Raw genomic sequence first — 51750 nt, 5'->3', positions numbered from 1 at the left:
GACTGAATCTCATTCTTGTCACCCAGCCTAGAGTGCCATGGTGTCATCATAGCTCACATTGATCTCTTGGGCTCAGGTGATCCTCTTGCCTCAGCCTCCCAAGTAGCTGGGACTATAGGCACCTGCCACAATGCCTGGCTAGTTTTTCAGTTTTAGATGGGGTCTTGCTCTTTCTTGCTCAGGCTTGTCTAGACCTCCTGAGCTCAAGAAATCCAGAGTGCTGGAATTATAGGTGTGAGCCACCACAACTGACTAAATAGCAGATTTAAATGCCCCTCCTACCTAGCAGCAGCAATTTGGAAATGATAGAGTAATATTTTTCTTAAAATATTTGAGTTGTTAGCATACACCTCAAAATATGATTAGACCCTCTCCTTGCAATGTTGATGTTATCTGAATTCATGGACTACCACTCCATTAGGTATTTTAAAAACGTTTTCTGTGTTTATTATGTCTGTTATATCCAGTGGCATAATTGTTTAAATATGAAGTAAAGAAATTTCTCCTGACATGCACTGTCATAGTTCAAACAGTTACAGACAACTAGGGATTATGTTAGAATCTAAGATTGTTATTTGGTATTTACCACAATGGTGGAATCAACTTGCCAAGGAAAGACAATTAGACTTGCCCAGACATCTTGATGTTTCCATGAGTACATGTTCGTTGGCCATGTAAATTGTGGAGTATAACATACAAGTTATTGCCTTAAGTGTCATGATAACTAGCCCCAAAGATAAAAAGAGTTGCAGAACATAGCTAAATGTATGTTTTTGTCATGTAGCTGGCATCTGGCAACCATTTCTTTTCTCGACATACAATGAAATAAAACATCTAAAAGCCCCAGCTTTGGATTTGGAGTTGACAGTCTGTGAGATCCTCTGCCCCAAGCCATGAAATTCTTCTCATGCCAGTATGCATGGGTGGGTGTGTGTGTCCCTGCCAGGCCCGCAGAGCCTAAGCTTTGGGGTACAGGGTGACTGTGTCATAGCCCTCGGGGGGCCTCGTGCGGGCTCTTGCGTGGGTCTCACAGTACAGCTCCCCCTCCACAAAGAAGTAGCCTTTCTGCTTGAGGTTGAGGCCACAGTCAGCACACACGAAGCACTCAGGATGGCGGTACTTGTCCCGTGCCTTCACCACTGCACCACTGTTGGGAAAAAGGAGCTCTATTGAAAAGGCCACAGAGAAAGGGTCAGTGAATACAAAGGGAGAGAACAATCCAGATGGAGCAGCGGTTGCCTGCTGCACAGTCAGGAAGTGGGTGGCTGTGTCAGCACGCACTCATCACAGAGTGCCATCACAGCCGTAACAAACCATCACTTTGCTCTCTGATTTTGATGTGTGACTATGTTTCAGATTTTCAAGCCTGTAGTTTATGACAAACTTGGGGGAGCCTACTTTGTGATCTTCCCCCATCCTTTCTTGCAAAAAGGGAGAGGTGACACAGATTAAGACAAACACCTCTGCAAAGGAGGCCGGTTCTGCTGAAGGCTGCTGTCTACCCAGCCATGGGTCCCTCTGATTGCTTTCTCTGCTCTCTGGGCCACAGTGAAAACAGACCAAACAGCAGAGTTAGAATTCCCATGGTGTGGGCGGGCTTGCTTCTATTGTCAAGAGCATGCACTCTATTCTAGGCACAGTAATTGCTTTTGGTGACATCACATATTCTGTATCTTATTGAGGTCTTTGTGCTCAAGAGCTCCCTGCCGTGCTATGTCCTTTCGGTCCTATATTCCTCCTTTTGCCCCAAGAAGTGCCCCCCACCCCCCTGCACTCATGGGATGTCTGCTGGGTAATAGGAGAGAAGGGGCCCCAGTGTGGGAGCTGATGGTAGGGATGGAAGAAGCGGCCACATGGGACACATGCAGTAAAGACATTAGAATAATCTCAGTTGACTTGAAGATTTGAACTAGCAAGTGTAGCAATTTAAAGTTTCAGGCTGGGTGCAGTGCCTCACACTTGGAATACCAGCACTCTGGGAGACTGAGGCAGGTGGATTGCTTGAGCTCAGGAGTTCAAGACCAGCCTGATTAAAGGTGAGACCCCATCTCTACTAAAAATAGAAAAATGAGCCTGGCACGGTTGTGGTCGCCTATAGTCCCAGCTACTTGGGAGGCTGAGGCTGGAGGATGGCTTGAGCCCAAGAGTTTGAGGGTGCTGTGAGCTATAAAGATGCCAGAGCACTCTAGCCTGGGGCAACAGAGTAAGACTGTTTAAAAAAATAGAAAATAAAAAATAAACAAATACAACGTCTCTTGCAATGAAAGCTGACTGCATTTTTTGAAATTATATCTCAACATTTGTGCAACCAAGTAATTGGGTAAAGATCATGTGTTTTAATTAACGAGCTTATGACCCCTGTATTTGTTTCACTGGATTTATCCAGAAAGAGAAGTGTTCAACGATCGTACATTAACAGGCAGGTTTTGGGGAGACTTTTTGGAGACAGAGTCTAATTTTGTTGCCCTAGGTAGAGTGCCATAGCATTATAACTCACAGCAACCTCAAACTCCTGGGCTTAAGTGATCCTCCTTCCTCAGCCTCACGAGTAGCTGGGACTACAGGTGCCCACCACAATGCTTGGCTCATTTTTCTATTTTTGATAGAGATGGGTCTCCCTCTTGTTCAGCCTGGTCTCAAAGTCCTGAGCTCAAGCAATCCACCTGCCTCAGCCTCCCAAAGTGTTTGGATTACAGGTGTCAGCCACCACCCCTGTCCAGAAGCAGGGCTTTTTAAAAGTGAGATCGTTCTTGGAAATGATTTTTAAATATACTTTTGGGGCAATTTTTTTCCCATAAGAGTATATCTGAAATTATAAGTCAAGATTGCTGATTAACATTAAATGGCAATTTGGAGCTATGTTGAAGGAATGCTTATCACAATAGGCTAAATGTTGGGGGCCTTATATTTCATGCAGATGAATAAAAACTTAAGTTTTTCATAATTTCATTTTCTATATAAACTCTTTTTTTTTTTTTTTTGAGACAGAGTCTCACTATGTCGCCCTTGGTAGAGTGCCATGGCGTCACATCTCACAGCAACCTCAAACTCTTGGACTTAAGTGATTCTTTTGCTTCAGCCTCCCAAGTAGCTTGGGACTACAGGCACCTGCCACAACGCCTGGCTATTTTTTTTCTTTGTTGTTGTTGGTTGCAGTTGTTTAGCTGGCCTGGGCTGGTTCGAACCCACCACCCTCGGTATATGTGGCTGGCGCCGTAACCACTGTGCTATGGGCACCGAGCCTCAAAGTCTTAAAGTACAAAAAACGAAGAGCTGTCACCAAGATTTGTGATAATTCCAGCGTTAAACATGAAACTTACACGATGCCACTCCCGCATCTGTCGCAGAAAGGCATCTTCTGAGCTCCCCCCGCGCCTCCATGGGCTTTTGTAACAGGAGCTCTCACGCTCCGGGTCCCAGCAGGGCGGTCATCTGAAAAACAAAAGTGTTTTCCAGTCAGGGCTAGGGAACAGCTGGCTATAGCCTGTGGCTTTGATTCTATTTTAAAGTGTACACTTTAACCTAAGGACTTTTTTTTTTTAATTTATTTTTATTTTTAATTTCAGTTTGCTTGTTCATTCTTCTTTGTTTGAAGTACTCTTTTTTTGCTCATTTTCTTCTTCCTCTGGCGGTGCTGGCTGTTTTTGATGTTGTTAGTAGAGACAGGGTCTTACTCTGGCTCACTGCTGCTCATACTGGTCTTGAACCTCTGTGTTCAGACAATCCACCTGCCTCGGCCCCCCCCACAGCGCTGGGACTACAGGCGTGAGCCACCACGCCGGGCCACTTTTTTTTTTTTATTTTTTATTTTGTAGAGACAGAGTCTCACTTTATGGCCCTCGGTAGAGTGCCGTGGCCTCACACAGCTCACAGCAACCACCAACTCCTGGGCTTAAGCGATTCTCTTGCCTCAGCCTCCCGAGTAGCTGGGACTACAGGCGCCCGCCACAACGCCCGGCTATTTTTTGGTTGCAGTTTGGCCGGGGCGGGGTGTGAACCCGCCACCCTCGGCATATGGGGCCGGCGCCTTACCGACTGAGCCACAGGCACCGCCCCCCCCCCTTTTTTTTTTTAACAAATACACACACTCACATTTATTTATAGAAAGGGTGACCGACTATATCTCTCTTTTCATGTGATCATCACAGTTCAGCAAACACAGACCATCTTACTCTCTTCTCCTTAAATCTTCCATGTCCTCTACTTGTACTTTACCATATTTACTGAACCTATTCTCTTTATTCCATGTGTCAGTAGACATACAAGTTATTTCCAGTCTTTTACCATTACCAAAAGAAACGCACCCATGCTTTATGTATGCTTTCTTTGCACACATGATGGTATTAACCTGAAGGAAAAAAATTCTACAATTGTTTTACTGAGGCCTATTTCTTGTTTTTTTGTGTTTGAAAGATGGTACCAAATCATCCTTCAAAAAAAGTTGTATCAATTTGTATTGCCTGCTGGAGACTGTTGGCTTCCCTATGTCTGGAGACCACTAAATTTTTTTTAAAACAGTCTCACTGTCACCCAAGCTAGAGTGTGATGGCATCATAGCTCACAGCAACCTCAGATTCCTGGGTTCAAGCAAACCTTTTGCCTCAGCCTTCCTCTGGCCTCGAACTCCCAGAGTACTGGGATTATAGGCATGAACCACCTGGCCTAGCCTCACTCAAATCCTTCTGAGCTAAAGGTTCATCTGGTTACTGATGAAAATCAGGATGTCATTCATTCCCATTATTTTTTCCACCCTCCCTCTCTTTCCCTTCCTAGGGCCTATCAATAATGTCTCACCTGGGCCATCATTCACCAATTCCTGGAGCACCCTGAAGGAACCAGACTGGCGAGGCTGAGAAGGTTCATCCCGACTGTCATGAAGCATCCGGTACACATCTGACTGGGGGGGCACCGAGGCTGTGGATTCACTGAAACACACGCGCAGCCGGCAAATCGTGGTCAGGGCACCCGATACCTCAGGTACCAGCAAGCAGCAGTCACTCTAGGTACAGCAACTCTCTAACAGAGAGCTAGCTAGCACTTTCAACCAAGTCTGTATTATAATTACAAAGGCCATGTAAATTCACATGGGCTAACTTGTAAAGGTCACCAGTAAACCTGGGAGTGACATCAGCACTTCTCCATTTGGCAAAACTTTTGGAGGAAAACTAAAAGATGATTGCTAGAAAACAGGAATTTTGAAAAATAAGACTTGTGCCTAATGGGTACAGAATGATAGGCGTGAACAAAATTAACTTTTATAAGAAAAAAGACAAAATACACATGATAAGAGGTGCAGGAGTGAGCCCTGTTTGATTATTCTCAGGCATAGAGTTGTTAATAAAATTCACATTCAGTTGTTTTCTCTCTTTTTTTTTTTTTTTTTGAGACAGTCTCACTCTATCACTCTAGGTAGAGTGCCATGTCCTCAGCCGTGCTCACAGCAACCTCAAATTCCTGGGCTCAAGAGCTGGGACTACAGGTGCCCACCATCATGTCCGGCTAGTTTTTCTATTTTTAATACAGACTTGTTCTTGCTCAGCCTGGGTCTCAAGCTCAAGGGATCCACCCACTTTGGCCTCCCGTAGTGCTGGGATTACAGGTGTGAGACACTGCTCCCAGCCTCAGATTCACTTTTGATATTAAACTACAAGTACATGGTTTAATTTTGTTTTTAGGTTAATTTATTTTGTTAACCTCTGGAAATAACAAAAGTACCATTTTACTTGTAAATTGAAGAAATTCAACTTCTCAGTGTTTGAAAACCTGTAATTGTGGACATTTTCATGTCTGTGCTGTATTTCTAAAATGGTCACATTAAAATTCATTCACAGTAATGTGCTTTCTACAAATATAGTCATGATGAACGATAAAGAAGTTCCATTATAATACTATTCAGAGACAAAATACTTGATTATCTTATGTCACTTTACTGTATTTTGCCATGGATAATGCATACTTTTTGGCCTAAATTTTTGAGGGAAAAGTATGGATGCTCATTATTCATGGGTAGTACAGCTCAGGAGCTAGGGAGCCCAGCTAGACCACCTGGGACCTCCATACCCTCCCACCTGGGCCTGCAGGTACTTGGGGTTCTAGTCTGGGAGGATTCGGAATCAAGAGGGACCAGGCCAGAGGGGCCTCCGCTGAGTGCCATGATAGGGGAAGGGGTGGTGGCAGGGCTGGCGAGGTGGACCAGCCATCAGAGGACACCAGTAGCCCCGTGTAGGCCCCAGGGGCCCGCCTGGCTGCCCAGAGGCTAAGTGGTCTCAGAAGTTCCTGCCCTGCTAGCCACATGTGTGACCACCTCAGTCTGGCCCCGGGTGTGGCAGGGAGGGAAGGGTTCCCCAGAGAGAGGGAAGAATGGGCAGCCTTCACAGAACAGGCAGCTATGGGAGGACAGTGCAATCTGCACATCCACCAAGAGAGCGCCAGCCTTCCCTGCATGCGTCTCTCCCGGCCAAAAGCCAGCCTCTTCCTCAAGGGGTGTTTTCCTGAACGTTTGGGTCAAAATATAGGTGTGATTATCCACAGGATAGCATTTCACACACAAAATGCGGTAATTACATTACCTAGAAACGACAGTCACTATCTATACCTATCTTTATTATCATATTTGAAAATGATCATCTCATCTAAAATTCTCTGCAAAATGGCTTTGAGATATGTTATGCTATTATTAGCTCGGGTTTTTTCATTCCCAAGAGACATCTTTGGGATGTTATTACATAGTACTCTTAAGCATAATGATACCATAATTTAGAAAACATGATTCCGTGATAGTGACAGAAGTAGTAAGATTCTATCTTAGAGTAAATCCTTTTAAACAAAAAAGCTTGATGGCAAAAGTACTTTGAACAAATAGTCCTAACAAAGAGGAAATTAGTGAAAAGAGATAATAAAAGTTAAATGTCTACATTTATAGCCTGAGAGAATTCACTTACAAACATTTATACATGATGAAAATCTTATAATTTTTTCTTTTTTTTGAGACAGAGTCTCACTTTGTCACCCTGGGTAGAGTGCTATAGTATCACAGCTCACAGCAATCTCAAACTCTTGGGCTCAAGTGATTCTCTTGCCTCAGTCTTCTGAGTGGCTGGGACTTTCGACGCCTGCCACCATGCCCCCTTCTCGGCCTCTCAGAGTACTAGGATTATAGGTATGAGCCACCGCGCCCGGCCATGATAAACATTTTACATGGAGAAATAATTACCTCTCCACAAGCTGCTATCAGAATAGAGAATAAGTATCTCTTCTAAAATTCCTCTAAACCTCTCACCCCTTTCCAATTTTTTTTTTTTGAGACAGAGTCTCACTGTGTTGCCCTCAGTAGAGTGCTGTAGCATCACAGCTCACAGCAACCTCCAACTCTTGGACTTAAGTGATTCTCTTGCCTCAGCTTCCCAAGTAGCTGGGACTACAGGCGCCCGCCACAATGCCCAGCTACCCTTTCCAATTTTTTTACCCCCACTGGAAAAACTATACTATAAGACAGAATGTACTATGTTATATTAATATATCACTTTGAAGTATTAAAGCAGACATTTATAAAACGCATCGTAGCTTTCAAGAGACAGACATATATATTTCATCCTTACGATATCATTTTATTACACTCTGGCACATAAAGCTCTACTTAGATAATTCCTCAAATCACTTGTATCTTCAGGCCTAGATAATTGCAACAAATCTTTTGTATCTTTAAAAAGCATTCCACACAGGCTTCTTTTGATTAAGACAACATTAAAAGACACCAGTAAAGCTGACACTGCCCACGTGTTTAGTTAATACACCCATGGTTCAAAAACACTCATATTACCTCATTGGGGGAGTTTCCCCTAGTGCTGTTGACACCTGACCCTGAAGTGTTTCCATAATATTGTCATCTGAATACAACTGCATTGGTGTATTAAACTGGGCATGAACAATCTTCACACCAGGAAGTTCCATTTCCAAAGGAATGTTAGGGGCCATCTTAGCAGCAACTTTCAAGTCACCTGGGCAAATGGTACTAACAGTACTGAGAGAAGAAGGAGTGCTACGTCCACTGCCACAGTCAATACCGGAGGGAGTGTTGCATCCACTGTGTTAATGACCACGTCACACAGAGGTGGCACGAGAACCAGAGAATCCAGACAGAAGAACAGAGAACAAGTGCAGAGAGGTTAAAAGGGGTAGAACATAAACCGTGAGAAGTGAATTCTATCAAACTAAAATGCAATGTTGATTTCTGGCTAGAGTTCATTCTTAAAAAGACAAGACGTGGAAAAAGTCATCACTGAAAAGAAGTTTAATAAAATTAAAGGGTCCAGGTGATACTGCATTTTTTGGCTCTGTTCTTCCAGGCCATACCCATGTTGAGGTCCACGTGTAGCAAACCTTGTTATTATATCCAACAGGAGCAGAAAAGCTGCAGCTGCCCTCCCTTTTAAAAAATAGGCCATATAATGTAAAACTCGAAACCTGACAATATCATAGGCAAATGATGGAGGGAAATTATTACATGGGCTGGACATACTTTTACAATTCTGAAGTGCAGTTTGTGAAATTAAAGTATTAATGATTCTTCACAAATGGTACCAGAATATGGAGCACAAAGATCCAACCAAATATTTTGGCAGTGCATTTCAAAATCAGAAGTGTGTTTCAGTAATGAAACTCAACTCTAATTAAATAGTCAATGGCAATGTGTAGGTTACATGGTAAAGATGACATCTTAAGGCTATTTTATATATAATTTATTGTTACTATTTCAATATTTTCTAATTTTTTCCTCTTTCATTTTGTGAAAAACACTTTTTTTTTTTTTTTTGTAGAGACAGAGTCTCACTTTATTGCCCTCGGTAGAGTGCCGTGGCATCACAGTTCACAGCAACCTCCAGCTCTTAGGCCTAGGCAATTCTCCTGCCTCAGCCTCCCAAGCAGCTGGGACTACAGGCACCTGTCACAACGCCCGGCTATTTTTTTGTTGCAGTTTGGCCGGGGCTGGGTTTGAACCCGCCACCTTTGGTATATGGGGCTGGTGCCCTACTCACTGAGCCACAGGTGCCACCCGTGAAAAACACATTTAAAAAAATTGTTCAGTGGTTTAAAACAGGCCCTCAAAATAGCCAATAAATGCTGTCACCTTGAAATGAATGATTAGAAGGCAAATCAGTGGCCTTGGACACTTTGGGTGCCATCTAGGAGTAGGACATCTTTAATTTATACGTAGACATTTCATGTAAAATTTAAGAACATTTCCATGCATATTTCTCATTTCCTTTTAAAGACAAGTTGCAGAGACTTATTATTATTAAAACATTAGAAAAACCAGTCATGCAAATTTTAGGACCTAGGGAAATGTTACATTCTCATGAACCGTGGTGGAAGGTCAGTGAAAATAGACATGCAGGTGACTAAAACATCATTTTTCTTGTGCATGAAAGATGCATTTGATGAGAACATAGACTACCCAAGAGATTTTTTTAAAAAGCATAATCATTTAAAACCAAACAAAATGAAATGTTAGTGTTAACCTGCACACATATCATGCCCGGTAGTGTCGCTGTGAACTCAAAAACAGAGAATGCATTCATATGGTGTGTTTCGCTCAGGTCTGAGCATGGCCCAGTATTTGCATTTAATCTCTAGAGTTATTAATGCTAAGTTCAGCCTCCAAACAAAGGATATTGGGCAGCGATTTTTTTTTTTTTTTTTACTTCATCAAGGTTGCAGCCTCATTAGTCTGAACAACACATGTCACTAAATGGATTTAAATTTTTGTTTGTTGGTTTGTTTCATGTTACTTGGTGTAACTACCTACACAGCCTGAACCAGGCAGGTAAAAATGAGCTTGCTCCTTCACTTCCTAGCTGTTGAGAACCTGTTTAGAACTCTGTATGCTAGTCAGATGGAATACCAAAACGTCAGGAGGACTCGTCACCGTTTTTGCAGGCTCAGCGCTATCCTGGCACTTAAATTGACCTCAGCAGGTAAGAGGATAGAAGCAAATTTTCAGTGGCAGTGCAGTTTAGTTGGGCCTGTAGTGATTTGGCTCAAGTGTTATGAAGCTTATGAAATCGTAGTTTAGGGATATATCACACTGAGTTAAATCTTAGGAGTCTTTGGGCTTAAGACAGCGAACCTACCCAACAAGTACCCATAACTGCTCTGACCCCTCTCATCCATTTGGAACTTAATGGATATACCCTATGGCATACAATATTTGCAATTAGTATTCTTGTGTATATAATTCTTGTGTATATAATTTTAGTTAAGCTTGCAAAGATTGTTGTCTTCTATTTCCTAGTTCCTTTATCATTCCATTTAGGGGTCATGAAACGGAATAAACCATCAGAAAACAGGAATGACCTTTTATGAATTTCTGGGACAATTTGAAACAATCTCTTGAACTGATACTTTAAGTAAAATGGTTTCCATGGACTCCAGTCCCTGTGGATACTATGACAGGTCACCGAGATCTGTTCCTGATGACCTCCTGCTAATGAGATTCGCTGAGGTTGGCTTACATGGTGAGACCATCTGACAAGTTGAGAATATGCCCAGACAGGTCATTTGACAGAGAATTAATTTCCCCACTTTGTGTACAGACTTTTTGGGACTCACTTCTGGAAGAGACATGTTGAAAATCCACTCACAGGATTGTATTTTATTATTTGAATCTAAAATACTATGGATATATTTTTATTTGTTTACTTCTCCTTTTTTTTTTTTTTTTGCAGTTTTTGGCTGGGGCTGGGCCTGCCACCTCCAGCATATGGGGCCAGCACCCTACTCCTTTGAGCCATAGGCACTGCCCCCCTTTTTTTTTTTAAGACAGAGTCTAAAGCTGTCACCCTGGATAAAGTGTCATGGTGTCATCATACTTCATAGCAACCTCCAACTATTGGGCTCAAGTGCTCCTCTTGGCTCAGTTTCTCTATTTTTAGTCAGACATAGGGTCTTACTCTTGCTCAGGCTGGACTCAAACTCCTGACCTCAAGCAATCCTCTGCCTCCCAGAATGCTAGGATTACAGGCATGAGCCACCATGCCCAGCCTTGTATATATTTTCAATTATAACTTTAGCCTTCAAAATTTTACATTTGCATATAAAACATCAGGCTTTTAAAATCTTTCAATTATGATGAAATAAATTTCTTCTCAGCCTTTTGGCTAAGATCAGGTGCAATTATGATGAATAATGAAAAAAACATAACTAGTCATAAAACCCCAGGAATATTAACAGTTTAAAATTTGGCCTGTAGTCTTACCACTCTGAGAGGCCAAGGCTGGTGGATCTCCTGAGGTCAGGAGTTCAAGACCAGCCAGAGTAAGAGTGAGGCCCCATCTCTACTAAAAATAGAAAAATTGGCCAGTCATGGTGGCAGGTGCCTGTAGTCCCAGGTACTCGGGAGGCTGAAGCAGGAGGCTCTCTTGAGCCCAGGAGTTTGAGGTTGCTGTAAGCTAGGATGCCACAGCACTCTATCCAGGGTGACAGAATGGGACTCTGTCTCAAAAAAAAGTCCATGAATTGAATCCATCTACGGGCCACCAATTTGGGACATCTGATGCAAATCATTATTCAGTGCTCCAGAAGGATCAATCTAGCCTCTGGGTTTAACTGACTTAGCTGAGCTCAAGGGGATGGATTTAAGTTTTCCTGAGGCAGAATATGGCAATAGAGGGCATTCAGGCTGGAGCTCAATTTCTAGAGGAGATGATCAAAAAGGAACTTTTGAAGATGATCAATTTCTCTCACTGATAGATGAGAATGTTCATTACTATTTCAATTTTTTCAGTCCTGTCCAATACACTCTCCTCCCTCCAAGCTCTTACTGTATAGCTATCTCCACTGAAGTGCAAAAGTACCTTTCTATATGTCCTTTATTCCTTTGCAAGGATCCATAAGAATGCAACTTCATATTTATTTATGAGCTAGCATCAGTGGAATTTGAAGGTGCATGAGAAACAGGTTCTGAGGTGGGCTGCCTGGAGTCCTTCAGACACAGGAAGGCAACACCAGCTTCCACATGTGTGCCATTTCTGTTCCTACTGGCAGGGCTTTCCTGCCATTGCCTGACTCAAAGGTCACTGTGCTCTCAGTGGAATCCTCAGTGCAACAGGTGTATTAGCTATAAATATACGTGGTGATGGTATAAAATTTCACAGCTGTGGAATCTCATCAATATTTACTCTTGGAAATGGAGGTTATTTGGCTGCTGTTCTCTGCTAGGTGAGTTTGTTGTGTTTTGCTTTTGAAATAAGCTTCATAATGAAGAGCCTCTCCACACATCTCAAAAGTTACTTTTCTGGGTGGATTAGTAAGTCTTGATTAACAAAGCATGCAGCTGGGTGATGGGAGGTTACATGGTGGGTACAAAATACACAGCTCTAGTGATGGAGGCACATTGGAAATGACTTCACCACAATGCAAGAATCAATGTAGCAAAATTGCACTTGTACCCCCAAGAATATATACAAATTAAAAAATGAAGAAAAAAAATAAAGAAGCCATGCGCTCCAAACTTCACAATCTCAGCGCTTATAACCTGCTTCGGCCTGGGATTACGAAAGGTTTGGGCCGAATATTATGCTTGTGTTCAAAGTAGTTCACATCCTGCAAAAAACAAAGGGTTAAAAGGTCCCTCAGTGGAAGACACATTTTTAAAACAATAAAATTAAAGTAATGCTAATTGCACAGAGAGGATTATTTACCACCAAAATATCCTCATAACTGAGAAGGGCAGTGAAGCAACCAGGACAATCTCTTCTTTTCAACAATCTATTCATTAAACATTCAGGAACTGGCTGATTGGACCCCAGAATAATTAGCTGGCCTTTTAGAATAAAGATTTGAGAATGCCTTCAAGAATGTAAAATGAAACAGCAAGAGCTGGACTTTTGAAAGGAAAAGAAACCAGATGATCATGGTGGCCAGGACAGAGAGTCCAATACTTACTTTTGAGGCGAACTAGGGAGGAGACCCCGGAGCTGTCCGTGCAGGGCGTCTTGGATATTGCTAGTAGAATAGAGCCCAATGGGTGAGTTATAAGAAGCGCTCACTACCTGTCTTTTGTCATCAATGTTTGCTGCTGCAACAAAAGGCTGGGCCCTTCTGTTGTGCGCGGTACCAATGGGTTTGAATTCCTGTACAACGGCAGACAAAACACACACAGCCACAGAACGCACAACAGGGCGTTAGTGAGCACAACTAACAGCATCGCTACTGTTAATAAAGGCTGCTTTACCCACTCGGAGATTAACGGGCAGGTGAGAGGAAGAGCTAGGTATAAATGGTTATGATTTTTCTCTGAAATTTACATGTGCTATATTCACCTACCAAATATTAAGGAGTGGACCATAAATAAGATCCTTAAATAAGAACCTTATTTAAAATATTGTAAAATAACTGAAACTTTGCATCTCTTGTTGGCCCCCTACTGACTTCTTATCTTCATCTGTAGCCTTAGAAAATTCTGCTTTTTTTTTTGAGACAGAATCTCACTCTGTCACTCTAGAGTGTTGTAAAGTCTTAGCTCACAGCAACCTCAAACTCCTGGGCTCAAGTGATCCTCCTGCCTCAGCCTCCCAAGGGTGAGACTATAGGTGCCACCACCACACCCAGCTAGTTTTTCTATTTTTAGTGAGATGAGGTTTCACTCTTGCTCCGGCTGGTCTCAAACTCCTGAGTTCAAGGGATACACCTGCCTCAGCTTCCCAGAGTGCTGGGATTAAAGGTGTGAGCCACCATTTGAATATGGAACTTTTGTGTGCAAAATGAGACTTATAGCTTAGAAAAAAATTATTACACTTAAAATTTTGCCAAGTAGAACCTCCATATGCTTTCTCTTCTGTTAATATCTTAATATATTTCCCCTTATTTTAAGAAGTGGAGAGTAAAACGGAAAGGGAATGAGCATTTATGAATAACTTACCAAATCATTTTAACCCATCCAGGTAAAAATTCTGCTTTTTAAAAAATACCTTCAACAAGAAACCAAATTGGTAAAAGAGACAATCTAGCGGGGCGGGGGGTGGCTCACGCCTATAATCCCAACATTTTGGGAGGATTGCTTTAGGCCAGGTGTTGAAGACCAGCTTGGGCAACATAGAGAGATCCTATCTCTACAAAAATAAAAAAAATTACCCAGGTGTGGTGGTGAGCACCTATAGTTCCAGCTACTTAGGAGGCTAAGATGGGAGAATCACTTGAGCCCAGGAGTTTGAGGTTGCAGTGAGCTATGATGATGCTACTGCACTCTAGCCCAGGCAACAAAATGATACCCTGTCCCAAAAAAACAAACCCAAAAGAAAAAAAGGAAGGAAGAAGGAGGAGGGGGGAGGAGAAGGGGAAGAGAAGGAGGAAAAGGGAAGGAAGAAGGAGGAAGAAAGGGGGGAGGGACGAAAGAGGGAGGGAGGGGAGGAAAGGGGGAGGAGGGGAGGGAGGAGGAGGAGGAGGAGGGTGGGGAGGGAGGGGGAGGAAAGAGAGGGAGGAGGGGAGGGAGGGGGAGGAGGAGGGTGGGGAGGGAGGGGGAGGAAAGAGAGGGAGGATGGGAGGGAGGGGAGGCATGCTATTAGGTGGCAGAATGACTGAAACAACCAAACGCAGCTTTAGAAAAATGAATCCTAGAATCTGTGACAACGTGTGTGGCGTGGCCAGAAATTTGCAAAGTGGTACAATCTGATTGTTTAGCTGATTGAGTAATAAATTTGTATTGACTGCATTTTATAATTAACAGTTATGATTAGTCATTGTGGCGTGAAAAAATGAACCAGAAATAATTGTAAGAAATGACAATGGCGGGCGGCGCCTATGGCTCAAGGAGTAGGGCGCCGGTCCTATATGCGAGGTGGCGGGTTCAAACCCAGCCCCGGCCAAAAAACCAAAAAAAAAAAAGAAATGACAATGGCCATGATTCAGGTCTTTCTGATAGGAAAGAAGACAGAAGGCTAATTGCCTAATTGAGTTTTGGTGGATTATAAATCTCTCAGGCCAATTAAAGAGTGAATTAGGCAGAAATTTATTTAGAAAAAATATTTAGAAAAATATTTCTAAAAATATTTAGAAACAAGTATGGGCTGCCTTAAGATTTTTGTAAATAGAATTGAATTTACAAAAACTACTTAACATATGATAATGGCTTTGCATCTGCGTAGAGGAAGAACTTCTGCTCTTCATTTCTTTTTCACCTTAACATGACAAATAAACATGGAGGGCGACTGTCATGTAAATAAGGCAACTTTTCTAAAAGTATTTGTGTGTTAACAACCTCCAGTTGTACCTCGAACTAGCAGCACATAAGTTAATCAGCTCCAAGCCTTTTCTTTGCCATTTTCAGTTTTGGTTATGTATATTACAAGGTCACAAATACATATTTTGTTAATTTTTTTTTCTGTTTTCTACTCTGATCATCATAAAAGGAGATGTCTCTAAGACAGGCTACAAATATTTGTATTTCAGCTTTGCAAAGCATTAGTTCATGGGCTTCTAGAGTTATTTCAAAAAGCACAATGAAGTGTATACAGCAAAGGTAAACAAGAAATTTAAGTAGGACCCCAAGAGGCAATATTCTATCCAAGTCTTACATCATACTGATGGTCAAACCAAATCAAAAGACAAAACCAAGTAGAAGTTTGCCGTTCCACTTTAATTCCTATTTTCTTTTTCCTAGAAAGATTATGAGTAATTGAAAATAACAGTATAAAATGTATATAGTCCAGCTCTTGTGTTTATTCTACCCGGACAAAACTAGAAATAATTCTTACCTCCTAAGAATTCAATTAAGTAATCATCCCCCATAATTAATATATTTATAAATATTGTTTTTAAATGTTAGGAACTTATATTGAGAAATGATATTTTGAATTAATGAAAAGCTAGAGCTGCCCCAAGTAAATCTAAGTAACTCGTCAGAATTCTGCTGATGTTGGGAGAATGCTAGCTCTTGACAGAAGTCTCCCAAGGGCTTGGAAAGACCTCAGCAATGACGGTAGCTAAAGACAAGACCTTGCAACTTCTTACTCAGAGACACTGTTCACAGGTGAAGATTCGGACAATCTTTACAATTCAGGGCCATCTCCAATAGAAACAGCATGTTTGAGTTCCATATATAGATGGAACTATATGGAACTATATCAAATCATGTACATATATAATATATGAAATACATGCAGTGATTATATATTAGATCAAGCCACAATGAGGAAATGATTATATTTATGAACAATCATCCCCTCATCATACTCACCCCTCGAATGAAAAATAAAGTCACCTTTATAATCATTTTCTCTGCAGTGATCTCTTTCAAATGTTTCCCGTCTTTGGGGAAGATTTTGGGCAAATGCTGACAATTGAAAGCTTGTTTTGTAGAGGCTTCCATCCAGTTATCAAAACATTGTAATTTAAAGTTAACATTATGAAAATATAGATGCCTTCCACCCACATGCTTCTTGACTGTACATGTAAGTTGATCTTTATTATCAAATCTTTTATGGCAATGATGCAATCTTTTATATGGAAATGCAGACAACGTCTTCCTTTTTTAGAAAATAACTATTTTTGCTTCTGAAAAGCATCTTTCCTCTATTGTGATAGGCACATAACACCTCTGAGCTGTTTAGCTAACGTTGAACAAATGGTTTATTTAAGGACATAAGATTTGAAGAAGGATCAAGAGTTCTAACGGCTTATGTTTAGTCTGGAGAAATGCCTTATACAGAAAAGTACATATGCCTGGTCACTTTCAGAGACCATGCTTAGGGTTATATGGAAGAAGTTAACTCAATTGCTGGGGTGGTCAATCTAAACAACGTGTAAGGTCCCCTTTAAGTCTAAGATACAAGTCTAGCTTCATAAAAACAGAATTTAACTATTGATTGATTGAAAAAAATAAAAAAATTGAGATATTAAAAGTTTATATCCACTATTACTGTAACTGTGTAAAGAAAAAGTTCCCTAGCTGGGTGCAGTAGCTCAGACCTGTAATCTCAGCACTCTGGAAGGCTGAGGCAGGAGGATCACTTGAGCTCCGGAGTTTGAAACCAGCCTGAGCAAGAGCAAGACCTCGTTGCTACTAAAAATAGAAAAGTTAGCCAGGTGTAGTAGCGGGTGCCTGTAATCCCAGCTGCTAGGGAAGCTCAGGCAGGAGAATCACTTGAACCCAGGAGTTTGAAGTTGCTGTGAGCTAGGCTGATGCCATGGCACTGTAGCCTGGGTGACAAGAGTGAGACTCTGTCTCAAAAGAAAAAAAAGAAGAAGAAGAAAAAGTTCTTCAAGCCTAACACTATGCATAGGGAAAAAAACCAACTAGCATTTTATTATTTGTGGCTGGGCTGGGATGGGAGGATATAGTATTTTAAAATTTTTTTAAGTGAATAGATATTATTTTAAAGTGTAAAAGAGTATTTTATCCCCGTAGCAAAGATCACATAACTTAAAATAAAATATGACTTGGATTGAGAAACAACGACTCAAATTTTGCTTTGCTTAATTTGTCAGCAAGGATATTGCTGTCCATCTACACCGACATCTTACAGCACAGTATGCTAATGGCATGTGTTTTCGCTGCCTGACATTGTCGTTCCCCAGAAGATGGCTCTAGAGTTGTCATTTTGGGGTGGGAGGAAGACATCTTTTTGCATAGCTCTGTATTTTTTTTTTTTTTTGTGGTTTTTGGCCGGGGCTGGGTTTGAACCCGCCACCTCCAGCATATGGGACTGGCGCCCTACTCTTTGAGCCACAGGCGCTGCCCTGTATTTTTTTTTTTTTTTTTGAAGAACATAACCATAGCTAACCTTTTCTTCAATCTTAGTCCATAACTTAAATTCACCATCTGATTATTGTCACCTCATGTAGTTCTAGTATGCACTGTAGGATCTTCAGATAGTGGGGGATGAGCTGCAATGCACCTATTTTGTGTAGAGAATGTCTGTCCTGAAGTACCAATTCTGTGACCTGATCATCCAGAAATCTGGCCCAACAATCTCATGAGCAGGAGGGGGAGAAGTCACAGGCTTTGGCCCATTAGGAAAAGAACTGAAATGGGTCTTAGCTCTGAGCCCTTCAAACGCTGGCCTCTCGGAGAGGATGCCAGGCAGAATGAGGCCTGACTCAAACCAATGGAACGTTTAAAGCTCCATCTCCATCTCACTGGCTGCTGGAGCCCTTAACCTAACCTCTACACCCTTTTCTTTAAAAACCAATCTTATTTTATTCTTCCCATTTGTAGTATCATAAATGCCACCATTTCTAGTGGCATGTGTCCAAAATGTGGGCCACATGGGCTAATAAATGATTGACAAAAGCCAGAGCATTTAAAATTAAGATTATATTTTAAAATACAACTTTTAGAATAACCATTGTCATAAATTAACACTTCATAGCCTCGCAAAAGAGGCCTATCCTGAGCTTCAATTCAGAATTACCCTTAAATTCCTTTTTCCCCCCTCTTTTTGAGGCAGAGTCTCACTCTGTCACCCTAAATAGAGTGCCATGTCGGCATAGCTCACAGCAACCTCAAATTCCACCTGGCTAGTTTTTCTATTTTTGGTAAAGACAGGGTCTCGTTCTTGCTCAGGCTGCCCTTGAACTCCTGAGCTTAAGGGATCCTCCTGCCTCGGCCTCCCAGAGAGCTGGGATTATAGGTGTGAGCCACTGTGAGCTGGCCAACATACTCTTAAATTCTAATTCTGTAGAGACGTCAGCAAAACACCTCCCCAAATGTGACTCCTTGACCAAATCCAAACCCCTCTATTAAAAGGATTTGTTCTGGGGCGGTGCCTGTGGCTCAAGGAGTAGAGCGCCCGTCCCATATGCCGGAGGTGGCGGGTTCAAACCTAGCCCTGGCCAAAAACCAAAAAAAAAAAAAAAAAAAAAGGATTTGTTCTAGGAATCTGCTCAGTAAAATTTGAATTCAGCCAAAAGGGTGCACTGAAGGATCCAGAAGGCCACATGTGGCCTCAAGGCCAGTGAGCTCCTCCTGCCTGAGTGGCTTCATATCATACATCCCACATGGATGTAATTTGGTTTAAAAAATTAGGTGAAATTCTGAGTGGAAAAATAATTTGCTTTATTTTTGGATGTGTGCTACGTATGGACAAGGAAATGCAGAATTCCATCTAGTTTGTCCAGGCTATGGCAAGACGTTGGGTGGGCAGCCAATGCCTGTATTAGGTCCTCAATTTTCCTTCTTTCTTTTTAAAAGCATGTCTCATGAGTTGCCCCTAAGGCATAAACTGAAATTGACGAGGCTGAAAGAAAGCAGATGGACTTGGGCATTACTGCAAAGGGTCATAAAAGAGTGATAATTCTGCCTTATGCTAGTTTTTCTTCTTCTAATCTTTTCTTGCATTAAGGAAAATGTTGATTGGAAGTGTTGTGATTTGCCAACCCACTACTATGCCAGGGTGAGCCAGCATCAGCACTCAGATCCCGTCTCACTCTATTGCATTTTGCTCACTTACCCTGAAAAGCAGAAAGTCTTGCCTGAGTAGGCCAGGCGCGGTGGCTCACGCCTCTAATCCCAGCACTCTGGGAGCCTGAGGCAGTTGGATTGCTTGAGCTCAGGAGTTCCAGATCAGCCTCAGCAAGAGCGAGATCCCCCCTCTACTAAAAATAGAAAAACCAGCTGGGCATGGTGGTGGGCTCCTGTAGTCCCAACTACACAAGAGGTTGAAGCAGGAGGATCTCTTAAGTCCAGGAGTTTGAGGTTGCTGTGAGCAGCCTACCCAGGGTGACAGAGTGAGATTTTGTCTCAAAAAAAAAGTCTTATTTAAACATCTGCTCAATGTTAAAGATCACTTTTGCAAAGTGACAGCTGAGGACAGCTGACAGTCATTCTGGGAACCAGTTCTCAGATCTGGTCCTGGGCAATGTAGGAAAATTTGCAGTTCATGTTTGGGTCCTCCAACGAATTTCATTCATGTCAGCTATTTCCTGAGCTGTGGGCTGTGCTGAGGGGACACCACGTGAAGACAGCCTCATGATTTCCACCTTCATAACTATCTTGTGTGCTGTTAATTCCATCTGGAGCCTGTTTTCTCCTCTTCTTCCTCTTAGCAGTCTCTAGGGTAAAATGCTACCTTCTCATTTGTCAAAAGTCTAGGATGGGCACCTAATAAACTCATCCCTCTATAGGTGATATTACTCAGAATGCTGCTTCTCCTGGAGGGATTGTATTTTAACTGAAAATAAAACTTTCATCCCACGTATTTTTTTTTTTTTTTGAAAAAGAGTCTCACTCTGTTACCCAGGCTAGAGTGTCATGGTATCATCATAGCTCCTTAAACTCTTGGGCTCAGGGTGGCACCTGTGGCTCAACAGAGTAAGGCACGGGCCCCATATGCCGGAGGTTGCGGGTTCAAACCCAGCCCCTGCCAAAAACTGCAAAAATAAATAAATAAATAAATAAATAAATAAACTCTTGGGCTCAAATGATCCTCCTGCCTCAGCCACCCAAGTAGCTGGGACTATAGGCACCCACCACCACGCCCAGCTAGTTTTTCTATTTTAGTAGAGACAGCATCTCATTCTTGCTCAGGCTGGTCTTGAACTCCTGAGCTCAAGCAATCCACCTGTCTCAACCACCCAGAGTGCTGGGATCACAGGCGTGAGCCACTGCACCCAGCCTGACCCCATGTAATTTTTAATGACCTTGCGGTAGTAATGGGGAAGGCCTTCCCAGTCTCTAGGAAGCCTTGCCACATAGGCCACTACATCACCAGGAGACTTTCTGATTGAAGCTGGGAGTCCCACTAATAACGAGAGCCACCGCTTATTTATCTCCTTTAGATACTCAATGTGCAAATTTGAGAAGCCCCAAAAGATATTTCATGTGGAAGAAAACAGAGGCTTATGAACTTGAAGGATAGATTCAGGAGTTCATGATCTTGAAAGGGGAGATATTGCTAAAGCATAAGTTATACATACGTTTTCAGTTCATTTTCATTAGATTTAGAGAAAAACTACAGATGGGGAATGTCTAATTAGTCTACTAGGAACACTTGTATCAAAAGGGATATAAAACCCATCTCTAAACCTTAGAAGCTGTAAGTAGAGGTTCTAAAATGCTTTACTTAATTAGATTTTTTTAGTACATCATAATCAAGGTTTGATTTAATTTCAAGTTTTTATTTTCGGTTCTTTTGAGAGTAGTCACATAAACATCAGATGATGAGGTTAATTTAGCTCATTACAATTGCCTTAAGGGAAAATCTTTTATTTTTTGCAGATCATCGCCAACTTTCCACAGAGTGAACTTAATTGTAAAACCCCAGAATTAAGAATTAAAGAAAGGATGCAAAATAAGATCGGGTGAGACCATAAAGAATTGAAGTTCACCATCACAGCTAGATTTCAATTGGTAGCACTTATTTTTGGTTTGCTCTGTTTTAACAACTTAAATTCCTTCGATTACCTCATGGCCATTTGATGGAAGTCTATCATAAGAAATGAAAAAAAAAAAAATAAGTGGAATCCATGTAGATTTAGCCAAATTCTTCCTAATGTGAACATATTTGTCTTCAACAAAATGTGTGCCTGCATACATTTCTTCTTTTCCTTGACATAAGAAAACACGGATAATATAAACTAATCTCACAGAGTGATGGTGGGCAACTGGCTTGTGAGGAGACTTGTCTCAATTTTTATATTTGGGAGGTGCTCCCATCATTTGTAAGAAAATACAATGACATAAATGACTCTAAAATTCATACCTGGGGTTCTGATTCCAAGTTGATTTTATAAGGGTGAGCTTTCCCTTCTTCAGACACCTGCGGAGACCATAAGCGGGTTTCTGCCCTGTAAATAAAATCAAGTTCGTGAACTACAAAGTCTGATGGGGCTTCCGATTTTCATATACTTTCATTTCCCATTGTGTTGGTGAAAAATACTAGCAATCCTTATTAATTTAAGCAAAAGCAATGATTTTTTGCTTATTATTCTGTATATTCCCATCCAATTAGTCTTAACATTTTTAGCATCCTTTTGGGGGAAATCTAGACTAGATCTAAACTGCAGTTTCTGGAGAAAGTGGGCCTCTGATGCAGGTGGAAACAGCCCAGGAGAGGGAGATTCTGGCCTGCAGATGACCAGGAGACAACTTCCCTATGTCTCCTTTCCTTCCCTCCTGCCTTATGCAGGCCATCTCCAGAAGACAGCAAGTGACCAGCCAGGCGGATTTGGTACTGGAAACAGAAAAATGTGGCTTGTCCAACCCTTCTCATGCATTGACATGGGACTCTGTGGCTCCTAAGGCGCTGTGTGCTCAGCAGGAACACAGGTTACACGTGGATTGGGAAGGAGTGTATCTATTTCACCCCATGAAATGGCAGACTGTGGATACATTGATATATCCACCCCTCTTTTTTTTTTTTTTTGGCCAGGGCTGGGTTTGAACCCACCACCTCCGGCATATGGGACCGGCACCCTACCCCTTGAGCCACAGGCACCGCCCTGTATCTACCCTCTTAACCTGCCACTGTTCACCTGCATAGCCATTTCCTTCAGGGCACTGCGGGTCAGGCCCTAACAAGGCTGGACCTGGAGATTGTTTATTCACTTCCAGGGTTACAGTCATAGATAAGTTGGGAAACTGGACTCCATGGTACCAGTCAAGGACCCAGGGCACTCTGTGTACCCAGTGAAGTACTGACTAACTACAAATCTGGTCTAGAATAAAAATGCTTTGAAGATGTAACCACTTCAAAAATGGGAAGATATTGTGTAATTTTGTAATCGATGAGAGGGAATCTGTTTGGAGGGTAATAGCACTGCTGATGTTTACGTTTACTGTGAGAATAAAAGGTAACAAAGGTAAAGAGTGGGCAGAGCAGTTCTTTGGGGATATATTCTCACTGCTCTCCAGAATCGCTGGCTTTCCTGTAAATAAAAGTGAAACCATTGATCTCTTATCCTCTTCTCTGTTGATTGGCTTGGGTGACAGGAGAGGGACTTCTTGGTCCAGCAACAACAACAGGGAAAATAGTGACTATGATACAAACAGGATAAACACATCTGAGAACCCCTACAATAACAAACCATTATTTTCATGGTTCAGTTTGAGATCAGGGATCTGATGGCAAGAGGCTGGGTTCAATTTCTTAATTTTTTTTTTGGGGGGGTGTGTGGTCAGAAATGTCCCAGTACCTAATACACTCATGTTACACTCTTATGACTTCTGGGCTGAATTCTGTACAAAAATAATCAAAAGCATACAGAATATTAGAGACCGATTTTCAACATGATCATATCTTGGCAAGCCAAGAGATTCTTTGGGGAGAATCTCTAAATTCCATTTCAATTTCCACCACCCTGAGAACAGAAGTTCAACTAGTCCTCCTGTTCAGTATTCATGCAGCTAATGGTTCTATTTTCATAGCCAATTCCTGCAGGGAAAAAAAATTCTGATAGCTTCACTCATTATTCTGACATTCCAGAAAGAATTCTTTTTAGAGATGGTTTGTCAGTAGCTATTAGATTCACTGACTTTAGTGAAGAACAGACTACAGTGGCTGATGTCAAAAAAAGCCAGTGGAAATTCTAGGCCCTGTGATACTCCTTCCTACTGAGAAGATGAAGCCATTTATAGTACTGGTTCAGGTTCCCCTGCAAAACAGATCAGATTTCAGCACCATTAATTAAGGAGCACCTGTCAATTTTGAGACACAGCTGGTGTGCCGCTGCTTTAATCCTGTCCTGCGCGTCTGCATGAGTCATGGACTCTGTACCAAAGCCATCAATGGCCAGGATGACATCGCCAGGACACAGGTTGGCAGCCGCTGCCTTGCTTCCTGGAGTGATCTGGAAAAAATTAGGGCACCATTTAAAAACCAACATCCCGCCATGTCTTGAGTTTTGTGCCTGACATTTTAATTTCAGTAAACTTTTAAATGTTTCACTGGGCAGAAAAATCTTAAAGCTAACTCAAAATAACTCTTAATTGGTCAATTGTGGTAGGTCTGTTTTTACACCACGTTAAATGATTTTGTTTCTTAACCAACCATGTTTTGTCAATCATTGCTTCCGTTATTCTCTTTCAAAACATCCTGCATAACTGTCTGATCTTAATTTATTTTATTTTATTTTTTTGCAGTTTTTGGCTGGGGCTGGGCTTGAACCCACCACCTCCGGCATACGGGGCCAGCGCCCCACTTGGTTGAACCACAGGCACCGCCCTTGTTGGTTTTTTTTTAATCTTATTTTACTTTGATTAAAAATAATTTGTTAATTCTTTTTTTTTTTTTGAGACAGAGTTTCACCATGTCGCCCTCAGTAGAGTGTCATGGTGTCACAGCTCACAGCAACCTGAAACTCTTGGGCTTAAGTGATTCTCTTGCCTCAGCCTCCCAAGTAGCTGGGACTATAGGTGCTTGCCACAACGCCCTGCTATATTTTGTTGTAGTTGTCATTGTTATTTAAGCAGGCCCGGGCAGGGTATGAACTTGCCAGCCTTGGTGTATGTGGCCAGTGCCTTAACCACTGAGCTACGGGTACCGAGCCTTTTTCTTTTTTTTTTTGACAGAGTCTCACTCTGTCACCCTGGGTAGAGTGCTATGGCATCATAGCTTACAGCAACCTCAAACTCCTGGGCTCAAGTGATCCTCCTGCCTCAGCCTCCTGAGAGGCTAGGATTACAGGTGCCCACCACAATGCCTGCCAGTTTTTCTAGTTTTAATAGAGATGGGGACTTGCTCTTGCTCAGGCTGGTCTTGAACTCCTGAGCTCAAGGGATCCTCCCACCTCAGTCTTCCAGAGAGCTAGGATTCCAGGAGTGAGCCACTGCATCTGGCATTAAAAACATTTTTTTAAAATCAACTACCAACATTGTTCTATATGAATTTTACTTTACTTTTCACATGTTATTTGGTCATTAAATATAAAGAAAATTTAAAAAACCCATAAAATGTTTATCCTGAAAAAAATTGTTTTTTAGTTTTTTCTCATCCATAAATCTCTATTTGGGAAAGGAGTTTTACTGTATGCAGTCAACTTTTATATTTAAATTTAAACTGCTTTAACATGCCTATAATTTAACATCTTTAAAATTCATACAAGGGGCATGCAATAGGCTGAATGCTTGTGGCCTCCCAAAATTCACATGTTGAACTCCTAACTTCCAATCTGATGGTATTTGGAGGTGGGACCTTTGGGAGCTACTTGGGTCAGAGGTGGGACTGGTGCTCTTATAAAAGAGACCCCAGGGAGCTCTCTTAGCTCTCTTTCCTCCATTTGAGAAAACAGCAAGAAGTTAGCTGTGTGCAACCTGGAAGAGGTCCCTCAGCAGAACCTAGCCATGCTGGACACCTGATCTGACCTGTCCAGCCTCCAGCATTGTGAGAAATAAATTTTTGTTGGTTATAAGCTACCCAGTTTATCGAACTTTGTCATCATAACCTGAACGAAGATAAGATACCCAAGGGGTGGGAATCTGGAGGAAGAATCAATCTTGCACCAACAAGAAGCCAGATAATACACAAAATCATAAAATCATAACTTTTATCAAAATCTTCAGAGAGTTAACGTCATGGGACAATGAACCTGAAATCTAAGGGAGGACAGGTGCTTCCCAGAAAAGGTAAGATGTGAGCACGGGCTCACCTAGAGCTGAACATACTAGTACAGCTGCCATACCAGCTGTTAAGAAAAATTCAGATAGGGCGGCGCCTGTGGCTCAGTGAGTAGGGCGCCGGCCCCATATACTGAGGGTGGCGGGTTCAAACCCAGCCCCGGCTGAACTACAATCAAAAAAAAAAAAAAATAGCCGGGCGTTGTGGCGGGCGTCTGTAGTCCCAGCTGCTCGGGAGGTTGAGGCAGGAGAATCATGGAAGCCCAAGAGCTGAGGTTGCTGTGAGTCCTGTGACATCATGGCACTCTACTGAAGGCGGTAAAGTGAGACTCTGTCTCTACAAAAAAAAAAAGAAAAATTCAGATAAAATGACTAACAAATGGATAAGGATCCAGTGTGCATTAGCATGAGTGTATGAACCCCTGAGTACTGCAGATATAAGGGAAGTTTGTATTTACTCAAGGCTTCTTCTCCATGAATGAAGAACAGAAAACAACTAACAAGATGGTAGATTTTAATTAAACCATATCAGTCATTTCATTAAATGTAAATGGTCTAGGTCAGGCACGGTGCCACATTCCTATGATCCCAGCACTCTGGGAGGCCAAGGTGGGAGGATCACTTGAACTCCGGCATTTGAGACCAGCCTGAGCAAGAGCGTGACCCCATCTCTACTAAAAATAGAAAAACTAGCTGGGCATGGTGGAAGGTGCCGGTAGTTCCAGCTCAAACCCAGGAGTTTGAGGCTGCAGTAGCTACAATGATGCCACTGCCCTTTATCTGGGGCAACAGAGCAAGACTCTGCCTCCATACAAAATGGGCCAGGCATGGTAGCTCATGCCTGTAATGTTAGTACTCTGGGAGGCCCAGGCAGGAGGATGGCTTAAACCCAAGAGTTTGAGGTTGCTGTGAGCTATGATGACACCACGGCACTCTACCCAGGGTGACAGAGTGAGACTGTGTCTCAAAAGAAAAAAATAAAAGACTCTGCCTCAAAACAAAACAAAATAAACACTGATCACTGATGCTCAGAAAGTATAAGAAGCTTGCTTAAGGGTCCCATTGTGGGCCAGACAAAATTGTTTGGGCTTTCCCACCTACGGTGCCACTGAAAGTTGTCATCCTTTCCTAGATAATCATAACTGTACACAGTAATGTCATGATTGTGTAACTGCTGCCACTATTGTCCTATTGGGTATGAGAGTGTGCAGGGCCTTCTGCTTGTACAGACCTTGTATGCTAGCTCACTGGCTGCCATGAGCTGAATAAAACATGGTGCCCCTGTCCTTGGTGTTTGAGTTCCTCTCTGGCCTGTCCAAATCAGAACACTTGCATTACACCCATATTCAGGAAAAATCTGAAACTTCCACCTGAGTCTGTCTCTTCTACCATCCCCAATGCCTCTCTTGCAGGTATCCTTCCCCCAACTTCTCCTATCTATCTCTTTGGCTATAATTTTCTGGGGGAATCCTGGACAGGTGTGCATCAGGACAATTTATGTACATGTCCCTTCTCTTCTACCAATATATGAGCTTCTCAGGAGATAGAAACCCACGGGAGTTACAACTGCACACTGACAGTGCCTCTCACACCCAGGCCATTCTGCATGTGACAGATATTTGTGAGATGGGAGTGCGTCATGAACACAGGAACCCATGCTCTCCTGTAGACATGGTCTTTGTTAGAACAAAATTATACAGGTTTTTATTCAGTCGACCTTTCCCGCTACAACTGCTTGGGCCTGGGATAGAACTGCATTCAACTGCAAACAGTCCTTTCTAAAACGTCTAAATTTCAAATCTAGTTTATAATCAAGTCACACACTTTTCTGTGTCAGAGTCTGCAAAGCTTAAGCAAACGCTAACATGTTTGTTGGTACCCGAGGCCACCAGCATCCTCAGTCACGATAACCTTGATCCTGGATGTGCTCTGGACAGGAAGGAGTGATAGTGGGGAGAAGGGAAAGAGGAAAAAGAGACACACTGGCATCAGGTAGGGATATCTTCTTATATCACCTGCGCAAAAGAAGTATGTACCGTACGCTAGTCTTCCCCGATCTGCCATTTGTTTTCCCAGGTTTAGTTACCTGTGGTCAAGCTCTGTCTGAAAATATCAACGAGAAAATTCTAGAAATAAACAATTCATAGTTAAAAGTTGTGTGCCTTGAGGAGGGGTGGGATGAAATCTCATGGCCACCCTGCTCCATCTCACCCAGGTCATGAATTGTCTTGTTTTCCATCATATCCACAAATATGTGGATATGTGAATTTGCTGTGCACAGCAAATCTACCTGTGTCAGCAGATCACCTGTTACAGTATTGCAGTGCTGGTGTCAAGTAACCTGTATTTTAGGTAATAATAGCCCCAAAGTGTAAGAGTAGTGCATCTAATTTATTAAAGTTTATCATAGGTATGTATGTATAGGGAAAGAACCCTGGTATATATAGAGTTTGGTACTAGTCTCAGACATACGTTGTGGTAGTTATTGGCGCTGTACCTCCTTCAGATAAGGGGAGCCATCATATTCCAGAAAGAATTTTGTGAAAGAAAATTTGTAACTTGTCTGTAAGAGTAGATCCACCTTCAGGATGATCCAAAAACTTAGAACTTCCATGAAAGGAAAAAGAACAGATGCTCACGCAGAGAGGTGAACCTTAAAATTTACTCTTTGAAATGCTTAGCCAGTTGTACATGATGTTTGAAATAAAAACTCTCTCCCTGAAACTGAACATCCAAAGCTTAAGGTTTTAGGGTTTTTTTTTTTGTTTTGTTCTGATTTTGAGGCAGAATCTCACTCTCCCTGGGTAGAGAGCTGTGGCATCATCATAGCTCATAGCAACCTCCAACTCCTAGGCTCAAGCAATCCTCCTGCCTCAGCCTCCCAAGTAGCTGGGACCACAGGCACCTGCCACCCTGCCCAGCTAGTTTTTCTATTTTTAGTAGAGACGGGGGTCTTGCTCTTGCTCAGGCTGGTCTTGAACTCTGACCTGAAGCAGTCCACTTGCCTTGGCCTCCCAGAGTGCTGAGATTATGGGTGTGAAGCACCACATCTTGGCCCAAACCTTAAGTTTTATATGGCGCAAAGAATAGCTCATGGATTGCCCAAAGGTATCACAACTGATTGCTAAATTTGTTTTGAGAATGTCTTGTGCTTGATTTCTTACTTTCGATTTATTTATTTATTTTGCAGTTTTTGGCCAGGGCTGGGTTTGAACCCACCACCTCTGGCCTATGGGGCCAGCGGCCTACTCCTTTGAGCCACAGGCGCAGCCCCACTTTCAATTTTGTTTAATGACACAAAGATTCATCTGGCTCATAAACCGGATTGTAAACAATTATAGGGTGGGGCCCTTTGTCCTAATTTTATAAACTGTAATTTCAGTTGAGTTATACATGTCACCCACTCTCCCACAAACTGTTTGCAGCTCCATGATCTGGGAGTATCGGTATAGTCTTCATCTGTATAGTGTGAGGCAGGGAGGGATGAGCATAGCTTAGAGGAGGAAAAAACATTGATTTAATGGACTTGAGGAAATCTACTTCATTAATGGGGCTTTTTGGGGTACTGAGTGTGGACGCTGGTTTTCAATTCTTTGTATTCTTAAGAACTTATCTAAAATCAACAAATCAAGTAACAAACAATTCTCATTTATCTTAATTGTGGAAAATTTCTGAGAACACATTCTGTATTATTCATTGTAATAACGTTATTTAAAAAGCAAACTATCCAGCCAATCTATCATACTGTGCCTATATTTACTTTAAATATGTACAGTAGAATCAATAAGATCAGTGATGTGTTGAGTGATCCAAAACACCTCTCAGAAACCCTTGGGACAATGACTAGAATTTTTCACATGAGCAGACTTCTGAATGCTGGCTTTGAGGGCAGAGAGACCCACACCAAATCCTTCCCTACCTCTGTGATCATTGTTAGGTTCACGAACGCTTTGCATCCTCATTCTCATCTGCAAAAGGGGATATCAGTACTATACTATTAGGGGGTTATCATGAAACTTTAGTGAATCAGTGCACACAAATGTCTAATATGTGGCAAGTCAAAGGGTATGATAGTAACAATCCACATATAATCTTATTTACGACCTTTAAAATAGTATAACAACTAAAATAAAATTCTACTACCTGTAACAACACGAATTATTCTGTGCAATATTTTTTAGTCTTTTTTCCAAATGATTTTCAGAATTCTTATCATGTCAGTGAAAATATTTTCAATGAGTAGGCATTCACTAGAGCATAAAAGTTCAGGTATATATGTACTCATTATTCAGTAAGACTCTATACTATGTTCAAGCCTTTGAAGGCTCTTGGGATACAAAACAGTTTACTTTTTACCTGTTATCCTAGAATTAGATTGATTAAAGAGAAAAGGCATAGTCAAATGAAATAATCATATCTGGTCATGCACGGTTGTTGAACAGAGTCAAAATGAATGACATAAATCAGTTATGAGTTAGAAATTCCAGACAGAATTGGCTTCCCAAATAATATCTATCAAATACATTTTACCAGTAGCTTCTGTCGCCCAACTCCAGAATGTTTAAATACTGCTTTAAAATAAATGTTCATGTTATCAACAACTTAAAATTTCAAACATATGATTAATTATACTGACATGTTACACAGTAACAGAAAAAAATATTTTATAAATCTTTTAAATGATTTTTTGGGCAAAATTATTTATTTATGATTTAATATACACACAAATTGTTCTTTGTTATGATTCCAAAGCTTATTTCATTTAATATAAACAAATGAAGATTATACTCCAGAAACTGAAATATTTCTCAGTAGAGATAATGGAAACTGTTTTCTTTGGTAAATCTATAAAAGGACTTGCTTGGCCCCATCACTGAGGCATTTTCTGTTTAAGTTACTTAGGAACATTTTTTAGGGGTGGGTTAAACTGGCTTCACATCTCATATAAAAACACATGTCAGATGTGTTTATATGCTTTGGAAAAATGTAAAACAAAGCTTGAAATGTTTCATTGTATGCTTCTATATGATATATGCTCTGAGATGTTTTAAAACGGACTTTGATTCCCAAATCTCACAGTTTATAAACAGAATTTGAAAGGTATTACCTTGTTGAAAACCTTGAGCCAACAGATTATAATCTATACATTTATAAAACACAGTACAGGCAGCAAGAGAAAAAAAGAAAAAGAAAACAAAAGGATAACATTCTGAAAAGCTTATGTCTTTAAATAGCTTTAAAATGTTTTAGATGTGATACTAAAATAATAACATTAATTTTCTAATAAGAATAACCCTTGTGTTAGAAAAAAAGAAATCAACTAGACCGAACAATGTTTTAGAACGAATTCTAGAAATTTACTGACAGGAGAGAAACTGCTGAGACTACTTTGTTTTTGAGACAAAGTGTGGCCCTTGGTAGAGGGTAGAGGGCTCACAGCAACCTCAGACTCTTGGGCTCAAGCGATCCCCTTGCCTCAGGCTCCGAGTAGCTGGGACTACAGGTGCCAACGCCCTTTTTTGGTTGTAGTTGCCACTGTTTGGCAGGCCAGGGCTGGGTTCGAACCCGCCAGCCCTGATGTAGGTATGTGGCTGGCGCCCCAGCCGCTGAGCTCCAGGCGCTGAGCCATCTTTATCTTTTCTTTTTCCTAATTAGACAATATTCTAGAGAACACTTAATAACGCAGAGCTCCACTTTTGATATTAAAGCATTAGTTTCGGAGTTATTAGGCTGAGTGGTTACAGGTAAACGGAACTTCTTGACAAGTTTTCTTTGTAATTTGAGTTATGGGTGATGATTCCTAACCCAAGTTCCCAGCTTTGCAAAAATATTTATCCGAAATGCTTGGAAACTCGAGAACGCGCACCAAGAATATTTTCTCGTCTGGGCTGATACGAGCGGTGCCAGTTTGGGCGTCCCAGGTTGAGCCCCAGGAACGGAGCCCGGCTGAAGTGTCGCCTACCACCCCGCCCCAGACCAGGAAAACGCCGGGACGAGCATCTGGCTCCAAGGAGGAACCGCGGGGCCAGTCCTCGCCTCTCCTGCTCGGGACGCATGGGTTTGTGACCAAAGGAAGCCCAGGGAAATCACGCTGTCACTCGACCTGTCCTCGGAAAGTTGCTGGGGACTGAGAGGATGGGTGCAGAGACCTAGAGACACCTCTACGCTGCTCCGCATCTTCTCCACTTCACCTTGCCCACGACCCCGCGGTGCTCGGTCCCGCTCGCAGCCCCCGGGACCCCCTCCTCCTACGTGTCCCGAGGCGCCAGAGTCCCCCAACTTGTTGCAAAAGCAAGAAGGGCCAATGCCTACCCTGGTGATGATCAGAGGCTGGTCGAAGTCGATGCCCCCTGAGAGTCTGAAGCCCCAGGGAGCAGGGCCCGGGAGCACCACGGTCTGGGGCATGGTGGCTCCTGGCACAGTGAGGGGCTGCCCAGTCCGCTGGGAGTGTCCCGGCCGCGGCAGGGGGCGCTTTATCCGCACTCGGGGTGACGTCATGGATAAAGCCCCTCCCCCGACCCCGCCCACTCCGACTGCTCCGACTTGGGAAGTTGACCCCGCGGCGCCCTGGGCGGCTTCGGGTTACAGCCGCTGTCAGTCTACAGGAGCACCTGTCCGCCCACTCGTCTGCTGGGAGCTCCAAGTGTACTTCAGGGGAAGTTAAAAGCAGCCAGACTGCAGCGTCCCTGGTTTCCATTTAAAAAACACGCCAGCATCGCCAGTAACGCTTAGTTATTTAGCAATTTTGAGCGCACTAAGATTTTCTTGCTAGATCTGCGACTTTGGCTAAGTTACTTAATATCCTTAAACCTCAGTTTCCTCACCTGTCTGGTAGGGGTAACAGCTGTACCTACCTTGTAGGGTCACTGTGAGAATTAAATGAGCACTTCTGCACAGCGTAATTCTCAAGAAATATGAAGGCATTTCGACGATTAAAAATACATGTGCATACATACGTTTATGGATATATATATGCATTGACATAGATGTAAATATAGTCAACATTTATTTATTTATTTTTGAGACAGAGTCGCACTCTGTCACTCTGGGTAGAGTGCTGTGGCATCAGAGCTCACAGCAACCTCAAACTCCTGCACTCAAGATACCCTCCTACCTCAGCCTCCCGAGTAGCTGGCACTATAGGCACCCACCACAATGCCCAGCTAATTTTTCCATTTTTAATAGTCTCTCTCTCTTGCTCTGGCTGGTCTTGAACTCCTGAGCTCAAGGGATCCACCTGCCTCCGGCCGCCAGAGTGCTGGGATTACAGGTATGAGCCACCGCACCCCACTTAGTCAATATTTTTAAATGAAGCAATTTAAAAGTGAAAATGCACAAACATATACCCTCTCCAGTGGGTCATCTAGGAGTTCATATGAATGGATGAGGGATTAATATACTCAAAATAGAAATACAAACAATTTTGATGGACAGCTTTCAGCTTTCCCTCACATTCAGTCTCTCCAGCCGTACGTTTTGGATGCCTGGAGGGGAGTGTAACTGGAACCCAGGGACTGATGCTATCCTGTGCAGAAGGAGCTGCAGCCAAAGCAGGCCCCTAGTAGAGTGGGAATAATGTCGTCTAAGAGGACCCCCACTCACACACAACGAAACTGCTGTGCTGAAGGAGGAGGCAGCAGTGTTCACTAAGCCTCTTTATGGTCCAAGTGCCATATCCATTGCTTTACCTGTGATCTTGATCCATCCTCATGAGTTCGTCTGGTTACTGTTACTAGGCCCAATAATTTTTTTTTTTTTTTTTTTAGGTGAGGAGATAATTTCTTGGAAGTGGAATAACTTTCAGAGGACCACACAACTAATACATGGTAGAACTGAAATAGAAAACTCAGGACAGCCTGGCTCCCCGGTCTGCCTGGTATAGGAATAAAGGTCCCTGACCTTCTTTATTCAAGGGTGTAGGTGATGGCCGGCAGAGAAGGTTGAAATGCCTTTAAGACCCCAAATCCCAGCACTCTGGGAGGCTGAGGTGGGTAGATCCCTTGAGCTCAGGAGTTCGAGACCAGCTGGAGCAAGAGTGAGACCTTGAATCTACTAAAAATAGAAAAAGTAGGTGGGCATTGTGGTGGCACCTGTAGTCCCAGCTACTCGGGAGGCTGAGCCAGGAGGATCACTTGAGCCCAGGAATTTGAGGCTGCTGTAAGCTACGATGACACCACGGCACTCTACCCAGGGTGACAGAGTGAGACTCTGTCTCAAATAATAATAATAATAATGAAACAAGAAAAACATACCCAAGAACAAGGATCTTAGACATAATGGCCATTCTGACAGGACCCTAACAGTCCAGAACAGCAGTGCTGCTCCATACTTTTAAGAGAGCAGTTTGTTTGGAAGCATTTTAAGACTGATAGAGGAAAGAGAAAGAAGACATAGGAAGCTGAGAGAAAGTGTAAATCCCAAATAATATTCTGTCCACTGCAGTTGATATTGGCAGACATCCCTGAGTGCTCCACCTATGTTATTATCAGGGAAATAAACCGATTTTACCTTTTTGAGCTGTCTGTATTATTGCAGGATGCGTTTCTTCCGGCATCACTGGCTGTGTCTACATGGTACATTCATGCACACTCAAGGGTCAATACAGAAAAAAAAAGGAGACAAGTTATTTGGTGTTACGTAATTGTAGTAACTCTTTTACACCTAACCTCATGAGCTTGTTTATATAATCAGCTGCTTCTAAGATTTTTTTCTTTGCCTTTTTACTGGTCCTTTCAGCACTGTTTAGATGTAGGCAACATCTCTACAACAGCAGTAGAATACCTGCTGAATTCTTAAGGCCTTGCAGAGTGAGAAGGCAGGGCCGGGAAATGTTCCAGTTTTCCACATCTGCTGCGCACTGAGACCAGCGGGAAAGTGCTCCAAGGTGACTGTCAAGACAGAGGTATGAACAGCTGCCAGGGAGCATTCTAAGGAAGAAGCACGGGCCCACCCTGATCACCCCTAGAGTGCTGCTTTTAGCTTGAGGTCTGTTCTAAGGAGAAGTTCTCTTTGTATGACTCTTTCATTTGTTTTCTTCTTCTGCTTTTCCTTTTCCTTTCCTTTCCTTTTCTTTTCTTTCTTTTTTTTTTTGAGACAGACTCTTACTCTGTCATCCTGGGTAGAGTGCTGTAGCATCATAGGTCACAGCAAGCTGAAACTCTTGGGCTCAAGGGATCCTCCTACCTCAGCCTCCTGAGTAGTAACAGGCCCCCACCACCACTCCCAGTTAGTTTTTCTGTTTTTAGTAGAGATGGGGTCTTGCTCTTGCTCAGGCTGGTCTTGAACTCCTGAGCTCAAGGGATCCACCTGCCTCAGCCTCCCAGAGTGCAGAGTACTCATACAGGCATGAGCCTGTCCCCGTCTTCTTTTTCTCTTTTTAAATAAAACAGTGGGACAGTGTTTTAGACAGTGAATGGAATAAAGATCAACTCTTCTTGGGGAAGGTGACAAAGGAAGCTTCTAAAGGAGGGGATGTCAGAGCTGGATCTCGAAGGATGTGTTTGCCAGGTGGCTGGACTTGGGAGGGGAAGAGAAGGCAGAAAGATCTATATAGGATGTGCAGTGGCAGGTGATAAGGAACAGAGGGCCAATTAGGAAATAGCAAGTAATTTGGTACGGACAGAGCTTAGCACATTGAACAGAGGCGGGAGACAAGACCCAGAGCTGTCAGGGGCCATGTCAGCAGAGGGGATTTTGTATGTTACACTAAGGTTTTGACTGTAGCCTTTGAAGAATTATGAATGTATATAATGGTCAAATTTGCATTTATGAGCATCATTCTAGGGCAGCAGTTCTCAACCTGTGAGTCGAGACCCCTTTTTAACAATGAAAATACATTGCAGCATTAGGAAGGCTGAGAACCACTGTCTAGGAGATGGGAAGATGACTCAAAACTGAAGGAGAAAGAAAGCAGGGGGTCCAGTTAAAATTCACTGAGATAATCCGGGAGATGTTGGCTGGGGCAATGGGAATGGGGAGGAGTAGGCAGATATGGGAATCTCTAAGGGATTAATTGGTATAATCTGGGGACATATCCCATATGGGAGTGGGGCGAGGTTAAGAGATCTGGATGGCTCCCAGACCTCTGTGTTGAGTTTTATGTGAATTATTACCAAGGAGAAAATGTGTAGGAAGTATGAGACATTTTTATTTTAATTATGGGAATGGTTGGTGAGAACACTGCTTTGGTTGTGCTGACTCTGTACAGTATCTGTGCCTTACATACAGTGTACTAAGATTTAAAATTTGGAGCCAGACGGCCATGGTGACATTTTCACTCCATTATACTTGCTGTGTGATCTGAAGGCAAATTATTTAACATCTTTGTTAAAATAGTGGTAATAATAGTATTTGCCTTGTAGAGTTATTGTGAGGTTTATGTGAGTTAGTAAGATACTTAACAGTGTGCCTGGCACCTGCTGTCATGCATATAATTACTTGCTTCTATTATGTTTAGTGGGAGTGGTATAGTAAGCAATTGGGTATGTAAATGTAGGCTCTGGGCTTAAGATGAATATTTTGGAGTTATAGTAAAATCTGTGGTTATAAGTTTTTTAAAAAGTGATTGCAAATTCTTTGACGTTCTTCATTTCAAGGGGTAAAATCTATGTCCCCGTCCCTTGAACTTCCATAGATGTATGACTCCCATGCTGCCATGAAATGAGGAGAGAGTGACCCTGTAAGACTTCTGAGCCTGGGTCAGAAAAGGTGATGTAGCTACTGCCTTGTTGGTTTTAAGGATACACCTGACACCTGAGTTGCCATGGAAAAGCCTTGGCTGCATAGAGAGGTCATATGTTGGCACCAGGACTGGTAACCCCAGAGCCGGCACCATATATATGAGTAAAGATCTTTCCTTCTAGTCTGTCTTACATCCTAAACTGGATGAGTTTTTTACACACAAAAAACTTTTATTATTTCCTACAGCCTGGAGTGTGAGAGGTCCAAGATCTAGGTGCTGAGAGATTTGGTGTCTGGTGAGGGCTCTCTTCCTGGTTTGCAGACAGCTGCCTTCTTGCTGTCTCCTTGATAGAAAGCTCTTGTCTTCCTCTTCTTATGAAGACACTAATCGCACCCCAGGGGCTCCACCCTCAAGACCTCATCTAAACCTAATCACCTACTAAACATTCCACCTCTTAACACCATCACATTGGGGGTTAGGGTTTCAATCTACAAATTTAGGGGCAGGGGATACATTCTGTTCATAACACAGTCTGCAGTCCTCAGGTCTCCCCCAGCCTCTGAGTCCTCCGTGCTCAGGCTGCGGACGTTGTGTAAGAGAGGCATCATCCCTGGCCCTCTCCAGATTCCTGACTCAAAGCAGAATGGTTGTTTTAAGCTTCTAACTTTTAGGATAATTCATTACAGAGCAACAGTAACAGATAGAGGCAAGAAGGATGGCTGCTCAGTGATTGAGCCCCCAGGGAACAGTGGCATTTAAGGGATGGCAGAGTAAGAGGACCAGAGAATAGTATGCTTTTCCTCTTCTAAAAAGTGTAAAGAAAACCCTGAGAATGGTAGTAGAGAGGACCAGCAAGGGGAGAAGTTTGAGGAAGGAAGGCAACCAGGAGTGGGAGGCGATGGTGAAGTTGTGATGATGAACCTGTCACATCTGGTTGTTCTGAGGTTACTGGAGTCTCATGCAGGGTCATCGGAGTGGGGCCAAACGGAGCAGCCTGAGAGCAGTCTGCAGAAGAGCAGGGGAGTAAGGCACATCCTTCCAAGGAATTTGTTAATAGAAGGGAAGGGGAGGGAAGGATCCTCCGCTGATAAGGACTCAGGTCTTTTTTTTTTTTTCTTTTGTTAAGTTGGAAGGGGCTTTGACTCACTGGAGTTGGAGGAAAGAAGATGCTGAGTCGTATGAGTGCAGGTGCAAGTCAGCCCCCTTTCCTTCTGATCATAGAGTTCTCTGTTCATTTTTAATTCTCCTTGTCTGGCTGGGCAGTGTAACTTGGCCTATACTCAATAGCACTCTGGAGGCTGAGGTGGGAGGATTGCTTGAGCTCAGGAGTTTGAGACCAGCCTGAGCAAGAGCAAGATCATGTCTCTATTAAAAATAGAAAAACTAGATAGGCATGGTGGCAGGCGCCTTTTGTCCCAGCTACTTGAGAGTTAGGAGGATTGCTTGAGCCCAGGAGTTTGAGGTTGCTGTGGGCTATGATAATAATACCATGACACTCTACCCAGGGTGACAGAGTGGGACTCTGTCTCAAGTAAATAAATAAACAAATTCTCTCTGCCTGCTTCTGCCCTCAGGAAACTTCTCTGGATGGTGGCCAGGGTTCTGTCTTTGCTTCTCTGCCAACAATCCCTCCCCTCCTTTGCATCTCACAGACTCCCTATTTCCCTGTATTCGAAGAGCCCATGTGTTTACTAGAAGTGCAGGTTCCTGGGCTCCATCCTCAAGAGGTTTGGATTCAGTTGCTGAGGCCAAAAGCCACTGTGGGTGGTCTTCAGACCACACTTTAAGAAAGAGCCATTGCAATCGACACACAAAATGATAATTTCTTATACCATGTTTTGAGATGTGCTGTTCCTTCTTTCTGGAGCATTCTCTGTTTTTTTTTTTTTTTTCCTATTACATCTCACTCTTTTTGCACATTTCCTAGGAAGATCAACTCTCTGTATTGACCTGGAACTTTCTTCTTACTTGATTCTTATAACTTTTTTTTTTTTGAGACAAAATCTTACTCAGTCACCCAGGCTAGAGTGCCGTAGCATCATTGCTGCTGACAGCAATCTCAGTCTCTTGGGCTCAAGCAGTCCTCCTGCCTCAGCCTCCTGAGTACCTGGGACTACAGGTGCCCGCCACCATGCCCAAGTAGCTTTTCTATTTTTAGTACAGATGGAGTCTCACTCTTGCTCAGGCTGGTCTCAAATTCCTGAGCTCAAGGGGTCCTCCTGCCTCGGCCTCCAGAGTGCTGGATTACAGGTGTGAGCCACTGTGCCCGGCCTCTTACTTGATTCTTAGATGTGGGCACTGTGACATGACTTTGTGCCTAGCCATCTTTCAGTTTAGCCACACAGAGTGATGACAGGTTCTGGAGTTAAGCAAAGGGACAAGGGATGGATAATACTCTTTGGAAGGCACAAAATCTTACAAGGTGGCTTTTTTTTTTGCAGTTTTGGGCTGGGGCCAGATTTGAACATGCCACCTCTGGTATATGGGGCTGGCGCCCTACTCCTTTGAGCCACGGGTGCCGCCCCAAGGGTAGCTTTTTCATGAAGGCAATTTTTGAATTTTCAATCAGACAATAGGGCAGGGAGTATTTCTTTGGAATCTACCATAAGTGCCATCCCGGTGCTGGACATGGGAAGAATCAGGTTTGGGCTCTGAAATTTGAGGAAGCTGACTCTTCTTCCTTCATTAAGTGTCCTGCCAAGAAGCACCTTTCTGGACAACTGCCATTGTGCCTATTGTGTGCAGCCTCACCCGCTCCAAGTTCAACTTGCCGTTGGCACATTTGCATGTCCCTGCCGGTCTGGCTGTGCAAACTGACTCATCTGAGGCCCCTGGCGGGCAGCCAACGCTCCTTTCCATGCATTGTGCCTGTGACTTCCTCTCTGCTAAGAGCCCATGCAATTTTCATGCTTTGGAGGATTTGGGCCCTTGTGAAATCTCTTCTGGGGAATTAGCTACACTGAATCCCAGGCTTTGTGTCTGCCCTCAGTGCTGGCTGGAGCCTAGATTGTTCCATTCCCATGGCGACACACTCCTTAAGCTGATGTGATGGCTCGGCTCAAGTTCATTTGGTATTCTTCTCTGAAATGGTGCTGAGTTTTCCCAGTTAGTTCTGAATTAACTAGTCAGAATCAAGGGACTCATTATTACACTGGGAAGCATGAGCTGAGACATTGGGGGTGAGCAGCACAGGGGGGCCTAGTCGGGGTTCCAGCTCCTGTTGCCATGGCGACTGCCATGATGGTGCCAGTGCTCCCCCTGACGACAAGGCCGTGAAGAGAGAGAGAGTGCTTGTGTGTGTGTGTGTGTGTGTGTGTGTGTTAGTCAGGGCTGGGAGATGTTTTCCCTCTTGAGCATCTTACCTGGGCATGTCCATCCTTGCTAGATTGTCTCCTTTGTGAATCTCAGGCTGAATGAGGGCAGTTTGCTTCCTGCCACCACTAAAGATGCTCATTCCTTTGTGGGCTAACACCCTGGTTCTGTAGCAGAGCTACCCCATAGTGGCAGGCCTGGCGCTCGGCACTGAACACTTCAATCACTTCCAGCTCTTAAAATAGACTTGCAAAATACGAGATATGATCATCCCAGGACACAGGACCTGGAGAAAGGGAGAGATAATCCAGTCAGGGGCAGAGCTGGGTTGGAACCTGCCTCTGCTTCTCTCTGCCACTTCCAGATTCTTCTACTATTTCATGTTGCCTCTTAAAAATGCACCTTGGCTAAGCGTTATTAGCCTCCCTCAAGCTCTGTGGACTGTTGACACAATGGTGGGAGCCGCTGAAAAGCCACCAGCTCTGTTCAGACTGAAGTTTTATTCTCCCCAGGGGCTAAGGTAGACTCACAAAAGTTCAAGTCCATCTCCCTCATTACAGTCTGATAACGTTGCTCTCAGAATCCTAAAGATGCCTGCCCGATTGTGTCTCGGAAAATCAGCCAAATGGTATTTTACTTGCAAGGGGTAACCGGCCTCAGATGTGCATTCAACATCCCTTCATGGGTATTTAACAACATCAGGGAGCATTGAAGAGCTCAGATGCATATTCACGCCAGAAACACATCTGACCTGTTCTCCAGTAACAGAGAACGTGCGTTCTGTGGGCTTTTCTGTTTGGAGTCAGTTTATCATCACTGTAAAAACATTTCAAGGGAGAATGCAGCAGATGGAAACCCCAGGGAACAGCACAGGGAGTTCTTGGTCTGGATGGCTGAATGCCTGGCCTGGTTTCACCACTCCCGGCCAGCGTTTATCTGTCACAGCCCCGGGCCCTTCTCCCTGAGCAGTCCCACCTGCCTCACTCACTCCTGGTCTCCTAACAAATAAAATGTGTGTGTTCTGAAATAGACGTGTCAGTCAAACCAAGGGACAACTTCTAAATATAGTCATGTTAGAGGTGTTTACTTTGCTTTTTTTTTTTTTTAAGTTCTTTAACTAAACTTGAAAAACGAAGATAATAACTAAAGACTAATTACCTTATATGGTCCATATTGAAATAATAAGGAAATGCTATTTATATTCTAGAATAATGAGCTCAGATTCCTCTTAATAAAGAGACACATTCTGGAGTGGAGGAAAATGAATACCTCTGGGCTGTTTTGGTTTTTATGGCTTTCTGGCAACATTGGACAGGAAATGAGCATTTTAAGTTTGAAATCCTGGCCATGTAGTTGTGGTTGAAGGGAAGATTTCTCTCTACACCTGCTGAAACTCCCCTGGAATAATGAAATCACTATTTTAGACATAGATTGGATGTTCATGATATAAATTAAAAACAAATTCAGTGAAGGCTCTGGGGTTCAATTTGCTGTTACTTATAAAATTTTCCATCCCTTGGATTCTGTTTTATCAGAATCTTCTGGATTTTCCCTGATTTATATCCCTTGGTGCTTTTTTATGATTACTTGAGAAGGTTCCCCCTTCTAATTGTCTCTTAAATGTCAGTGATTCCAAGCCTTATCTCACTCACTGGGTCATTTCTTTCAAACGCATGTCCTGTTTTACTTAAAAATTATAGCCTCTCTTCTTCCCACAATCAAATCTATATCTTATTGTTTTCTGGGGCGGGGGGGAGCTGCCCACAATATGCATATATTGAAGCTTTTATTCAACTTTTTCTCTTTTTTACCCTTTTAACTTTAATTTCTTTTGCCCTTTAAAAAAATTTTTTTTAATTTCAGATTAATATGAGGGCACAAACGATTAGGTTACAATGTTCGCATGTGTTGGGTAGAGTCCCTGTTGTAGTCAAGTTGCGCTCCCAGGAGGTGTGCTATGTACCCTTACATTGTGTCCATTAGGTGGGAGTTCACCAATCTCCCTCTCTCCTCCTCCTGTTGTGCCCAGGAGTTCCCCAGAGACCATACTGCCAAACAAGCCAAATCCACAGCACAGTCTTTTATCGAAGAGCCGGCCGGCAACTGCCTCAGTGTCCCGACATGCGGTTTCTGAGAGCAGCCCCGAGTGCTTAAGGGCTTGGCCTGCTCTGCATCCTGGTTGGCATGCAGGCTGTCCAGGTGCGTCTGGGTAGAGTAGCAAGCAAGCAGTGTGCAGAAGAGAATTTTGCCGTTAGTTAGCGATATGTTATACATCTTTGTTTTAATATTCTTCCCTATGCATCTTGGTTCCAATATTTTTCCTCCATACATCTTTGTCTCAATATTCCCTCCACCTGGTTTGTCTAAAGGTCAGCCTGGGGACAGTTGGTTCGTTTCCCAGGGAGTTAGCCAAGCAAGAAAGTGGGAGTGAATTAGAAGCAAGAAATCAATCAGTACTTTCTCATTTATCTTGGGGGGTGAACTAGACCCATTTCATCTCATTGTTTCTTAAAGCTTGCAGTCCAGAAATTTGCCAGGCATTATGCCCAGGAATTAACTGGTATTTTTCCATTACAGCCTAGGCCTAACACCCCCAACTTGAATTGAATTGAGTTTTTTTCATTTGTGGATGTGTATTATTTAGTCTACTGGCTTCACATTAGTATACTGGCTTCACATTGGATACTTGCTTTTCTGTTCTCATGATACTTTACTAGGAAGAATGTTTTTCACTCTATCCGGGTTGATATGAAAGATGTAAAATGTCTGTCTTTTTTATGGCTGAATAATATTCCATGGTGTGCATATACCACAGTTTATTAATCTATTTATGAGTTGATGGGCATTTAGGTTGTTTCCAGATCTTGGTGATTGTAAATTGAGCTGTGATAAACAATCTAGTGCAAATGTCCTTATGATAAAATGATTTTGTTTTTTGAGACAGAGTCTCACTATGTTGCCCTGTGTAGAGTGCAGTGTGTCACAGCTCACAGCAACCTTAAACTTTTGGGCTTAAGTGATTCTCTTACTTCAGCCTCCCAAGTAGCTGGAACTTTAGGCACCCACCACAACACCCAACTATTTTTTCATTGTTGTTGTTGTTGTTGTCATTGTTGTTTAGCAGTCCAGGGCTAGGTTCAAATCCGCCAGCCCCACTGTATGTGGCTGGCACCCTAACCACTGAGCTACATCACTGAGCTGATTTTTTTCTTCTGGGTAGATGCCTGCTAATGGGATTGCAGAATCAAATGGCAGGTCTATTTTGAGTAATTTGAGAATTCTTCATATTTTTTTCCCAAAGAGGCTGTATTAGTTTGCAGCCCCACCAATAGTGTAAAAGTGTTCCCTTCTCTCTACATCCACACCAGCATCCGCAGCTTTGAGACCATTCAACATTTTCTGTTGAAGAAACTCAAACTCCACTCATCCAAAATCCAAATCATTTGATTTTTTTCCTTCTCCCCTCTGCCCTGGTGAAGAGCCTGACCCCATGGTCCCCTGGGGTTCAAACTGAGCATTAGTCCTCCACGTCTCCCCTGAAGCACCTGAAATACATGATGAGTCACCAAGCCTCATGGGTCCGTGGTATGTTCCCATGTCTTGTATCCAGACCCTCGTCCCCATGTCGACTCTTTTACTTCCAGCTTTCACAGACTGTTCCTGAGGTGACTAGAAAGCTCTCCTCTTTCCTTCTGCTTTCATCCTTCAGTTCCCTCTCCACACTGCCGCTGCAGTGGGTTGTTTCTAGAAGGTAAGTGTAACCATGTACCTGTTCAAAATTCCTCCGAGGCTCCCCAGTAGCATTCAGGGTAAATATCGAACTTCTTGTCTCCTCCTGCAGGTCTTTTTTTTTCCTTTTTGAAATAGAGTCTCGCCCTGTCTCCCTGGGTAGACTGATATGGCGTCATAGCTCACAGCATTCTCAAACTCCTGGGTTCAAGTGATCCTCCTGCCTCAGCCTCCCAAGTAGCTGGGTCTACAGGTGCCCACCACAATACCCAGCTAGTTTTTCTATTTTTAGTAAAGATGGGGTCTCACTCTTTCTCAGGCTGGTCTCAAACTCCTGAGCTCAAGGGATCTTCCTGCCTTGGCCTCCAAAATTGCTGGAATTACAGATATGAGCCACCGCAATCCAGCCTGGAGAGGCTTCTTTAGACAAGGCCCTCCTGAGAGGGGAAGGGAGGGAGCAGCTTTCATGAGGTTTGGGGGAGCAGCAGGTGCAGAGTCAAAGATGCTCCGAGATTTTCAAGGTGCATTTGAAAGACCTGTGAGGCTGCAGGGAAGAGCTGAGGGAGAGAGTGAGGGAAGATGACGAGGAGGAACAGGCGGGCTGGCCTAGTTGTTTTACACCTTCTAGGCCATGGTCAAGAGTCTGGTTTTAAATTTAAACATGGGAATGATATGGTCAGACTTATATTTGAAAATGATTGCTCCAAAATAAAAAGTTGGCAGGATGTGGAGAAAGTGGAAGACGTACTTTTCTGGTGGGATCATAAAGTGGTGCAGCTGCCATGGAAACTGTTTAGCTGTTCCTCAATCTGTTACCTCAGAGAGTTACCACAAAATCCAGCCATTCACTCCTGGGTATAGACCCCAAATAATCAAGAACAGGTGTTCAAACAAAAACTTGTACAGGAATGTTTGTAGTAACAATATTTATTACAGCTGAAAAGTAGAAACAACCCAAATGTCCACCAACTAATGAATGAATAAATAAAATGTGGTATATCCATATATTGACAAGTCATTCAGGGCAGTGCCTGTGGCTCAAAGGAGTAGGGTGCTGGCCCCATATGCCAGAGGTGGCGGGTTCAAACCCAACCCCGGCCAAAAAAAAAGTCATTCAGCCATAAAGAGGAATGAAATATTTATACAAACCGCATCATTAGACATGCTCTCATGTAGAATAATGTCTACATGAGAGCAGACAGACACAAAAGGTTGTCTCTGGGTGGCACCTGTGGCACCTGTGGCTCAGTGGGTAGGGCGCTGTCCCCATAATACGGGGGGGGGTGGGTTCCCGGCCCAAGCCAAACTGCAACAAAAAAATAGCCGGGTGTTGTGGTGGGCGCCTGTAGTCCCAGCCACTCAGGAGGCTGAGGCAAGAGAATCACCTAAGCCCAAGAGCCGGAGATTGCTGTGAGCTGTGACACCATGGCACTCTACCGAGGGCGACAAAGTGAGACTGTCTCTAAAAAAAAAGAAAGATTGTCTCCACGATTACATGACTCCATTTATATCATTATACAGCAGGCAGAGCCATAAAGATAGAAAACACGTGAGGAGTTGCCAGAGGCCAGAAGGTGTGTGAAAGTGGAGTGACACTTCATGGGTGCAGGGTTTCCTTTTGGGGCGATGAAAATGTTTTGGAACTAGATGGTAACCACCATTACACAAATGTTGAATTTGCTTAATGCCACTGAACTGTACACTTTAAAATGGGGAAGGTGGTAAAATTTTATGTTGTGTGCACGAGGCAGCCATAACAAAATACCCCAGGCTAGGTGGCTTTAAATAGCAGAAATTTATTTGCTCACAGTTCTGGAGGCTGAGAAGTTCAAAATCCAGGTGTCAGCAGGATTGGTATCTAGCAAGGGCTTTCTCTGTAAGTTGCAGATAGCTGCAACTTACTGATATACAGCGTTGTGACTGTGATATCCACCTAGAGTTTGTAGCTTTATTTGGAGGCTTGCAGACTTCCCAGAGTCATAGAGCACCATCTTGGCTTGTTTGTCTCAAAGTCAAGGGCACATGAAGTTGGCGTATTCCTTTTAGTCCTTGGGATAGTGAGAGGTAGCAATCGGTGTTCTTGGGGGCTCACCTATAGTCTCAGAAAATTAGGGGAAACAGCCATGAAATATATTTTATTTCAGGTACAAAAATGGTTTTCACTTTGAATGCCTTTCTATTTCTTGGTGGCAATTTATAGATTTGCATGAGAAGACGAACTCACAGAACTAGCATTATTTAACCTTCTGTCTTTTTTTTTTGCAGTTTTTGGCCGGGGCTGGGCTTGAACCCGCCACCTCTGGCATATGGGGCCAGCGCCCTACTCCTTTGAGCCACAGGTGCTGCCCTAACCTTCTGTCTTTATGGAAATATATTTGGCTGTTCTGTGAGACATTCTAGGTTAAAAAAAAAATGACCATCCATCTATCCAAAGGATATTAGCTTTGGGTTTTCTTTTTTATTTGAGACAGAGTCTCACTCTGTTGCCCCAGGCTAGAGTGCTGTGGTGTCATAGCTCACAGCAACCTCAAACTCCTGGGCTCGAGCAATCCTCTTGCCTCAGTCCTCAGCTGGGACTACAGGTGCCTGCCAAAACGCTTGACTCGTTTTTCTCTTTTTAGTAGAGACGGTGTCTCACTCTTGCTCATGCTGGTCTCCAACTCCTGGGGTCACTTTGGCCTCCCAGAGTGCTAGGATTATAGGCCTGAACCACCCTGCCCAGCCTATTCAGATTTTTTTTTTTTTTTGAGACAGTCTTATTTTGTTGCCCAGGGGCACAATCATAGCTCACAGCAACCTTGAACTCTTGGGCTCAAGCGATCCTCCTGCCTCAGCCTCCCAAGTAGCTGGGACTACAGGTGCCCATCACCATGCCCAGCTAATTTTAGTAGAGACAGGTTCTCATTCTTGCTCAGGCTGGTCTCAAACTCTGGAGCTCAAGTGATCCACCTGCTTTTGGCCACCAGAGTGCTGGGATTACAGGTGTGAGCCACCATTCCCCAACAGGAGTTTTTTCTTTTAAACCCATGCTTATGAGTTTTTGCTATTCTGTGCACACATTCTCATCCAGTTTTCCATAACTAGGGACCTGCCTGTTTCTAGTAGTTGTCTGGGCTCGTGGCTGTGGTTTGGGGATATTAAACGGGCATTGAAACTATTTGTGAATACCGTATTTGAATCCGTTAATTTGCATTTCTCTAATTTCCATTCTCCAGCCAGCAAACTGCCTTGCCACAGATGACACATTTCCTAAAAATTAAACCATACAACAATTTAAAAGCTATTTTTGGGTGTTGAACATTTTGAAAAATATGTTAGTTGATGGTATGTTTCTTAAGAGAAGGTACTGCCTAAAAAGATAACTGAAATAACTTGAACGTTAAGTCTGTGGGTGAAATAGAAATAATGAGTTGCACATTGCTGACAGCATGTTATTTATAAGAAGTCAAGATTAAAAAGAGGAATTTGCATCCATGGGTGTCCTGGAGAAGCAACTGTAATGACTGCCTGCCATTCACATCTATTTGATGGAAACACTCTTCTTTGTTCTAGGGGAATGCTGCATTGTGTTCCTCTCTGGGTTAAATTTGGCCCTCTAGGGGCAGTGCCTGTGGCTCAAAGGAGTAGGGCGCTGGCCCCATATGTCAGAGGTGGAGGGTTCAAACCCAGCCCTGGCCAAAAACTCAAAAAAAAAAAAAATAATAATTTGGCCCTCTAACTTACAGTGTGTTAATAACATAGGGCTTCATTGGAATCAAGTTGTCTTTTAGCTAACTATTTTTTGAAGGTGGATGAGATGATGATTGACTCTCGAGGTTAGTGGGAGGCTTAGCAGGCATTCCTAGAATTGCAGGCTTTTCCAATTTCATTTTACAAAGAAGTTTAAAATAGAAGACATAGGGTAGCGCCTGTGGCTCCGTGAGTAGGACACCGGCCCCATATACCGAGGGTGGCAGGTTCAAACCCAGCCCCGGCCAAACTGCAACAAAAAAATAGCCGGGCGTTGTGGCAGGTGCCTGTAGTCCCAGCTGCTCGGGAGGCTGAGGCAGGAGAATCGCCTAAGCCCAGGAGTTGGAGGTTGCTGTGAGCTGTGTGATGCCACGGCACTCTACCAAGGGCCATAAAGTGAAACTCTGTCTCTACAAAAAAAAAAAAAAAAAAAAAAAAGGAGACTTTTATTAACCGCGGGGCTGTCTCAACAAAGTCTAAAGCAGACTAAGTGAGAGAGCATTGAGGGGTTTGAAGTTGGGGTTTTTCTAGTCTGAAAATTGGCAAAGGGCCAAACAGGTGGGCTGAAAGTTAGCAATTGGAAGCAAAAATAAAGTTGGCAAAAGAAGCAAAAAGTGAGCATGGGGTCACGATGACCTCTTTTACAGAAGCGAACCTTGCAATTTAGTGGTTTATCCAATAGGTAACATAAAGGGTAGTTAGATAACAATAAGGTAACATAATGCAGATCTAGCAACTAATGGGTAAGTAAAACCATTTGTCACAGCACTTAGCTCGTTAACTCTCATCATGACAGCACTTGGCCCAGTTGTTCTTGTCTTGTCCTGTTCTGCCCAATCCAGACCGATCTAAGAGTAATGGTACTTGGCATCATTTCATTTACTTCTTTTTCCCCTTCCTCCTACCTGGGGGGATGGTGTGAGGCCATTGTGAGGCCGCCGGCACCCATCTTACGGGGGTGATGAGGCAGCTGGCACCCATTTCAAGTACAGTGGCAGCCAGGACATTGAGAGTCCTCAGTGTAATGTATCCTCACTGGGGCTCCCTAATAGAAATAGCATCTCTGCTGAAAAATTATCTAAGAGTCCTAAGATCCTTAGTGTTGTTATAATCAGTTGTGAAATCCAAATTTTCTTTTTCTTTTTTTGTTTTTAGAGACAGGGTTTTTTTTTTCTGTTGCTCAGACTGGAGCACAGTGGCTATTCACAGGAATGATCACAGCTCACTTCAACCTTGATTCCCTAGGCTGCAGTGATCCTTCTATTTCATCTTCTGAGTAGCTGGAACTACAGGTGTGTGACACCATGCCTGGATAATTTTTCTTACTTTGTTTCAGAGGTGGGCTCTTGCTATGTTGCCCAGACTGGTCTCAAACTCCTGGCCTCAAGTGTTGCTCCCACTCCAGCCCCTCCCCTATGACTAGATTACAGATATGCATCGCTGCACCCAGCCAGATGTAGTCAATTGCCACAGTTTTAAATGAATTGTTCAGAACTTGGAACATCTTTTATTAATAGTATTATGATTTTTACCATCTTCTATTAACATTTGGATGGGGTTTTTTGGGATTAGCACACAGATTTTAATTTATTTAAAGAAGGTTATAATGTTACTTCTGGGGACACAAACAAAAAACCCCCCAAATTACCAAGTTATGCTATACCTTCATTTTGCAGCTGAGAAAACTGCAGCTCCTAGTGGAAACTAATGTGCACGAGGTCACACGGCCAACGAATACTCATGTCCAGGGCTGTCTGACTCAGTTCCTTCTCAGAGAAATAAGAGCAAGGTGATTAGAGACTCCGAAGGGGTTTCCATAATGGCCTATCCTGGGCTTGTCTCAGGACAAGGGAAGAACAGGAGACATGTTATCAGGATTCCACAGGGTAGAGTCTCACTGTCTCTCTGGTAGCCTTGGAGACCATATCTTAGGGAAGGAAACAGAACAAAAACTTCTGATCTGAGAAATGAGCATTTCTAGAAAAAAAAAAAGAAAGAAAAGAAAACCGCACACCACATTTTTTTTTAATTATTCCTGATTTAAATATTAGTAATGAATTTTGGTTTGAGCAAAAATATGATTTCATGGTCTAAAACTATAGTTACTCTCTGAAGTCAATTTTTTTTAATTGAATCATAGCTGTGTACATTAATGCAATCATGGGGCACCATACACTGGTTTTATAGACCATTTGACGTATTTTCATCACACTGGTTTAGCCTTCCTGGCATTTTCTTAGTTATTGTGTTAAGACATTTATATTCTACATTTACTAAGTTTCACAGGTACCCTTGTAAGATGCACCGTAGGTGTAATCCCACCAATCACCCTCCTCCGCCCATCCTTCCCCCCCTAAAGTCAATTTTTTAGAGCAAAGTAGACAAACCTTCAAAATCACTTCATCTTCTGTCCGGAGGGAAGAATATTTTTCTATAATAATTTTCACTTTAAAATTAAGCAGTGGGACTACAATAGTTTTTTCTTTTCCCCTAGCTTGCTATGTCATTTTTCAATTTGTGGGGAATCCAGAAGACAAATTTCTCACAGGATGTGGAAGGTTACATAAATGTTTTCTCAGAAGGGGGGCAAGCTCAAGACAACATTAATTAAAAGTGATGAAATGGTATAACCTTATAACATCTAATTTTTGTTGAGTTTTAGTGCATTGATGGATGGAATCCAATTTCCTTTTTACTTTATTTAAGCCTATTTTTATGGTTCCTGAGGAAAAAGCTTAGAATTGAGTAAGCTTGCTAAGTAAGACTAAGTGTCCTTTCCAGTTTCACATTTCCCCCTGTACTTGGCCAGCTAAGCATGCACTATTCTTTCAAATAAGTCAAGAATAAAACCATAAACTTTGAGTTTGCAATCTTTTTTTCTTTTTTTTGAGACAGAGTCTCACTTTCACACCCTGGGTAGAGTGCTGTGACATCATAGCTCACAGCAACCTCAAACTCCTGGGCTCAGGCGATCCTCTTGCATCAGCCTCTTGAGTAGCTGAGATTACAGGCACCTGCCACAACACCCATCTAGTTTTTCTATTTTTAGTAGAGATGGGGTCTTACTCTTGCTCAGGCTGGTCTTGAACTCTTCAGCTGAGGTGATCCACCTACCTCAGCCTCTCAGAGCGCTGGGATTACAGGCAGGAACCACTGCGCCCAGCCAACATTTTGCAATGTTGAAAAATAATTGACATATCTGAATTGTCTCTTAGAAAGGGAAGCGCTGTCTGCCCTCGTTCTGGTCCTCCTTTCTCACCCTCAGACTTACGTAACTGGGAGGTGGGGCTTGGAGCAGGACATGTTTAAAGCTTTCTAATGTCATTATTTTCTGGGTCTCTTTGTTCCTCAGACATTAAGTCTCAATAAAATCCAACTGATACAGGATTCTCCCCCATTCAAGGCTGGACAGGGGACCCCAATTTTCCTAAGCTTGGGCAAGTTCATGAAGGGAACACCCTGACCCTTTGCCCTGAGCTGGAGGGGCTGCATTCATTCTTTTGTCAATAACACTCATTAACCATGAAAACTTGTTTCTATTTACCAAGTCCTGGCCAAGTGTAATTCTCAACTTGTGGGTTGCGACCTCTTTTTAACAATGAAAATACATTGTGGCGAGTGGTGCCTCTGGCTCAGTGAGTAGGGCGCTGGCCCCCTATACCGAGGGTGGCAGGTTCAAACCCAGCCCCGGCTGAACTGCAACCAAAAAGTAGCCAGGCATTGTGGCGGGGCGCCTGTAGTCCCAGCTGCTCGGAAGGCTGAGGCAGGAGAATCGCTGAAGCCAAGAGCTAGAGGTTGCTGTGAGTCCTGTGACATCATGGCACTCTACTGAAGGCGGTAAAGTGAGACTCTGTCTCTACAAAAAAAAAAAAAAAGAAGATACATTGTGGCATTAGGAAGGTTGAGAACCATGGCCCTAAATAAAAGAACCCACATAAAGACTCCCTAGTTAGTTTTCTTTCTTTCCCCCTTCCAGCTCTGGTGCTTTTTACTACTTCTGTATTCCTTTCTAACCTCTAATAAAAATCCTATCTTGCCACTGTTCTGTGGTCTGTGGGTTCATTCTTCAAATCCCCCAAACCAAGGACCTACTGAAGAGCGAAATTCCGGTATCATATTTGGGGGCTCATGTCCGGGATTGAAGATCTGTGGTGAGCAATGGGGTTTTTCTCCGTAATCACGATAGTGGAGACTGATAATTTTGATGCCCGTCAGCCCGTAAATGTGCATAGCATGGCTGCTGACCTCCAGGTCACAGGCGAGAGGCTGCTGGGGAACAAACTTTCTAATGCCCCTTGGCTCCAGAACGGAGTCGAAGGGAATGTTAGAAGACTTTTGAAACTATTCTATATTTACTTCTTTTCTCTGGTTGAGAGCCAAGCAAAGAGGAAGCACCCAGAGGCCCAGGGGTCCCCAGCAATGGTTCTGACCCCAGGACACGTGAGGGTGTTCGGAAAGTGGTGCTCTCCCAGCTGTAACTATCCTCTCTTCTCTTCCATGGTCCCAAACTTTTCCGATTTATCTCCATAATCTCTATAGACTTAATGGTTCTCTCTCTCTCCTTATAGTTTACATGCTTGGTTTGAAAGTTGGTAAAGGATTGCTTTATATACTAGTAAAGTTTATACGGGCTCATTTTGGTATTTTTTGGATGTTTTAAGTGTGCTTCAAATGTTGTGGGTGTGTTGTAAGTTCCTTTTTATTGCCTTTCATTGCAAAATTAAATTCAATTGGTGCTTTCATATGTCTGAGA

General features: G+C 43.0%; 1 protein-coding gene across 3 annotated transcripts; it reads right to left on the bottom strand.

Moving 5' to 3' along the window:
- Window positions 1-422: 422 nt before the first annotated feature.
- Window positions 423-32007, bottom strand: PDLIM3 (PDZ and LIM domain 3). 3 transcript variants are annotated; one of them, XM_053584350.1, is made up of 8 exons: window positions 31859-32007; window positions 23630-23781; window positions 21696-21780; window positions 12533-12600; window positions 7820-8083; window positions 4795-4925; window positions 3321-3432; window positions 423-1147 (listed from the first exon to the last, which is right to left on the bottom strand). In XM_053584350.1, exons 1-8 carry the CDS (start codon window positions 31949-31951, stop codon window positions 958-960), a joined length of 1095 nt encoding a protein of 364 aa, XP_053440325.1. In that variant the 5' UTR covers window positions 31952-32007; the 3' UTR covers window positions 423-957. The 3 variants fall into 3 exon arrangements, with proteins under 3 accessions (XP_053440325.1, XP_053440336.1, XP_053440346.1); XM_053584361.1 differs by lacking the exons at window positions 7820-8083; window positions 12533-12600 and adding an exon at window positions 12943-13130; XM_053584371.1 differs by lacking the exon at window positions 7820-8083 and having other exon boundaries at window positions 31859-32005.
- Between the last annotated feature and the right edge of the window lie 19743 nt (window positions 32008-51750).

Source organism: Nycticebus coucang, chromosome 1 (genome assembly GCF_027406575.1).
Source record: "Nycticebus coucang isolate mNycCou1 chromosome 1, mNycCou1.pri, whole genome shotgun sequence".
NCBI classification, from domain to species: Eukaryota; Metazoa; Chordata; class Mammalia; order Primates; family Lorisidae; genus Nycticebus; species Nycticebus coucang.
The sequence above is the reverse complement of the archived record's forward strand: the minus strand, read 5'-3'. Positions and strand labels throughout refer to the sequence as shown.

Excerpts from the sequence above, each read along its gene's own strand:
- PDLIM3 (XM_053584350.1), bottom strand. The coding sequence starts at position 31,951 with ATGCCCCAGACCGTGGTGCTCCCGGGCCCTGCTCCCTGGGGCTTCAGA. Across the intron at positions 23,782-31,858 it reads AGCCTCTGATCATCACCAGG|ATCACTCCAGGAAGCAAGGC; the intron begins GTAGGCATTGGC and ends AATTTTTTCCAG. Across the intron at positions 4,926-7,819 it reads GGGGAAACTCCCCCAATGAG|TGAATCCACAGCCTCGGTGC; the intron begins GTAATATGAGTG and ends CGTGTGTTTCAG.